This window comes from Sprattus sprattus (assembly GCF_963457725.1).
Source record: "Sprattus sprattus genome assembly, chromosome: 6".
NCBI classification, from domain to species: domain Eukaryota; kingdom Metazoa; phylum Chordata; class Actinopteri; order Clupeiformes; family Clupeidae; genus Sprattus; species Sprattus sprattus.
The window spans coordinates 28326794-28398882 of record NC_137925.1 but is presented as its reverse complement, the minus strand read 5'-3'; positions in this window follow the sequence as shown (position 1 = coordinate 28398882).

Genomic DNA, 72089 nt, shown 5'->3' with positions numbered 1-72089 from the left:
CATCTCAATCACACCCACTTAAAACAATGTATCAAAACAATACTTGGGAGCCAATCATCTGCACCTTGAATGTGCTAAACAATTAACCCATGAAGGGAGGGAAATTCAGGGAAGCATATTTAACCCTGTTACACTAACACATGTTATAACCTAAACATTTATCACTATACTACACAGCAAACAAGCACAGTTTTACTTATACAGTAAAGCCTACAACTAACCTTATGCTAAACATCACATTACTCTAAACATCCAATACAGCTATATCACCAACTTCCAGTAGTTTACATCACAGAACAATAATGCCTCTCTAGGGTACGCCTAGGAGAGTTTCACAACACACAGACCATGGAACATTCCCATATGGCCTGTCATATGAAAAATAAAAAATACACAAGTATGGAAATATAGCTTTATCTAAAAAGCTACAAGCACATTTGTCTATTTTACTAAGGCACTCTCAGTTTATCTAAACTAATACACACACAATTTTAATATAGAAGTTAAGTTAATATGGATATCTAATTTCTTTTTACCCATTACACTTTAACATTACGCTTACATTCATCTCTAGGAAGTATAGTTCCTTGAGAGGCCTTTCTGTATGCGAGGAAAAATCCTCTAAATAATAATAATACCCCCCTTTGTTCACATCATACATTATTACATTTTCCCTGAGTTATGACATTATACTTATCAGTAAATGTAACTATTGCATCATACTTTTGATACATAACACATGAATGCTGGTGTTGTGACTCTTCAACTTCCTTTGAGTCTGCCGTAGAATCAGAGGTTGCGATAGTGGTAAACCACTTATCGCTCTGCCTGGCGAGGGCAGACTAGCACTTGATTTTGGCCTGCTACTTTGTTTGTTTCTTTTTTTCCAGGACTAATGTGGTCTGGTCACCCAGTTCCCACACGTCACCGTTGAAGTCAGGACTGCCTCCCTGACCCATAATGTCTTAGCTGCTCATAACCTGTAACATTTCAAGCGCTTCATCGTTCGCATAAGACATTGTTAACCCCACTCGGCTTTCACTTTTATCAACCAACACTGTCATCTGGGTGAATTGAGACGCTATTGCTCTAACTGCAAGTGACCTGCAACAAGAAATAACACAACATACAATTAGACTGAACACCAATACGATTAGTGCAATGATACCAAGTACTGAAGCAAACCAGGTCCCCCATCCCCCGAAGATGCTCTTGAACCAGTCTGATAATACAGAACCCATCTCAGGGGGGCCTGCATTCTGCTTCAGCTCTGTCCGCAAATTAAACAGTTTATTCATTGCTATTGTGAAATTCCCACCAGGTGCTGTGTTGTTGGGAATGTAAGTACAACAGTAACTCCCTATTTTAGCACACACTCCACCTTCTTTTGCTAGCATCCAATCCAAAACCATGCGATTCTACATAGTCATTCTAGAGGTAGCATCAAGCTGCTGACCCAATGCACCTAGTGCATCTGAGGTGTAGTTGATAAATCTTTGCTGATTGTAATAGATGTAATTAATCCATTCTGTGTTTTTGTTTATACTTATCCAGGGGAGAGTTGACTAAAAGCCAGCACCAATTTCATCCCTAGCTTTAAAATCAGGTGGGATACGCCTGGGTTGCCCAATAGCATTTAAGTATCCCCCGTATGCAAATGGTCTGGTGGCCCCTTCCTCATCCTCAACATCACTCTCCTCTACTTCCCTTTTGTTTCTAAGATGATTCTCCTCAAATCTGTCCCCGTCTAGGCTATTGTCCACGTCGGTAACTTTTGTTCGTTGCATTATGGCTACTCTAGCACATTTCCCTGTCCAATCATGAGGTAGAGTGTTTCTTAATCCAAATTCTTTTCCACAAGCCCACCATATATCAGCTAATGGAACATCCTGCGGAGAATGGGGGAACTGATGTGCATACATAAATGTTCTTTGACCGTCTAGGAATCTATCCATTTTAGTACAGTTAGTCATGCCTGGTTTACATCTGATGGGAACAAGTCCTCGTAGGTCCCATGCTTGCCTGTATAACATAGATTTCTTATTTGAAGTGTTAAAAGGACCACTGGTAACCAGTGTCCAAGTTCTATTACAATTTCCCTCAAAAATACCCACATCTTCCCCACCATGCACTTTATCAGTCATGTCAAAACATTCGTAATTGAAATATTCTTCTACAGTGTACTCACGGATTTCCGCTAAATCAATTACTGGCCAATTGTGTACATCTAATTTACAATGGTCTCGTAATGTATATGCAACACCCTTTTCCACATGAAATGTCCTAGTTCTATGTGAATGACTTCCCATGTATATCATACAACAGTTCTTTCCTGTAATGGCAAGAAACATTCATTCACTGCAGCATTTCCATGACCTCCACAGCCTCTCGTCCAGGTTGAGCTGCTGCAACAGAATGCTTCCTATTCTAACCCTGATACAATAAATTGTAGTAGTCCCATCACCTTGTGGTCCTGAAATTCTACAAAAAGTTAGTACAATATTACACATTAGAACCTTCACATCACCATAGGCTGGAAGCTCTTTTTGTTCAAAATCTTCACCTATACCCAGTCTCCTGACTGGATCAGTCCATATGCGTCCACCTGTGTATATATAATCTTCAAAAATTAGAAATGACAGATACACATCATTTCTACATGCCCTCTAGACATGCTCTAAAAGTGTAATATGATTGATGATTTGTAGTGCTTGTATTCCATGCTTCCCATACATTCCTATTTGTTGTACTAAAAGCATTGCTGTAATGCTAAAACAAAAATAATATCACATATTTAGAAAGTATACTTACCCTCTCTTAATTTTGGTCCTGTCCTTAGACATTCCTCAATCAATCATATGAATCACTCCATATCTCCAATACCTTTTCATATCTATGTAGTACGTAACTACCTATATGATTACACCTTTTATTGTAAAATATCATGCAAAAGTTTTATCCGCACTCCTTTTCTCTGATTAAAGATGCTACAAACATAGCATTATACAAATTGTAATCCCAAACCTCCCATAATTAGGGTGACCATAACCCCAAATTCAAAATTGTTCTTGTATACCCCCCTTACGCACTTAAAATCAAAGTGCGTACAAAACAACAGGGCTAATAAGATGTATGAAGTTACCATGTGGCCATCATAGTACATTCATATTTTATCATGCCCGCAGTTAATCCCCTTTTGTCCAATGGTCTTATCCACTAAACTAGTTTCATCACATATTTCTCAGTATATTCTCTAGTACTAAGTTTACTGCAAAGTAATTATTGAATCCTATGTGGCAAACAACCAAAGCCCACATGGCTTATCAAATATATAATGGCTGACCCCCCTTGGTAACATAATAATAACCAAAGGGCTTACACTGATGTTCACAATCTGCATACTACATCAACCCTACTCAATACCAAGATATATCACTAGTAAACTAATACTTCACAGGGCATGGCATTCCTTCCTCATGTTCATCACCCACTGAAAGTACAATTACCCGTGGCATACCTTCCCTTGATGCCATTTCTGTTTCTCAACAAAAACCCCTTAGTGTAAATATTACAGCCAAGCCTGTAAGAGACACTTAAAACCACTTATATTCAAATATACCTTTATGTGTTAACATAAAGCCAACACCATTCCTCACTCACACCCTTAGTGTTTGGAAGATTCTCATTTTTCTGCTTCCCTCACAGACTCACAGACTCACAGACACGCCCCTTCCTATCACTCAGAAGAACAGCAACTTCAATACTGCTACATGGTTATCCAGTGTGCGATATCTGAACAAAAAACCACAAATACCTATCTTCCTCACACAAACACACAAGCACACCCACAAATCTTTGAATTACACACATCCATACAGTCCCACTCATATTACTGAAAACTCCCCATACACCCTAAACTGTGATTCCTTATTGGAATATGCGTTCTCACCTGACACCCCCTTGATCTCAAGCCAACCATTCCAAAACTCCTTCACACCTCCTTTTCATTTACATAAGCCATATAACTCCATACCCATAATGGCCTAGTTCTAAGTTTCACTGACGCCTGCACATTGTATAAATAAGAATACTGATAAGAGAAACTTTCAATACTCTACTCGTCTTTTCTCCATGTCTCTATTTTCTCTGTATTTCTCTCCTGTTTACCAGGTCTAATTTTCAAATTCTAAATGCATATCTAGTTAAATCTAATTTAAGTGTTTGTGTTGAGCATCATCTCATCTTTTAAACCCCTTATTAACCCTATCTTTATATGACATATAATGGCTATACTCACTATCAATAAGGATCATTTACTCTAAACCTGTGTATTTGGAGGTGTAACAAAAGTCTGAAGGACCATAGTGTTACCTGCAGTGAAGTTCTCTATCAGCTTGGTTTGATTACATTTGCGGCGTAAGAAGTGCTTGAAGAATCATTGTGAGGCATGGTGTCTGATTAGTCAAAGAAAGTCCATCCAGGGCACACTCAATTTAAATTCTCATATGGCAAAACACATAGTTCTCTAACAAATGAATAGGAGTATGATTTAAATTAAAATGAGCATCCTTACTTCCTTCCCACTCATTTTAATTGATACTGGAATTGTAGAATTCTCTAGGCCCTTTATTACTACACACCCCAGTACAGGGAAACTAGACCCCCTGGTTTCACCAATTCATGGCTGAGCATATCCTCGTCCCACCATATAGTACATATACTTGAGAGAAGTCCTTGCTGTGTGGGTGGTCATGTCGGAGGCCTATTCACCTGCCACCTCCCTTCACCCCCTCTCCCTCTTTCCTCTGAGGGCTGCTGCCACTGTCAAGATGGCTGTGTCCAGTTGGATTGTTCATAAGCTGGTCGTGATGTGCCATGAATCTCTTTGGGAGGGGATTGCTGTGAGACGCCGAGCAGACGTCGACACAGGCATGAGTTGCAGTCTCAGACCAGGTGCAAGGGCCTGAGCTATCTTTGTCCTTCTCACATAGTCCAGTTAGTTTTGAATTCAGATCTTAGGCATAGATCCAAGCAAGATGTTTTCTTTCCATTTCTCTTTCCAGACTAGTTATATTGGAGTACTTTCTTGCACATATGGGTAGTAGAGGTCAGCCCAGCCACAACCTGATGTCCCCAAAGTTAATAGTTTGTATGTGTCGGCCTTTTCTTTTTTCCTCTCTATCTACACTTCCCTCAGAATTTATTTCTACTCAGCTCCGTTATAAAGCATTTTCCTGCTATTTCTGATTCTTAATTACTGCCTTCTCTGTTTTTACTCTATTCTTGAATTAGCTCAACACTTTCCCTAATGGACTATGTGCTGTCTCTTTTACTCCTGTTCAAAACCTTAATGGGAGCACTAGTGTTAACAAATCTGGCTGTGGAAATTTGTCCTTTTCCACCTCCCCACTAAAGTTACCCTTTTATGGACTGTCTCCAATACTCAGACATCTCCACACCTCACCCCTCACTCTCCACAAACTTCTTAATTGCCTTCATTTCATTTTATCAAATATCTTTTGTCCTTATCCTATTTTCCTGAACTTAGAGCATTAAAAATCAATGTCTCTTCTTTCACAATTTTCGTAATCAAGTGCTCCATATCTGCATTTGAGCAATCCTGTTTTATTGTTTCCGTCACAAATCCATTAATGAGATCAATTATTGTATCAATCTTACCCTAAAATGTCTCATAGTCTTTGTTAATGACCCGGTTTTCTTTGATATTTCCAGTTGGTCAACGGCCCACTGAAACTCTACGTTGTTTTCCAGTGATCTATGTTAACGGGTGGTTGGGCGTTCAAAGTATTTAACACAGGAGATGAAAAGGAGGTTTCGTAATGGTGGCAAGATTTATTGTATTCCACACAGCATCTATGCCCTTCATCTAACACACGCATAATTTAACGCAGCATGTCAAAAACGCAACCCATGACAGGGGTCACACCTTAGATCTTGTCTTCTCCTTTGGTCTCAGCATCCTAAATACCAGCTGTGAGGATCTAGCGATAAGTGATCACAAATGTATATTTTTTAACTTGTTTTTATCTCCTGACCCTCCCCCCAACGAAAGACCTATACGCTTTCGTCCCATGTCCCAGAAGGCTGTGAACCGTTTTTCCTCACTTTTTAGCAGTGATTTGTTTTTAAACTCTAATGACGTCGACCACATGCTGGATTCTTTTAATGCCCATTGTTCCTCCATTTTAGATAAAGTTGCCCCTGTAAAAACTAAACAAACGTCCTCTCACAATCCTCATCCATGGATCTCTGATGAGGTCCGCCGCCTGACGAGGAAGTGCCGCAAGTTCGAGCGGCTGTGGAAGAACACAAGGCTCGAAGTCCACCGCCTACAACTGCGCCAACTCAGGCGCTCCCTTAACGACCTGATCAGAGACAGCCGTTCTGCCTATTTTGCCAATTTGATAACATCATCCAAAGGCAACCCCAAACGTCTTTTTGACACGATCAGCAGCATTGTCTCCCCTCCCACACCTGTGCTGCCTTGCTTTTCCCAGGATGATTGCAATCTGTTCCTAACATTTTTTATAGAGAAGATCAAAACCATCAGATCTGACATCCAGCACAGCCTTCTCTCCCACAGCCCTCCTCCCTCCCCTCCCTGCAACCAGTTAGTGTCCTTCGCCCCGATCAGCCCTGATGATCTTAATAAGATGGTAAAGAGCATGAAACTGTCCTCTAGTCCCAATGACATCCTTCCACCATCATTTTTCTCCAAAATCTTTCCCACTATCGAACCGGCCATAACTGCCATTATTAATTTGTCATTGTCCTCTGGCCAGTTCCCGTCTGCCTTCAAACATGCCGCCATCCAGCCTATCATTAAGAAGCCGAATCTTGACCCCTCTCAGCACAAAAACTACAGACCCATATCCAAACTCCCATTCCTGTCCAAAATCCTGGAAAAAGTAGTTGCTAGTCAACTGACAGACTTTCTTAACACTCACTGTCTTTTTGATAAGTTTCAATCTGGTTTCCGCAAACTTCACTCCACCAAAACTGCCCTGTTAAGGATTACTAATGACATTCAGATGGCTGCTGACAACGGTGAGACCTCTGTTCTTGTGTTACTGGACTTAAGTGCAGCCTTTGATACAATAGACCACCATATTTTAATCAAGAGGCTGCACGACTGGGTGGGCATTTCAGGGATTGCACTAGAGTGGTTTGCCTCCTATCTGTCGGACAGGATCTTCTCAGTAGCCATTGGGGACTTTGCCTCTCCCCCCTCCCCCCTCTCCTGCGGTGTCCCGCAGGGGTCAGTGTTGGGCCCTCTCCTCTTTACACTATATCTGCTGCCTTTGGGCCAACTTTTACGTAATTTTAACATCCCCTATCATATGTATGCCGATGATCTTCAACTCCACTTTAGTTTTAATCAAAAAGATTTACCCAGCCTATCAAGACTTTCAGTATGCCTGGACGCCATCAAGGTATGGATGGCGGATAACTGGCTACAGCTGAATAAGGACAAAACAGAAATTTTAGTCTTTGCACCTTTTCACTTTTACCTCTGAGATCTCAAAGCACCTGGGCACTTACTCTACCTTTGTCCGCCCAAGCCTGAGAAATCTTGGGGTGATCTTTGATGGTTCCCTGTCTTTTGAGCTCCACATAAAACAGCTTACGAAGTCCTGCATCCTCCATCTGCGAAACATCAGCAAACTGAGGTCCATTGTATCATATTCTGAAATGGAAATGCTCCTCCATGCTTTTATCTCATCCCGTATTGACTATTGCAACTCCCTTTTCCCTGCTCTCAAGAAATCAGCTCTCTCCTGTCTACAGTCCATTCAAAATGCTGCCGCCAGACTACTAACTAGAACAAATAGATATTCCCAAATAACACCCATCCTTAGCTCCCTCCACTGGCTCCCCGTTAAATACAGGATACAGTTCAAAATTCTCACCATTACCTACAGATCTTTCCACCGACAGGCTCCTCTCTACCTGGTAGAATTACTCAACCCCCATTCAGCATCACGATCCCTCAGGTCCACTGATCAAAACTTTCTTTCTGTCCCACGTACCCGCCTCAAAACCTGTGGCGACCGCGCTTTCGCAGCCATGGCCCCTAGGTTATGGAATGACCTACCAGTGGATCTTGCTCCCTCAGTGGACCGCTTCAAGAGCCTTTTAAAGACCCACCTTTTTAGACAGGCATTCTGTTAATTTATTCTTTACACCTTTCACAAGGCCTACTGTATTAACCCTTGTGCTGATTATTATCTTATTGTATGGTCTTAAAATTTGTTTTGCTTTTATTGCTTTTATATGGTTTTGTATATGCCTGTTAGGTTTGATGCTGTGTGTATGCCTTCCTGTGTTTGTACATTGGCCTACTTTGAACTGAACTGTAAAGCACTTTGTGACTGTTTTGTCTGCGAAAGGCGCTATACAAATAAAATGTACTTACTTACTTACTTACACACACTCACCACTTCATTCAACGCATCTCTGACATCAGAACTACTCAAACTGTACGGGTCACCCCGAGGTACAAACACATCAGCGCAAACAAAATACAAACACGGCTGCCAGCCTGCCTAGAGGCGTAGCACATAAACTACCTTACAGATACATGACGGGACAACCAGATTCTGTCCATTCCTCAAAATGTATCTCTAGTCTTATCTGGTGGTGCGCTGATCTTTATCTCAATTTTGTTAAATCTTCCTTTGTAATATGACTATAATCTTCTTCCGTTATCATTGTGTCATCAGCCAGAGACCAAAATGCAGCGCTAACATAGTTTCTCACTTGCTTCCGAAAAATACAATTTACTTATTTCTTCCAACGCCATCCTTGAATTCAAATTTTTACAACAGACTATGTTATATTCCTCTTGATCTCTTCTAACTTGAGTACTATTAGTTACAATGTTTCTTAACATACAATCCTCTCAGGACACAATTTAGTAATCCTACTCCCTAACTTCAAATTCTTGCAATCACCTAATCTTTTTGTCAATTAAAAATAATCACAATAACCTACAATGTACTACGTATTATCATACAGGTCTTCCAAATTAAACCCTCAATTTTATTTCCTAATGTATTCTTTTATCTTTATGTTTTATTCCAATCCCTTAAAAGCACCTCTAACAATTCTATTTCAAACTATGTAACGACAATAATATCAAATTCTCTCAAATACACTGTAACCACAATGCAGTCTCTTATGTGCTCTCTTTACTAGTCACGAAATTACCTTTAAAGGGATATTCAATGACAATTTCGGGATTAGGATTTATTGACAATTCATAACTGAACAACTGCGTGTGGTGTTTATGTCTGTTGCTTAAGGAAATGTGTCAATCTTATCTCCCAGCACCCTTGTGTTTTGTACTTTATGTGTTGAATGTATTTACCTTATTTTCAGTTTAAATGCTTAATACTACAACTCACAATATTTCACAGAATCGTCATTCTTTGAAAATACACGTAACACTTTCACAATTTAACACACTATTCAACGAAGAGATCTCACATTTGTACAAATATTTTCCTACGGAGAGATCCTCTCCTATCCGTAACATTTAACACCTTTCTTGAACATTTAACACCTTTCTTGATTATCACGCTATTCAACGAAGAGATCCTCTCCTATCCGTTTTTACTATAGGCTACCATTCACTTGTAACTCAGGCCCACACACATTCTCACGTCGCAAGGAGCTCCTCTCCAACCTGCACACTCTTTCTCGCAGAGAGCTCTTCTCCAATCTGCACACACACAACCTTTATTCTGAAGAAATATAATTATACTAACGTTTTTACTACCGTATATGCCTGTAGCGTTGTACTCCTACTGCGCATGCGTAACTCTATTGAGCATGCTGGGAAGTGGAGTCCTAAACACTATCAGCGCATACCACCATACCATTTAACGAAAGCACGGTGAACTCCTCTCATCCGTAAACTTTCACTTTAGACACGATATACACAATACGTGCACACCAAGACATTAGTATACAAACATTCTACAACACGTTCTACAAACATAAAACATATTACTACCAGGCCATTCCAATGTTCCTCAACCTTAAGTCTCTTAAATTTAGAATTCTTTAACTGAGGACTACGCCAGGATAGCCGTCCTCGCCTCTGACTTCACTCAGCTGCATATATTTTAGCAAAAAGATGCCATTCTTACCTAATTAATGCGCGCTTGCAGCTAAACGAAAGCCAGGCGGCGAAACAACGTCTCCTGGCGCTTTCTTTGTCCTTATTCAGTACCCTTCGTAGTCGTCAAATATATTGGAGAGAATTACCATTACTTTTTACTAAATCTGAGTTCGATAATCAGAAGAGTCGAGAGTCAAGGTTGAAGAAAACTGGAAGCTGGTTTATTGCCACGCACACGACAACAGGAGACAGGACTCCGGAATCCAAATCTAACTAGACACAGACTACAAACTGTTTTTATACCCATCAGAAATACCAGAATAGTATGTAATTGTACCTCCATATATGAATTGTCTCTAACACTAGCCAAATAGGGAAACAACCCCTTTTAGCCAGAGTTACAATGTCTGACTAGGTACAGCTGCCATTCTGCTGAGCCTAACTAGTTTTGGTACTGTAAGCATAACCCCACCTGTCTAAAGACAGTATACCCTGAAATAGGGACACTCTGCTTATCTTTTAAGGTAAACTGAAAGTGCACATGAGTGTTGTACTATTCATAAGTGACTAGGCTATTTCAGTTTAACACAAAACACTAATTCAGGACTACAAGACATCACTGCCCCGATGCCAAATGCTGAAGCATCACAGGCCAGCTTTACTGGTAGAGAAGGGTTGTAGTGGGTTAGGACTGTGGGTGATGTCACAAGGGTCTTTGCGTCGTTGAATGCACGTTCACAGTCCTTAGTCCACTCCCATTCATGTCCTGTCTGGAGGAGCTGGTTAAGCGAATGGAGCGCAGTTGCCAGGTTAGGCAAGAATCTGTGATAATAGTTCACAAACCCCAGAAAGGATCTCAGCTGTGAAACATCTTGGGGTCGAGGAGCCTTTAACACTGCCTGGACCTTCTCCTGACACTTGTGTAGCCCGTTAACATCAATGGTGTGTCCACAATATGTGACGCTGGATTTGAAAAACTCACATTTGTCTCTCCTCGTTCGTAGTCCATACTCTTGTAGCCTCTTCAGGACTTGTCTCAGGTTTTCTAAGTGTTCACTATCAGTGCCTCCTGTCACGATGATGTCATCGAGGTAGCATTGTGTGCCTGGTACCCCTTGTAACACCTGGTCCATGGCTCGTTGCCACATTGCTGGTGCAGAGGCCACTCCAAACACAAGCCTGTAGTAGCGATATAGAATGGTCATAAATGTCTTAGAGTCCTCTTCCATTTCCATCTGGAGGTATGCGTCTACTAAATCCACTTTTGAAAAACACTTTCCCCCAGACAGGTTTGCAAAAATGTCCTCAATCCTCGGTAGTGGGTATTGCTCCACTTGAGGTACTGGGTTGACAGTGACTTTAAAGTCACCACAAAGTCTCACTGTGCCATTTTTCTTAACGATAGGAACCACAGGGGTCGCCCAAGGGCTCCAGTCGACTCTGGAAAGTATCCCCTGGGCTTCCAGACGGTCCAGTTCCTTCTCCACAAGAGGCCGGATGGCATAGGGAACAGGGCGTGCCTTGTGGAATGTTGCTTGAAAGCCATCTTTCACTGTAATTTTTCCCTTCATGTGTTGCAGCGTGCCGATTCCATCCATGAACACCTGTGCTGCTTCATCCAGTATCCTGTCCAGCTCAGCCTCAGCGGGCTGTGGTACCTTGGACAAAACATTGAGGCTTTTTATGGTGCTCCAATCAAGTCTCAGCTTCCTCAGCCATTCACGTCCCCAGAGTGGTGCACCTCCTTTTTCTAGGACATACAGGTCTAACACATCTTCCTGGTTGTTATGTTCCACTTGAACAGACAGTACCCCAATAGGGACAACTTTTTGGAAGTCGGTTCCAATGTTAATTTTCTGAAAAATGAGTCAAAGTCCTTTTTTGATAATACTGAAACAGCTGAGCCAGTGCCCAGTTCCATTTTAATCTCTTGTCCGTTAATTTTTGGAGTGAGCCAGATCATCTGCTTATCTCTTCCATGCATACTGTGTAGTTCTAAACTGGCTAATGCATCCTCGCTCTCACTATCTGACATTTCTGTGACATTGTGCACACGTCTGGTTACTCTGCGATTATCTTTAGTGTTGTATTTTCCACTACGACACACTCTTTGGATGTGACCTGTTTTTCCACACTGTCTACAGATCTCATTTCTGAATCTACACTGTGATGATGAGTGGTAGCCACCGCACCTGTAGCATTTTTTCTGATCTAACTGCCTTTGCGTTGTTCCTCGCGTGGCCAGCTGATTCAAGCTTTCAGTTTTCAGTCCACCTTGTAGTTCTAGCGCGTCTTTGGCAGCCGTTTCCATCGACACCGCAATTTCCAATGCCCTTTTGAACGTGAGCGCAGCCTCCGTTAATAGTCTCTTCTGGATTACTTCATGTCTAGTACCACAGACTAATCGATCTCGTAATGTGATGTCCATGTAAGCGCCAAAGTTACAATGTTCAGAAAGTCTTCTGAACTCAGCAACATATGCCATTATAGTCTCATCTTTTGTCTGGTTCCATTTATGAAATCTAAAGCGTTCTGCAATTTCAAGCGGTTGGGGCGATACATGTGTCTGCATTACTTTCACAATCTCGTCATAGCTCTTACCGGAGGGTTTTTCGGGAGCCGTTAGGCTTCGAAGAAGGCTGTATGCTTTTCCTCCCATCGCGTTGAGCAGAACAGGCACATACTTATCTTCCTCCACTTCATTTGCGGCAAAGAATTGTTCTAGGCGTTCGATGTACGTGTTCCAATCCTCCGTGGAGCTATCGAAAGCATCAAGTCTGCCTATGTAGTATGCCATGCTAGCTTGAACACTCACGCCAGGCTTCGAATTCTCTCGTCTTCCAAACTCCACTTGTGTAAAAATCCAACGGTGTAGAGTCCTGTGTCGTGTTGTCTTACCTTCACAAATTCACAATTTTAGTTTTATCCTCGTCGCCACTGTTATGTATGTACATAATGAACAAGAATACGTATCTGAGACAGTTGACATGAAAGCCAGCGGCTACGTTTACTGCACGTGAAATCCCAGTAACAACAGGCATGAGCAATCACATAGCTAGGCATTACCAGAGCCATAGAAAACAGAGTTGCGACAATTCCATTGACTCCCATTGTAAAAAATGGCGGACGACACTTCCGGGTTATGGAGACGCCAAAAGTTCCCAAGTTCCAACGGAGCCCCGTTTATTTCAACGGCGCGTCAAGAACAATTACTGGTAAGTTGATGAAATAACAGCATTTTAAAACGGATTTCACACTTTTAAGCATTAGCTATCAGTAGTATACTCTTAGACATCGATATTTTTTTACATTTAGTTTGCATGAAATGTCGATGTTGATGTTAAACATGTAATGGATGTATGGACCTAACTGAAAGCTTGGTAACGGAGGCTAATGTGAGGTAATTAACGTGATCATTTCGTGAGGTAATTAACGTGATAAGTCCGTGATAAGACTTTTTGTTGTCAGGTGACATTATTATGTAAAGTTGTTTTGATTGTTAGGTTTTAAAACATTACCAAAATAATACCACTGCTGCTAATAGCCTACTATTAGTGCAGTAATATAGTGTTGCCAGGCTGGTCTGCACACACACACACACACACATACAATAATATAAGTGCTGTAATAGTGTTGCCAAGCTGGTGTGCTTTCAATGTGTGTCTGAAGAGGGTATCCCAGTGTTAGACAGACACGTGTTCAGTGTTACATGTGTGTGTGTGTGTGTGTGTAATGAGAGTGTATAGAGAGTGTGGCTATTCTGAAGCAAGCCTGTGTTTTGATCAGTGGGTTTACTAGAGAGAGCCAAAGCTAAAAACCTGTTCTTCCTCCTCTTGTCTCCCTCTCTTCCTTCTCTTCATCTTCATTCTCTTCTTTCTCCCTCTCTGTCTCCTCCTCTCCGCTCTTCTACCCCTGCTCTCTCTCCATCACCTCTTCATCCTCTGTCTCTTCTTGTTTTTTGATCCTCCTCTCCTTACTCCTCTTCCTCAGTGCACACAGGCAGTCCACCAATAGCAGGTCTCCTCCTGGCGCTGGTCGACCCAAGCCCATGCCATTATCTAGCAGTCTATCTCACCTATATCACCTATTGATATGATGCTGGCAATGTGTTATATCAAGTAAAGATTAAGCTCTAACTGCTGTGTTATTTAACCATTTTCCCTGACCCTGTTTACTTTTTTACGGCTTTGCCTGGCTCCTCCTCCTGTCTGTGTGCTGCATCTGATTCTTATAGGTGAGCTGGGCGCAGGTACTTGGAGTCGCGCTAATCTGGGGTCTGGGCCTTTAAAAGCGCTTCAGACCAGACTGGAGGGGGTCCGCCGCTGCTCTGTCTCTCCCTCACCAATTTTGGATTTTGTTTGCTTATTCACTGCACCGCATTATACTGATTGCTTACACTTTTATTTTCCAACTCCAATACTGACTTCTGTTCAGTTTGATTCATTTAATAAATCTTTTACATACATAGCTACTCTGCGTGTGTAAGGATTTCAGTAGAACTTGTGGAGCCAAACGCACGACACAGAGACAGGGGTAAGTGCAATTCAATTCTTTACTGTATTGTTCATAGGCAGTCCATAAACACGTTATATTCCACAATACAACAACAGCGGCAGAGTTCGTTGTCAGTTCGGTCCAGGGTCGGTACACAGGCAGGCAGTCGATGGTGGTGCAGGGTATCCAGGAAGGGAAAGGCAGAGTCGTAATCCGTTTAGCAGGCAGAGTAGTCGGTACACACGCAGGCAGTCCAAGACGGGCAGAGTATCCAAACGGGGAAGCGGCAAAGACGTAATCCGTAAGACAGGCAAGGGTCGGCAACAGGAGATCAATACACAAGGAAAAACGCTGGAACTCTTGAGACATGAAGAAACAAAGACGAACTGGCAACGAGGGACAGGGACACACAGACTATATACACACAAGGTGATGAGGAACAGGTGACAACAATCATGACTGGACAGGTGACAACAATCATGACGGGACAAACAATCAACGAGGCGGAGCACACACAAGGGTAGGGCGTGACGTGTCTGAAACGAGAGGAGAGATGAGTAAACAAACACAACACAGAACATAGATAACGACAACACAGGGGAAACATAAACTATCTCACAGGACGGGACTTGACAGTACCCCCCCCTCTAGGGACGGCACCTGACGTCCCAGGTAGATCAGGGTGGAGGCGATGAAAATCCTGGATGAGGGAAGGATCCATGATGTTGCTCGTGGAAACCCATGACCTCTCCTCAGGACCATAACCCTCCCTATCCACCAGATACTGCTTTCCACGGCCACGACGTCGGACTGACAGAAGGCGTTTGACGGTGAAGACAGGACCCCCATCAACAAACCTGGGAGGAGGAGGAGGCTTAGCGGGGGGAACCAAAACGCTCTCCTTAACTGGTTTGACCCGGGACACGTGGAAGGTGGGGTGAACCCTCATAGACCTGGGAAGTTTGAGACGAACAGCAACAGGGTTAATGACTCTAGATACTGGGAATGGCCCCACAAACCGGGGAGCCAACTTGCGGGACTCCACACGCAAGGGAAGGTCACGTGTGGACAACCAAACCTTATGTCCAGGCTGGTAATTAGGAGCGGGAGTCCGTCGTCGGTCCGCCATCCTCTTCGACTGGGTTGCACTCCTCATGAGCATATCTCGGGCTCCCTTCCAAACACAACGACATCGGTGGATAAACCTCTGGGCAGAGGGAACGCTAACTTCCGCCTCAAGGTCGGGGAACAGGGGTGGCTGGTAACCGTAAGCACACTGAAACGGAGACAAGCCAGTAGAAGCACTGGGTAGCGTGTTGTGCGCATACTCCACCCACATGAGATGTTTACTCCACGTGGTTGGACTCTGGGAGACTAGACAGCGTAATCCGGTCTCCAGTTCCTGGTTCAACCTCTCCGCTTGGCCGTTAGACTGGGGATGGTAACCAGAAGAGAGGCTGACTGTGGCACCGAGGAGAGAACAAAAAGCCTTCCAGAATTGAGAAATAAACTGTGGTCCCCGACCTGACACCACATCCCTAGGAAAACCATGTATGCGAAAAACATGGGAGAGAACTGCCTCTGCAGTCCCTTTGGCAGAGGGCAGTTTAGGCAGGGGAATAAAATGTACCATCTTAGAAAATCGGTCAACGACTGTTAAGACTGTAGTATTACCTTCGGATGATGGTAACCCAGTGACGAAATCTAAGGAGATGTCAGACCAGGGAACAGGAAGCGGCTGAAGGAGACCAGCAGGAGGGCGGTGGGAAACCTTGTTCCGGGCACACACCGAGCAGGCTGCCACATATTCCCCGACCTCCTTCTCCATGGACGGCCACCAGAACCGTTGCCGGGCAACAAAGAGGGTTCGTCGGACTCCGGGGTGGCAGGACACCAGAGAAGTGTGAGCCCAGTGGATGACCTGGGAACGAAGAGATACAGGAACATACAACCGTCTTGGGGGGCAGCCATCCGGTACATTCCTGTTACTATTTGCCTGTCTGACCTTTCCCTCGATTCCCCACGTGACCGCTCCTATCACACAGGCTGGAGGTAGGATGTTGGACGGGGATCTGGGAGCAGAACTAGAGTCAAACAGGCGGGACAGAGCATCAGGCTTGACATTCTTCGAACCAGGACGATAAGACAGAGTGAATTTAAATCTGGTAAAAAATAGAGTCCATCTGGCCTGTCTAGAATTTAGCCGCTTGGCAGTGCGGATGTACTCTAAGTTTTTATGGTCAGTCCATACTAGAAAAGGGATCTCTGCTCCCTCCAACCAGTGACGCCACTCCTCTAGAACCACCTTGATGGCTAACAACTCCCTATCACCGACATCATAATTTCTCTCGGCAGGAGAGAGTTTTCGGGAGAGGAAGGCGCAGGGGTGGAGCTTATTGTCCTTCGGTGAACGCTGCGAGAGGATTCCTCCCACTCCGACATCAGAGGCGTCCACCTCCACCACAAACTGTAGGTGGGGATCAGGCAGGGTGAGGACAGGAGCAGATGTGAAAATCCCTTTCAGCCTCTTGAAGGCTTGTTCTGCTGCAGGGGACCACTGAAACCTGGTTTTGGGAGAGGTCAGAGAATGCAGTGGAGCAGCAACAGAACTATAATTCCTAATGAAGCGTCTATAGAAATTTGCAAAGCCCAGAAAGCGCTGTAACTGCTTGCGAGTGGACGGAGTAGCCCATTCAGTCACAGCACTGACCTTAGAAGGGTCCATCTCAATGTTGTCCTTAGAGACTATGAAACCCAGGAAAGAGACGGAAGAGACGTGAAACTCACATTTTTCTGCCTTCACAAAAAGCTGGTTGCTGAGTAGGCGTTGGAGAACCTCCCGGACGTGTTGAACGTGCGTCTCCTCATCCGGTGAGAAGATAAGTATGTCGTCCAGGTAGACGAAAACATAGCGGTCAAGCATGTCACGGAGAACATCATTGACCAGAGCCTGGAAGACCCCTGGAGCATTGGTCAATCCAAAAGGCATCACCAGATATTCGTAATGACCACTAGGTGTGTTGAAGGCAGTCTTCCATTCGTCCCCCTCCCTTATCCTCACCAGATGATACGCGTTTCTCAGGTCTAGCTTGGTGAAGATCTTAGCATCTCCTAACAATTCAAACGCAGAGGACATCAAAGGGAGAGGGTACGTATTCTTAATGGTGATGTCATTAAGACCACGGTAGTCAATGCATGGACGAAGCGTCTTATCCTTCTTGTCCACAAAAAAAAAAATCCTGCACCGGCAGGAGAGGAGGATGGACGAATGAGCCCCGAAGACAAAGAAGAGCTTATATAATTCCTCATAGTCTCAGCCTCTGGTGCCGACAAGGAATAGAGACGCCCCTTAGGGGGTGAAGTCCCTGGGAGCAAATTAATCGCACAGTCATAAGGCCGGTGAGGTGGTAGAACTGAGGCCCGGGTCTTATTGAAAACCTCCTTGCAGGGTTTTTCCTGGGTCAAAATGGCTCTTCGGTGCACCCCCCAAAAAAATTGCGCGCTGCGCGCGCACAGTCTGTCTTATCTATCACCGTATTAGCAGACATCAAAGTCTTTTTTCCCCCCCTTTTCTTACATTTCATAAATAATGGAGGATATGCTTGAGGTTATCATTTTGCTTCCACTTTAAATCAAAATCGACAATAGGCTAATACATTGACAATAGTCCAAGCCCCATGGTGCTATCATGTATGGTTCAAAGATTATCAAGGTTTACCTCATATATATATGCAAACTACTGAAATCTATATCAATAGAATCTATCTGAAGTCAGGTTGCATACGCAGGTTGAGTAATTAAGTGATTGGCAGCTGGCCGCTCTGTCCATTCGCGCACCTCACAGTTGCGTATAGATCAGACTTATCAACTCGATTACTATTGATGAAAACAGAACGAGGGCTTGGCTGTAGCCTACTTGAAACATAGGCTACTATTCAGAACATATTCGCTGACATGCATTGCATACGTGATGATTAAAACAACTAGTGAAGGTGTTTTAGAATAATATTTATGCCATACAATAAGTGACGTTATGTTAACACCACTTATTAATGTTATAGTAAACACTATTAACACCCAAGCTATTAAAAAGGTGACAAACAGTTATAAACCTTGATAGATAGAAAAATCTTTAATCAATCAATTTTAAATATTTCAGTAGCGGTGGGTGTCTAGATTACGACAAGTAACTTGTTTGGATTTCAACTGAAACATGTTTTCGGTTTTATCCCGTTGTGTAGTAGACCAACACGCAAAATTAGCTGATACACGAGGTATTGTGTATCAAGATCCAATCGTGATTTAGGCCTACCTGTGGTACGTGTCAAGAGATTAGCCAAACATTACCGATATGACCAAGTATGATCTCTATCAAAATCCGTAATCTCTCGTGAACATCTCCTCACTCGGTCGTCAGCTGTCGTCCCTGTGATAAGCGGGTAAACCTCAATTTAAAGAGGGATAGAGGTATCGGTGTCGGTTGAAAACTGTATGACCCTCACAAGTTCTCGTTGCGAAATCGAATTCGCTCAGTTCGTTCCATGACAGTTTGTAAATGGCTGTCTAGTACACTTAATAACGTTCTACAACTGTAGTGTTTTGCACACATACAATTTAAATACCCCTTTTGGGCTGGAGCGTATATTGTTTAAAATCCGTTATCCTGATTGACACCGAAATCTATATTAAGTAACGTGTACCAGCGCGTAGGTGTTTATAGGTCGTGGGTGCTAATAGGATGTCTATGGTGCTAATAGGTCGGACAACATTTTTAACTAACATCTTCTCTAAACTGGCAACTTGGAGAAGCCTCTGTTCAATGATTAGCTGAGGGGGTGGGAGGCGGGATCTGCTGCTGCTGTCTTGAATTCAACGTGAGGGCTCAAAACACCGTTAAACTGAATTGGATGACAGTTTTTTTTTTTTTAAATCGCAGACTCTTTTTTTTTTATTTAGGCGCTCGGGATTTTTCATAGGCGCACGGGAAAACGGCTTAGGCGCGCGCCGAAATTTTCTCTATGCAGGAAAAACCCTGTCCTTGAGGTCGAGGTAGCACGGAGGAACCTTGGAGAGATCCGGGAAGTCTGAGTCCATCGATGCTGGCAGAGAAGTAGTAGAGCTGCGTGGAACCGCAGTGAGTCTGAGACTGATAGGCGTGGCCACATCAGGGGTGTGGTGAACCTCTGAGGAAAAGGCTGCAGAGACACAGGTTACCGAACACTTCCTGTCCCAACCCAATATCTTCCCTGTGGACCAGTCAATGTGAGGGTTATGTTTAGTCAGCCATGGAAAACCCAAAATGAGAGGGTGTGCTGGAGACTCAAGGAGATGGAAACTCAGAAGCTCTGTATGTACCTCAGAAATAGTAAACTGGATAGGATGGGTGCGGTGAGTCACCCTACACAGCAGGCGTCCATCAAGAGCATGAGCCTCTAAAGGCTTGGGGAGAGAAATTAATTTCAATTCTAATTTCTGAGCTAACCTCCAATCAATAAAGCTCTCATCAGCCCCAGAGTCTACTAACACAGGATGAGTCACAGTCTGAGAAGGAGTTTTTAGTTGTGCTTGAATCACAGGCCTAAATGAAGAGAATATGGCACGGCTTACCATTGGGTTTCTCACAATAGCCTGGCTCGTCAATGGACATCCGGAGATGAAGTGGCCCATCTGTCCGCAGTAGATGCACTCTCCCTCACGAAACCGCCGCTGGCGCTCCTCTGCCGTCAGTCTTGTCCGACCCAACTGCATTGACTCCTCCACACCCGCGGGAGGTGCTGGTGAGGCAGCCGCTGAACAGAACAGAGCAGGAGATCGCCAGGAGTGTTGACGAGAATCAGTCGCTGGTCCCTTTAGGAACGCTGGATTGAAGTGCGGCTTAGCTCTCTCTCTCTCTCTTTCTCGTAGCTTCATACGGTTCTCAATCCGATTCACTAGAGCGATGAGAGAATCGACATCCGTTGGCAGCTCGAGGGCTGTCAGTTGATCCCTAATCGGATCAGCCAATCCACGCATGAAAGCGTCGAAAAGTGACTCCTCATTCCAACCACTATCTGTGGCCAGAGAACGAAAATCCATAGCATATGCACTAACACTACGATTGCCCTGCCGTAGATCCATCAATGATCGTGCTGCCTCTCTACCATGAGCAGTGTGATCAAATATTTTGCCTAAACTCTCTGTGAACAGCTGTACTGAGGCACAGATCGGAGTGCCTCTAGCCCACTCAGCAGTCGCCCACTTCGCAGCTCGGCCAGTAAGAAAGGAGATGATATACGCTACCCGAGCGCGTTCCGTCGGAAAGGACTGTGCCTGCATCTCGAAATGAAGTCCACACTGAACTAAAAATTCCCGACAGTCTCCAGATTCGCCAGAAAACTTCTCGGGCTGGGCGAGCAGCATTGGCGTCACGGAAGGCACTGGATTAGGCTGGAACACTGGCGCTGCCATCTGGGCCAGTTCGTACTGTAAGGATTTCAGTAGAACTTGTGGAGCCAAACGCACGACACAGAGACAGGGGTAAGTGCAATTCAATTCTTTACTGTATTGTTCATAGGCAGTCCATAAACACGTTATATTCCACAATACAACAACAGCGGCAGAGTTCGTTGTCAGTTCGGTCCAGGGTCGGTACACAGGCAGGCAGTCGATGGTGGTGCAGGGTATCCAGGAAGGGAAAGGCAGAGTCGTAATCCGTTTAGCAGGCAGAGTAGTCGGTACACACGCAGGCAGTCCAAGACGGGCAGAGTATCCAAACGGGGAAGCGGCAAAGACGTAATCCGTAAGACAGGCAAGGGTCGGCAACAGGAGATCAATACACAAGGAAAAACGCTGGAACTCTTGAGACATGAAGAAACAAAGACGAACTGGCAACGAGGGACAGGGACACACAGACTATATACACACAAGGTGATGAGGAACAGGTGACAACAATCATGACTGGACAGGTGACAACAATCATGACGGGACAAACAATCAACGAGGCGGAGCACACACAAGGGTAGGGCGTGACGTGTCTGAAACGAGAGGAGAGATGAGTAAACAAACACAACACAGAACATATATAACGACAACACAGGGGAAACATAAACTATCTCACAGGACGGGACTTGACAGCGTGTGACCTTCCCTTCTCTGTTCCCAGCTCTGAGCAAGGCTTATATCAATACAGATGAAAAGCATGAGAAGGGTGTGAATGGAACTTTAATAAAAGATCTTGTTTGCTTGTGTATTGGTCTATTCCAGTCCATATTATTATTCCAGCTCATCAGCTCTGACATAAATTGCAACTGTGAATAGTTGCTTGTAGAGTTAGATTTGGTTCTATTGACTGTATTGATATATTCAGTCATAATGAGTGTCTGTTTGATAGATCTGATACATGGCTCCATATTAAAATCGCCATGGTTCTGATGCATGTCCTACAAAAATAACTAAAATGTAATGTAATTTAATGTCCTTTAGTCTCCTACATGTCCTTTCAAAATAACTTAACTTGGTAATAAAGATACAAAGTACTTTGGAAAAGCTGATATTTAACAAAAGTGCTGAGAGTCCAATAACAGTACAAGTTAGATGGTAACTTGTTTATCGAAGTGCAAATGCAGAACGTAAGGATAGCACCACTCACGTAAGTAACCTAGACAAGCTAACACGAACTTTTCCCTCCAAACGTGTATTATTATTATTATTCAAAAGTAATACATGCAGTACTTCCCATGTTTAACCACAGCTCAAAAGCATAACACACTAAAATACGTTACATAGAGCATACGTGTGCTTACGATATGATATTTACCATGCAATAGCTCACTGTACCATACGGGTCAATGACAGTTTGCGGTTTCTTAGGAACTATTGAGGCTCGCCTGAACCACGGGACAGTAGCGGCGACATCAAAGCGTGTCGCAACTCTGTTTTCTATGGCTCTGGGCATTACTAATCCTACATCCTAGAACTCCAATACTATAGTGCCATCATGTGGCTGCTCAAAATACTACAGTTTGAGTGGCAGGATTAGATGTAGAACCATCTGATATTCTTGTGTCTTTATAAGTTGGTCTTGTACTCACCAGCGTTTCTGTTGTCCGGTAATTGCCGAAATGTCCGAAAATATTAGAGCTCACTGGTCAAATTGTCTGATTGGAATTTCTTAAAAATCCCGTCTTGCAAACGCAATCTGAATTTGACATCAATCCTAATATTAAGGCCTATAAAGCAAACGTGCACTACCCTTATTATGTTTTAAAGGAACAGGCTTATCTGCCGTTAGAAAGTTATTAAACAACACACATATGCTGCATTTTAAATAAAGCGCAAACCGTCGGTTACAAATAAGGAGCGATCTGAGTGAGAAGGATCAAACATGGCCAAGCAGACTAGCCTTAAAAGCTTAAAACCGGCTGATGAGGGTAAACCGTCTGACGAGGATGAACCTGTAATAGCCTACCTGCAGTGTTGCGTCTGAACGCGTTTCATTTCATGATACTGTCTATGCCCGTGCGTGAGCGCGCCGAAGTTGCGTAGGAGCCGAGAGCGGTATTGCAGACAGATAGAGATTTAGAAAAATTATAGCTTGCAGCGTATTGAAAAAACTAATTGAACAAGTATTTTTTTGGGAGCTGTGAACTTAGTTTAACATTTTGAATTATGAACTATGAACTGAACTAGTTAACCTTTCAGAACCTAGGTTTTTTTTTTACCAACCTACCGCAGTGGGTGAGTTTTTTTTCTGGCTGATTCACGAATGTTCTACAGAATGTTCTACAGGAACATTCTACAGTCATTGTTAAGGCTTCAAGGAAATTATTATGCAGAGTTTTCCTGATCTGATATGCTATCTTGACGTTTTTATCAGAAGTGTAGGCTATTCATTAAAAATATTTAACAAATATCAGACTAATCAACAAGTGCTTCTTTGTCAACCGTTTGACGTCATTGTAACACCATAGGCCGACAGGTGCCTGCACGTTTGTAGCAATGATAACGTCGTGGCAGTAGTTACCAGACAGTCTCACGTGAATTTGTCATCACCTGGCCCAACAGTTGATGATTGTCAACGACTATTTGTGATGTGATGTGATATGATGTGAAAATGCAATGCAATCGCGTGAATGCAAAACAATATAAATGTGAATACAATCAATGTCGAACTGCAGGCCAATAGAGCTAGTTAGATCAGTGGCGGCGCCAGAGATTTTTTTCTGCAGGTGCTATGGGGGTGCTCGGCATTTTACCGAGGGTGCTATGAAATTAAGGTGATACTAGCATATGTGTCACATGGTTCTCTACTACAACACCTACCCACCATATCGTCACATCTGTTTACATGTTTGCTTTCTGAAGCGTCTTTGTGGCCCATGAAAAGCACCATACAAATCGATCGTATTATTATTATTATTATCAGGCTACTTCCGACGGACACGCAAATAGCCGCGTTCATCTGCGCCGGTCACTGACAAAATGCATGCAGCATGGTATAGATTCCGCAATCCCAAATACTTCGCTTACTTCAGTGGGGGTTAAAGTTTGCACTAGGTGACTGACCACCAAGCCACCACTACAATGTCTGACAAATTAAACTAAACATGAATAGTTTAATACATTCTAAACTAAAAAGGGCAAATTAGAATAGCAGAGAGGTATTAATAGATGGCCTTTAAACATGTCCGTACAAAGTGAGGCAATTCTATTCACATATCAGTGCTAAAACAGTCAAAGAGTCAGAAATGCTTTCAAAAAGTAGGTATATTATTTCAGGTCACAATCAATTGAAACGTAGAAGCTTACGTAAACCTGGCTAGCACAGACAGACTGCTCGCCCTAGGCTAGGCTAGTCTCTGATTTTTTAAGGCGGATCCAGAAAACCCCAAAAAGGAGCGCATTCCACCTTAAATCTTAAACGGTGGAAAGATACAGGCCCATTTTAAAAGTGAATGAAACTAAACAGTAGGCACTCAAAACCACAATAATCAGAGCTAGATCACTGTATCATTGTACAATAAAACTTTACTTCTCAAAGAACAGGCAAAATGCTAACAAAACTATGCTGGAAAAGCCATAAGCAAAACCAAAATCTGGGCAAGCCAGCAGACCAGGAGTAGCATGGCTAGCACCCTCAGTAGAGGTGTAGGGTTCATCTCTTTAATCACAACGTCCCTCTTCTTCCAATAAAATGCAGATACCTTTTGCATTCAGTCTTCTTCTTCAACGTTACATGATTCTTCTACTCGTGAAATTTTGGGTATCAAAAACCGTTCCATTATTGTGAATTTGTTGATACTACCGCTTGACTGACTTTGACAGTGTACTAGTTCTCCTTCTTCTCCTTTTGTCGTCAGTGAACGTCAACGTTCACGCATGCAACCTGTCTGTGTCGTGCTACGTGAACTATCCGTTCATTTCAATCTGTTATTATTTTCTTTTGTGAATGAAATATTATTATCAAACAATAAATTAAATTAAGTACGCAGAATGAAATTAAATACTAATTATAAATAAACCATTATTTTCTTGGGGGTGCTATGGCTAATCTAGGGGGAGCTGTAGCACCCCCTAGCCCCCCCCTGGCGCCGCCCCTGAGCTAGATGTGAAAATAACGTGGAAATATACTCCAGAAAGTGAACGTCTAATTCAGTCGATTCAACAACAATAGCCAATAATTTTTTTGCGCAAATCCAGAGCTAATCAGATGAGGCAAACGAGAAGTTGAGGTGAAATTACCTTATTTTAGTGCACAGATACCACATATCAGTGTATTACTTTGCGAAGTTAATGTAGTCAACAGGGCCGGAGTGGGGCCACTTTTCAGCCCGGGAATTTCAGGCTCATGACCGGCCCACTTTTTCCATGGTAGCGGAAATTGGATAAATGAAGCAACAGTTCAGCTCTTACTATTCTGATTTTTTTTTTTTATTATTAATACCATGGTTCAGCAAATAATGTAAAGGTTAAATAATAATCCACTTAAACTGAGAGGTCAACAAAAAATATTCCGCTATTCCACAAGGATAGGTTGATAATTAACAAAAGCAGAAATAAATAAATAAAGCATTTGAAACCTATCCCACTCTTCAACAACGAGGATATTGATCTAATGTTTACAGTTCAACTCACAGTACAGTAAACAGTTACATTGGGAATAGCACCAACAGCATCTACAGCATCAGTAACCGCCTAAGCATTGCAATGGTTTAAGCTACTTTATCTATAACTGTGTCACTGCTTCTAGACATGAGGATTTCCTTTTCTGTGCACATTAACATTAAATCCTCCAAGTTCTCCTGACTCAATGAGCTTCGAAGCCTATTCTTCACAAATGTTAGGGTTTGGAAAGCTTCTCTCACATGCAACCTGTGTGATGGACAAAGTCAACCCAAACTTATATGCTTACCTAATGACATGACAAGCATCTGTGAGGACTGGAGGTTGTACAGTGAGAGTATTAAATGGGCACAAATGGCACAGTTTTTGCAGGAGGAACAGCTCCATCTCTGGTTCTTCCATATATGGTAGTCCGCCACTATCCTCCTGACCTTCCTGTGCCATCTCACTAGCCTACATGCCCTGACAGTACAACCTTCAAGAGAGGACTTTTTCAGTCTCTCCCACTGGTATGCCAGGTTAGACAGCTCAGTTTGTAATGTGCTAACAGTAACTCTGTAAGCAAATGTAAGCAGACATTTGCTGATTTCCTGGAGTGCTGAGTTAGGGAGCCCATCTATCTTTATTTCAGGAATGTTTTTAGGGTCAAGACAAGCTAAATCTGAGGCAAGTTTTGCATTTGCTGAAAACCTCCTATCCATGCTACCTGCCACAGTGTCCAGAATAACATTATGGACATTCACTTCGAAAGCAACATCAGATGAGACAACTGGTTCATCATCTAAAATCTCCCCTGGCATTCTTTTCTTTCATCAAGCACTGTCATATACTGCTCTTTCTTACATTAAATAACTTTAATTCATATTGTTTATTTGGCTAACCTCTCTACCTGTCCCTGTAGTCATGGCCTCCTCATTGCACATTTCGTGCTCATCATTTTCAGCAGGAGTCATTTTACCATATATTGGGTGAAGGCTCATATTTCAATTAAATGTAATATTTTGCTTGTGAATAGGTTTACAACGCTACAACGATATTAACCAACGCTACAATGCTAGCCGAATATTTACGTTGCTAATCATTAGGCCTATGTCTCTCTTTACCAGTTGCCACTTGTGTTTTTACCTCTTGAAAATAAATCGGTAAACTTGGCACATTTGGCAGCATCCTCCTCCAATGCCTTTCTTTATTTCAAACTGGCTTTTTCAGCCCCTCCTGGTCTTTTCCTCCCATCCATCCTCCCTGCCTCGTATCGATGCGTTTGGGCCGGCCCAGCAGCAGTCTAATGAGAAAACTTTTTGGAAAAGACGGGCTGTGGACCCAACCAACTCTATTTGGGAGGGGAGAACTTCCTCGCATGGTACAACCCATGCAGAGGCTGCGGTGTCAGAATGTGAAACGTGTTTAGCCTACTTTAAGAGAAGATGAACGAACGTGACAAATGTCAAAAAATGTAATTCTCGACCGGCCCAGAAGTGAAGTGGCCCACCGGGAAAGCTCCCGATTCTCCCGATTACCCACCCCGGGCCTGGTAGTCAATATCAAATAGAAGGCAGTGTAGTGTAGATTTTGGGAACATGATAAATGTCGAACAGTGATTTTGAGTAAAAGTTAGGCTAAATGACAAAAAGTGTGTACAACTCTATAGCAAACTATTTGAATATTTCAAGAAACCAGAAACATTTATTTTTAAAAGAGGCCAATTACTTTTATGTGCTCATGGTCATGGACACACACACACAAACAAACACAAGCACACACGGACACACATTCACTCATGAACAGGTTTTCATTTGATGACTTGTGTTGAGACATCAACTTATCTATGCTTAGCGATGAACAGTGTTTGTACCGTAGGTTTATGCATGTAGGCTATGTGTCTTTACATTTTGGCCATTACACTAACAGACTGGTATTTCTGTGTGTTTTAGCTGGTGAAGATGTCCCGAATTTTATCATCAGTGAGCTGTTGCCTCCTTTCAACATTTTTTGTCATGTTTATTTAGTTTTGTGAGTTAACGTTAACGCTACTTGTTTTTCTGTAATAAATGAATGAATGCGATGCAGGTATTGGTGTGTCGTTATTTTTTTCAAACTGTTGCATGTTGTGGATGCGCTGATAGTGCGCAAATATGATTTGTCAGTGACAAGTGATTGTAATATGAAAAGATGTCTGCGCAGTTTGTGTGCATCAATGATTACAATTATGCGTATCCTGAGGAGCGTATGCCTCTAAGCTAGTCAGCTCGTGAAGCATTTCATATACGGTATATTCCCGCTGCGATGCTGGTATTCATATCGAGCTGTCGTTGGAATTGATGTTTGGCTGAACATTGAGTAATGTACCATACATGTTATTTTCAGTTATGTATATTTAATTTACCATTATTTCCCTACGGGGATTAATACAAGTTTCATGAAAAAAAAACACTTGTTGTGCTTGTCTTGTACTGGAGATCATGTCTTCCCTATACTTGCAAACGTTGTAACTTTATCATGTACAATTGGACGTGGACCACACAAATATAGTAAGTCTACATATAGTAAACAAAATGATACTGACAAGACGATTTTAAGAGGCATAATGGATGGACACACAGGCTTATTGTTATGCAGCTTTTGGAACGCTCCTGTCGCCACATTCTGTCACACCCGTGTGTCGGTACGTCTTTGCGGAAAATTGGCTGCTGTCACACCGGTGTGACGCTACGTTCTGAAAGGTTAATGTAGAAAGTGAACTTTCCAAAATACTGAATAGGCCTACCTGAAGCCCTAGATGTTCGAACAGCTTCACCAGAGAAAAAGCCGAAATGTCGGGCGTTTATGTTGTTATGGAGTGACAAGTTCCGGTGCGAGGTAATTGATAGTCACAGTAAAATGTTCTGTTAGCACTGCGAAAAGGCAGGACGATGCAACGGATTCACAAGAGGGTAGAATAATTTTAGGCTCTCTGCTCTCATTGAACACAGTCAGAGCAATGACCTTGTTGCGGCGCTCAATTTAACACCACAGCAGGTTGCGGTTAAAGGCCACTTATTGACGCGCATCAGACATTAATGTTTTTTTCCATTGTAAACTTGGGCAAATAAACATGTTGCATTCTAAACTACCTGATTATGTTATTATTTAAGCTACGCATGCCGTCAGTTTTCTTCAATAGGCTAATTTAGAAGCAGAAATAGATATTTGGCCAGCTTATCATTAAAATGTCCGGCAAAGGAAAACATTTTTCTCTAGCGGAACCTCTGGTACTCACCCTTGTTGATGTCGCTAGTGTGCTTGCTTTGACACGTTCCATTCCTTGCCTTATCTCTCATCAGTTCTGTCATTCTGTTTAAATGCAAGAAGAGAAGACACCGGATTGCATGCAATGCGTGCCTCCTCTGCTATGAAGTTTGAGAAATCCTCAAAGCCTGGATATGGCTTGCCTTCTTCAAATACCTTAGTGACATACCGGTTCCAGCGGGTCGTTGCCCAGTCAGGAAGTTTCTGAAGCAATTTGTGATTTTCCTCACAATCGTCTAAAACCCTCAGACCTTGTATGTGAGGCATGGCATTCTTGCAGGAGATAAGGAAATCACTGAACTCTCTTAATTTCAGTGCCTCTCTCGGTCCAATCTTGGGCCAGTTGCTCAGTTTACCTCTAAAGGCTCTTTGAACTATGAAGGGGTGACCATAGCGCTTGTTCAGAGCATCCCAAGCCTGTGTGTATGCTTCTGCATCACTCCTATAAAATGTTCCTTCCAACACAGACAGGGCTTCTCCACTTATATATTTTTTCAAATAAAACAGTCTATGTGCTGGGTCTGAGCAACTTGTTTCTATCAAGGCCTTGAAGCATGTGCGCCACTCAGTGAATTTGAGTGGGTCTCCTGTGAATACGAACGGCTCTGGTGCAGGAAGTCTTGTCATTACCAAAGATTCTTTTAAGGCTTGAACCAGCGAAACTTCATTCATTTTTTCAGAAGGTGAAATGGCTGTCGGGACATGGGCATACGGAGCTTTGATATGCGATATTGGAAGCTGCTGTGGAGGCAGAGTAGTTTTTTCTCTATTTTCTCCTATTTCAGCAATCAATTTTGATTCCTCTTCAGCATAAACATTGTATGCAGCCTCCATAGCTTTAAGCTCCCTTTCATTTTCCATCGTTTTAAGTTTCTCTTGCTGGGCTAGCATTTTCTCTTGCTGGGCTAGCACTTCTTTCCTTTGTTTGGCTATATCTGTTTCTCTGCTTATTTTAGCACGTTTAGATGCCAAGCATGCCGCAGCTTTTGCCTTCTTTATTGACACGTGACTACCTGGTAAGCTATCCACGCCAGCTCTTGATACAGTTGACCCATAAATTGACCTGGCATCTTCTCTCTGGAGCAATTTCAAGAGTGTTTCTTTAACTGCATCTGGATCAAACTATTTTTCAACTTCTGAGTAACGTGTTTTCAGAAGAGCAATTACCTCTGTACACTGTAAAAAAATGTTTTTTTTTTTTTTTTTGACTTCAGAATTTGAATTTGACTTTGAATTCAGTTAAATAAATTCAGTAAATTTAACCGTAATAACTCGTGTGAAAATTACTGCAATGTTGTGATCATGACGTTAACTACAGAAATTCAAGTAAAATTTGCCAACAGAATGATGGCGTGACGTCACATTCTAGACATGCCCCAACGGTTGACTTTCTGAAGTGATGACCTTGATGCGATGTGAGATTTTGTCATGGTGGTCGCGGATTAAACTCCAGGTGCATTCAATTCTGTTGCTGTTGGTCGTCGGTGCTTCCCTTTCCCAGGCTTCTGAAGGTGTGGACATTCACCACGGTTAAGGTAAGCAAGCACAAATCAATTCAATTTTCGGGCTTCGCAACTTCATTTGAACGCGCTTTGGACTAATGAAATATTGCAGCATCTAGAAAAGGCTAGGCTACATGGATAATAGGATGGTATCGGGGTTTTTATCTGGGTTTTTGTGGTATTGATGCGGCGATTTGTCATCACTGTTGCATTAAAAGTAGGATAGTGATACTAACTACGACGTGATTTTGGGTGGAATCATTATTATTTTAACAATAACGGAATCAGGTGAGCTGTTTTGCGGGTGGTTAGTTAGCTGGTGGATTTGCTAGCAAGCCAAGTGTGTGCTATCAGTTAATTACATAGAGCCTTAGCCGTTTATGAAATGGCAACCATATCGCAAGGCTAGCTAATATCTGGTGGTCGGAGTTATTTCAATTTCAAGTCAGTTCAAAGTAAACATTTACCGTTCACCTATTTAAGCTCTAGGTTTACGGGAAAGACTATGCCTAGACTTTGTTTTAACATTGGGCAAAGTGTCTGAAGTGGAGCCGTCTCAACGGAAATTTTGGTCACTGAAGTGACAGTGAGCAGAGCACGGCTCTGATTGAGGATATATTAAACAACTTGGGTTTGTATTAATAGCAGGTGTTAGTCGTTAAATTGATATGGAGTTAGGGTTGAAGAAGTAGAATTATCTGAGCCATGAATACGCTGCTTTAGAAACCGATTTTATATATTTTTTTAACCGTTGTGATCATAACAACAGGGTACCCGCGGAGTCTTAAAAGTATTAAAAGAGTCTTAAATTCAATTTTTCAAAATTAAGGCCTTAAAAGTATTGAATTTCATCTTCTAAGTCTTAATTTTTTTCACGGAGGTCTTAATTTTTAAAAAGGTGATAAACTATCACTAGACTAGTGTAATATCGTAAGGTCGCGTAAATTCTGTGTAATGTCAATATGACGCTAACATTCTGATATCTTTGCGTAAACAGCGGGAAATCAGAACGCGCCAAAACGTGAAACAACGAGCAGAGCCAGAGTGATTGAGGTAGAGGAGAGAGAGCATGGGGAAGTGTAGGTTTAACCCGAAGTGGCCGCTTGATCCCAAATAGCCTACACCTGGGTGAAGGAAGTAGTGAAAAATGACCATGAGGCGCTGTGCATTTGGTGCAAGAAAACGGTTCAGATAGGGACTATGGGGTTTAACGCTCTGGATTCCCACATGAAGAGTGCGAAACACCTGTCGTTCGCTACAGCTTTTCAGCAGCAGGCACCTATAGCGCAGTACTGTGTGCAAGCTCCAACGCCTAGCAGTACAACAACAACCCAAGCAGAGAATCCATCGTCTGCATTGGGGATACGGGCATATGTCGGTGGAACTCCAACACTTCAGGCAGAGGTGTTGTGGATTCTGAAGACCATCACAGACCACCACTCATACACTTCAAATGAGTCCATCGGTGAGCTGTTTCGGCTTATGTTCCCAGACTCGACCATAGCTTCTACATTTGCGTGCGGCAGCAACAAAACGGCATACATAACAAAATTCGGCCTAGCACCGTTCATCACAAAAGAATTAACAAAACAAGTGAACGAGTCGGATGCATTCATTGTCATGTTTGACGAAACGCTCAACAAAACAACGAAGACGAAGCAGCTAGACCTCCATTTGAGATATTGGATCGGGGACCAAGTCGCATCTAGGTACTTCGGCTCGCAGTTCATGGGTCATGCAAAGGCTGTGGACCTGCTTAAACATTTCAAAGTAAGTATTTCTCTAATGAATGGTGTTTGATTAAATCTCAAATATAACATTAAGCTTATCATAACTTAATCAATCATAAATGTAGTAATGTTGTGTTTCTCTAAGGTTTGCCTTTCAATGAATGTATCTCGTTTTTAGCTATTCTAGCTAGCCATGTTTCCATGCATTTGAATAGGGAGCTAGCCAAGTACACTAGCCTAGCTCTAGCCTGCTATGGGATGTAGGCAATTCCCGCGCAGCTGAAGTTTCTCCAGATACGTTTACCTGTTTTCCTTGATGGAATAAGGATATGGATTTTCTATCTGTGATAAAATGGTCTTAATATAACGAACAGATGGATTGGCATGAGTTTTGTGTGCTTCTTGATATGATTGCAAAAACCTAGTTAAATGGTCATACCTTTCTGATTTGTGGTAGTGGTAGTTGGCACAGAAATCAGTATAAAGCAGCACGTACTCGCAAGTGGGCTCAAAAGCGACGAGGACGTAATTTGGGGGACGTTAACGATACTTTAGATAACCAGTATTAAACGAATTATTGTATTTCTTGTAGGAGTGTGTGAGTGACCTTGCCTTAAGGAAGATGGTGTCGGTGTCCATGGACGGACCTAATGTGAATTGGCGTTTTTTTTGAGATGCTGCAGCAGGAACACGCAGAGCATTTTGGTGGTGCACAGCTGATCGCAGTTGGGAGCTGCGGCCTACATACTGTGCATAATGCAGTTAAATGTGGCTTCAACGCCTGGATTATGGAAGAGCTTCTAAGAGCTCTGCATACCATATTCCTGAATGTGCCTGCAAGGAGAGAGGATTTCTGCAATCTCACCTTTGCCTTAGCTTTTTGTGGTCATCGCTGGGTGGAAAACCTCCCCGTGGTGGAAAGGGCACTTTTCATCTGGCCTAACATTCTGAAGTATGTTGACGCTGTCACCACCAAAAAACTCCTCAATCCTGGAACCTAGTCGTTCAACACAATTGAGACGGCAGCCAAGGACCCCTTAATCGTGGCGAAGCTGCATTTTTTTATGGCAGTGTCACGTAGTGTTTCACCTTTCCTCACCAAGTTTCAGACTGATGAGCCTGTGCTGCCTTTTATTGGAGATTACCTGGCTGAGCTGCTAAACGTGAGGTTCTTTTTGCAGTCACAGTACAGTTAGAAATCTAGGCGCACCCTAGCAGCAGCACATTTTGAAGTGATTTAGGTTTATTTATCCATTGCATTTTATGTTAATTACATAACACTGAGAATCTTGACTTATTTCCATTGTAACAGTGTTTTTTTAGTTCTGCAATAACTCTGTCTTTTTTTATTTATTTATTCTTTTGTACAGAGTCTGCTAAGGCGATTCATTAAATGGAAACTTCTCCATGATGCCACCCCTCTGCATTTGGTCCGAATGGATGTTACTGATAAGCCATCCCAGGTGCTAGATACAGGCTATTGATATTGGCATTGGTGCTGAGAATGCCATCATGGTATCTTTCTTATTCTATTAATGCACAATGTTCGCAGCGGCCATATTGTTGACATTCCTGACATAGGCAACATATGCAACCGTGTCTACTTTTCGCCACTTTCCCCTACTACGTTTTTCAGCGATGGTTTGTTGTGTAATCCACCGCTGCTCTGACAGTTCAGTAATAAGAATTCAGGACTTAGTTTTTATACCTTTCAGACAGTGACATAAACAGGAAAGGAAAGAAACTGAGGAGTTGAGCCAACGAGATTTATGGCTTGCTAGCTGAACTTAAAGTTTTGTGCCACATTAACTTACTGGCGGACTTACCAGCCCGGTGTGAGATGTAGTTGGACACTGTCAGTTTGTTATAAACTGGTAAGGGAGAGGGAGAGGGAGAGTTATTTCAGTTTACTACAGTTAGTCCCTATTTATGCGTAGGAACTTCAGAAGCAGAGTAGGACCACCGGAGAGCTCTCCGTCCTTCAGTTCAGAAAGGAATGCATGGAGGGTCTTTCCAGAATTGTGAAGAAGATTCAAGACAAGAGCCCTTTGAAATACACAACCGTGCGACAGATGAGTTGTCTGAATCCAGCCCGGATGTACCCGTGTCCAGTGCTGTGTCGGACCCAAATGAAAGGGCTAGTGAGGCAGTTTCTTCAGGACAAACAATTGGTTGGAGGAGTTGCTGCTGGTAATGTTCTTGCATTTAAGGCGAGACACGGCAGGCAAAAACATCGTTTTTTCAGCAGTGGTCAATTTTGAGATTTTGAGCTAGTTCACTCCCTAAACATGTAATCTTTCATACTAGCATAAAGAAAATATCCTAATTATACATTAATGTGTATATTTATTCACATTTTGTCTGGTCGCGGCGTCAGCATTCTCATAGGTTTCCAGGAAAGTTAGCAGTCTAACGTAACGTGCAGTATGTCGGCTTTCTGATGCTAGACATGTTTGGTACCGTTGGAAAGCGAAAATCGTTTTTTTAAGGCTGTAGACAGTATATTTTGATTTTCTAGGTAATGAAAGCAGATATCCTGAAATCCCTCTGTAAATTTGTTTGCATCTTGTATGTTAACAAAATGAAAATAAAAAAAATCACCTGGCTTTATCGTATGTCCAGATATATCTACCGGAAATATATGCAAATTTGAGCATATTTAATTAGATAAGGCCTAATTTGCATAATCAAACATAGTAATTACAGAAACTTGTAATACATTTTTTGTTCATACATGTGTGAGTAATCAACTGAGGAAGTTTCATGGTGATATCTATTATTTAAAAAAAATACCCTATTCACCTGTAGTGTCTCGCCTTAATCCATGAGCCAGAGGCCCAAAAAGGGGCGTACCACTACCACTCACTACACTATGATAGCAAGTTGGATCTTGTAGCTTTGTGATTTTAACATGCGATACGTATATGTGACTTTGACAAGCTATACAAACCAAAATATTAGTTATGCACTTCTTTCATCTGAGAATTCATACAATCCAATTCACTTTGAATGGGAGGGCTCTTGAGGGGCTGTTAAAATCACAAAACTACAAGATTGAACTCAGAAAAAGTTAGTGAAACAACAATCACTAAAATATATGTTGCAACATAGTTGCACATTGTTGATGTGTATGTAAAAAATATTTGTTCAAATTTTTGTTTGTCTTTTTGATCACTCAGCAGTTCTGTCAATTACTGTCAATGGAGGTGAGGAATGAGGAGGCATTCTTGGCCTTCAAGCCTTTGCAAGAGAGGCTGGATGTTTTCCTCCGTCGCCATGTTAGTGGTCCCTACCCACAGCTTTGGACTTTCATCCAGAAGCTTCTCCTCCTTTCCCATGGACAGGAAACTGTCGAAAGGGATTTTTCCATAAATAAGGAAGTAGAGATATGCAACATACAGGAAGACACACTCGTGGGACACAGGATTGTCTGCGATTACGTGTCACTGCATGGAGGGGTGACCAAGGTGCCTCTCACACCAGAGCTGCTAGCCTCTGTATCTTCAGCGAGAAGCAAGTATCGTATCCATCTTGAAACGGAGAGGCAAAAGAAGGAATCTGAGGCAAAGGGCGTGAAAAGAAAAAATGCTGAGGAGCACCTGGAGAAACTAAAAAAGACCAGATCATCCATCCAGGAAGTTGCTGACAATCTGGTCCAGGATGCAGACAAGCTTTCAGAGAAGGCTGAGTCAAAGCAAGGCAGCAAGATGGCGGAACTTGTTGCTAAATCAAATGCCTTCAGGCGGAGCTATAAAGAAAAGTTGTCCGAACTGATTGCATCTAATGGAGCAGATCTCCGAAGGATGTAGACATGTCTGTCTGTCTGTGTGTGTGTGTCTGTGGTGAGTGAGGTGAGCGAGTGAGTGAGATGCGTGTGAGTGAGTGAGGTGTGTGTGTGTGTGTGAGCAAGTGTGTGTGAGGTGAGCGTGCGTGAGTGAGAGCGAGCGTGTGTGAGAATGTTGAATGATTAGTTTATTTTAATAAATCAAAATTTTGATGTCAAACACTTGTAAATGTTCATTATTTGAGGTTTAATCTGGTGTTCAATATATGATTTACTCTTCCATAATGGGTGCGACGAAGGTATTCAATTTCACCCCAAGTGGTATTAAAAAGGCCTTAAAAAGTCTTACATTTTGGTTTGACAATCCTGGGGGTACCCAGAACAAGATGGCGCTGGCCTCGTGGCTTGGTGGCCTAATTATTTGAGGTTATTAAAATGTTTATGTTGGGTTAATTGCATTAGAGGCAATCGATAATGAAGATTGTACGAGTTAGCAGAATGAGCGGTCCTGAATGCGCTGTTTTATAAACCATTATCATGCTTGGTACGTAGGCTATCATCCTTGAACGCAAGGGGGGGGGGGGGGGGGGGGGTGAGCTCTGGCGTCGTGGCTCCGGTCGATGTACTATGTGTCTTCACAAACATCGATATTGTGATTTTAGTAGGCTCCATGCCGAGTTTGACATTTTGTGTGCTGTACATGATTACTGCATTAAAAACATACAGCATAGAATATTAAGCTTAACGAATAAAGAAATACCAGAAGTATTCATAAAATATCTTAATATTTCATTTAACAAACACAATGCATTGATTGAACTCTGGGTGGTTATTGTGCAAATTATTAATTCATGGAACATTGTTTTAATTATTTTATAGGAAGAGCTGGAGGACATTTTTACCCCTCATGAGGCACCCTATTAAGGGTAAGTTGAGCACACAGTCATTCACAATACAGCATGCTTTGTGTGTGTGTGTGTGTGTGTGTGTGTGTGTGTGTGTGTGTGTGTGTGTGTGTGTGTGTGTGTGTGTGCATCCATGCATGTGCACCAGAAATGTAATTTTACAAATTGTTTCTATTTATTGTTTTGCCCTAGGTGTCCCACCATGAGGTGGCTGTGTAAAAGTTGTAGCTTTGCCTCAAATAGAAGGGTTGATCTTTTCAAGCACTACAGACTCAAACATGGAAACAGTGGCCGTACTCAATCCATACCTTGCCTATATGCTAATTGTCCTTGTTCATTTAAGACGTTTAATGCTCTCAAGGTCCATCTATCCCGTCATCATGTGGAATCAGTTGCACCAAAGGTGGTCGTTTCGTTCAGTTGTCAGCGCTGCAATTTAGCGGCCTTCTCTTCAGAGAAACAGTATTTTGAACATTTACACAGTCATTTGAAGAGGTTTGAAGTTGTGCAGTGTGTATTCAAAGACTGTAGCTTCAGTACAAACATCTATTCAACCTTTTGTTCTCATAAGCACAGGAAACATGGTCAGCACTCACATGAAGACTTTAAACCTGAGGTTTTGAAAACGCTTTCAGATACTCCTGTCCTCCAGCATGATCCAGTGTTCTCTGAACAGGATCCAGAGGTTTTTGTTGAACCAAGTGAGGATTTGTCTGAGGTTATAAAGGATAGACTTGGACTGCTGTTTCTAAAGTTGGAGAGTTGTTACAATGTGCCGAAAAGTGCATTGATGAAATTGTAGATGAGTTACAGTTCTTATCCTGCTCCTCATCTGTACCAGTTTTGAGACATGTTGTTGAGTCCACCTTCAAGAAACACAACTATGACTTTTAATCAGTTCTTTTAAGCGATTTGGTGAGCAACTTATGTGAGTCACATCCTATTAGTTCAGCTGTAGGGAAAGATGGTCCTTTTACTACATCATATAGGAGGAGGGAATATATGAAGTCACATTTTTCAGTTGTGGAACCAAAAGAGTACATTCTGAAGAAGAGGGAGAATAAAACATTCCAATATATTCCTATACTGCAATCCTTGTCACAGGTACTTAAGAATTCTCCTAGCACCTAGTTGCTACAAGGAACTCGGACAGGGCATCGAAATATCAGTAATTTCAAGATGGGTCTCATTTTCAGAAAAATGATTTTTTTTTCTCTTCAGATGAGGATAGATTAAGTCTTATCCTGTACATTGACGACTTTGAAATCTGCAACCCCCTTGGAACATCCCGGATAATTGATAAAAGATACACAAAGTTACTGCTGTGGATTGGGTCTTAGGCAACATCCTAGCACATGCAAGATCGGCATTGACGAGTATATACTTGGCCATTCTCTGTAAGGCCAGTGACACCAAACAGTTTGGATTTCAGACAGTGCTAGAGCCACTATTGCGGGATCTTCAAAGCTTAGAGAAAGATGGTCTTTTCATTCCAAGTTTTGGGAAAGTGATCAAAGGCACTGTGGTGAGCGTAGTGGCTGACAATTTGGGTGCTCATGCTGTGGCAGGACTTGTTGAAAGTTTCACAGGACCTCATGTCTGTCGATTCTGTCTGGCAGAGCGGTCTATGTTTCAGACAACAGAGGTAAGATCAGGAGTTTTTCAGCGAAGAAGGGAAGAGCAGCACACCTTGCATGTTCAAACAGCTTTATCAAGTCCTTCTCTTAGTCCGTGCTATGGGGTGAAAAATCAGTGTGCACTATCTGAAAAGCTGTGTTATTTTGATGTAACGTCTGGTTTCCCTCTTGATGTGCTACACGATCTTCTTGAGGGTGTTGTTCCCCTAGAGCTGTAGGGCCAATAGTTTTCCGCGTCAAAAAAAAGCAAATTCCGTGTCACGTTTTTGGTAATTCCGTGATTCCGCGTCAAAAAAAAAAAAAAACAGCCGTATAATGCCTTTCCGCACGTTAACTGTATGAAAAACTCTGTTGATAGTGATGTTGCCTAGCAACACTGTTTTCGCGTGCGTGTGCAGCACCCTCAAGTTCAGTTTGTCGCTAAGTAGTTGACCATACTGTGCCTTATACATTTCCAATGCGTAAATCATCATTGTTCGACCTGTATGTGAGGCATTATGTGCATACTTAATAAAAGTAAGGGTTTTCATGAAGTTGCTTCTGTGATATATCGTGTATTAAATACCAAATTTTGGGCTACCTGCTCGTGCTATTAGTAGTGATTAGCATGATGCTAAGCGGAGATTTAGCTATGTTCTGTTCTTATGTTGATACGCTGTAATAAAGATGGGTTCAATCCTGTTAAGATTTCGACTGGATGAGATATGAATGAGATCCATGTTGCCTAGTGTAATGTCCACTATTATATGTATCTAGTAATATTAGTTGTGTAATTGTTATTGTGTAGCAATAACTCATGGTAATGTAATTCAGTGCAGTGCTAATTAGTCCCCATAAATTAGACTGCTTGGTAACTCAGTGAATAATACGTGCCCTTCTTAGATTGTTGTTTGACAGCCATCAACACAACAGAAGACTTAACATTTTTAGTTTTTAATGCGATTGGGAAGATGAGCAAATGAACGTGAGTGCGTGACTACACTCTAAAAAATGCTGGGTTATTTTCGTAACCCAAACGCTGGGTTATGTTGGGTTATGTTGGGTCATTTCAACCCATAATATTAACCCAGCCAGTAACCCAAATGCATTGGGTTATGACAGAGATTCCAAGAATATACTTTGCCGCCTGAAAACTTTTCTGCCAGACAACGTCAGCCATTCCTTGGGAACCGTTACGGTTTGAGCTCTGTGAGGTAAGTTGATGTGGTAATATTTTTTTTGCAGCATTTCATTACACTTATGAATGGTGATGAATATCCAAACGTCATGATGTTCGGGGCCGTGTTTAAAAAAAAAGAGGGGTGTCAAAAGGTGAAGTTTTTACGTCCGTCGGTGGGTGGCGATGTAGTTCGTTGTAGGGTAGCTAGCGATAGGCTACTTAGCCTGCATTAGCTTGACAGACTCGAAACCAGACGAATTTAAGACATTATTTGTATAGCTCTCATTTTGGCAACACCAATAACAAACCTGCCATTGAATGGTTTGTGTATATGTACGTGTTTCCAGCGTACACGGTTTACTTTATACTAGTAATAGACTCATCACATTTAATCGACCGAAAGAATCCCCATAGCAACTACCGTTGCGAAGGCAGTAGTGCTTACCACAGCGGTATTCTAGTCACTTACAACCGCCAACCATAGCCCGATTAGCATATAGCTAACGGATGCCTGGCTCTTCCAGAAAGGCTAGACAATTGTGTAACAGATCCCCGTATATGAAGTGGCATTAAACTTACTGCTGGTGAAATAGTTGTTTTATTTTCTCCTTTTCTCCATCAAACATTCAGTAAACTTTCACAACTGTCACCACCGTAAGAGCTTTAGCCTCATACGGGTCCATTAAATCATTAAACTTGTTACAATCTCCGAATAGCATCCGTCCGTAACAATCTCCAGCCCACTGAGAAGTTAACATTCAACCTATAAACAAATCTCCGATACCCTTTTGACCCTGTCACAACAAAAGTCCCAATTATCTACAAGAGAGAATGGCATAAAATATCGATAAATTGTTCAAACACTACATTATCATTAAGGCACACATTAAAAACCAATAATGCAAATCTAAAACAGGCAATCAACACAAAATAATAGTCCTTCTATGGGGCTATTTACAAATTGTTTGTGTACAGATGTGCCTTGAGGACATTTACGTGTTCAATTCTACACATCAAAGACACGGTCTTCAAGATAGACAGATAGATAGAAGGATATATATAATGTGTAATGTTGGATACAATGGTAGTGTTAGCTAACTTCAGCTGAGTAGTCAAAACGCCCAATAACACCGGGTATGTTGAGTAGTCGTTTTCCAGTAGTCCATGGCCAGAGCAAGAGAGTCACGTGATTCACATATGGCCAACCTAGCTGATCATGTATTAATTGTTTACACTATGAAACTATTCACACTGTCATTTACGGTCTTACATGGTTTTTTTTATGTAAAAATGATCATTTACATTTGTTTTGAAGATGGATGACTTTGTCATACGGACACTTGAGGCCTGGGGACTGGGCGACTTGATTGCAACTTTTGAAGGTTTGAAATGTACCATTACTAAACAAATACTAAACAAATAATACACTTTAATCGTTTCAAGTGTCTTAGCATAGAACTGCCAAGCCTATTCAACATGCGGTCCAGATGTGGGCCCCAACAGTATAGCGCATCATTTTCTTTTACACTGTATATTCTATGGCTAAGTTGTAGGGTTAGAACAGGTTTGAAAATGGTTTGTAGACAGATTTAAACTGTCTTTACTGTCGGTACTTATTTAAACTGATGGCTGAAAATGTGTGGTCCGACTTAAGTTCTTGTTTTATTGTTTCGAAATGTGGCAACACCACTTTTAATAAATACTTGACATAGATTCAATTGTGTTTATAGCGGAGAAAATAGACAAAGAGGCCTTCACCCTTCTTGAAGGAAGTTGCCTCAGCACATTGATCCCTTTGGTTGGTCCCAGGCTCAAGTTTCTCCGGAACTTAAGACAACTGTTGGAGGTAAGGTCTTAAATGAAAAAAATGTACATCTGTTTCAAGTGTAATCGAGACATTAGCTGCAGTACCATACAGTACTTTAAACACCTGCGAGTTATCCACTGCATATACAGTTCATCAAACTTCTTCCAGTGCGCCCAACTTGGGTGTCACCGCACTTTTAATTATTACCGTTGCTTTAAGACGCATTTGTTGAGCCATGCACCTGAATTTGAAGGCGGTCATTCGACTGAACATGATGCAGGGCAGAGTGGCATTCAGTCCATGGAGTGTCATGAGTCGTGTGACTCTACTGAGCAGTCTGGGGAAGAATGGGATGGGCTGGAGGATGGTGATGTGAAGAATAGGGTAGCTTTGTTCCTGGCCAGGTTAAAATCAAAACCTTCGCAAACTATTAGTGCAGTGCAGGACGTAGTTGAACAAACCTCCAGTTTGATAAGTGACGTAGTTGGCACACTTAAACAGAAAACTGTGTCTTTTTTAAGAGAGGTTGGGCTATCTGGCACACCAGACGCAGAGGCCCTAATAGAGCAGTTTTCAGTAGCTGAAGAGCCATTTCGAGGTTTTGAAACTGAATACCAACAAATGAAGTACTTCACGCAGTCCGGTTACTTCATCCAGCCAGAGGCAGTACCCCTCCCTGGCTTTTCGTACACTCAGGAGAGGGACCGTCAAACTGGAACGGTAAGGCAGGTAGCCGTTAGAGACACCTTCCAGTATGTGCCCCTAATCGCTATGCTAAAGGTGATTTTGGAAAGTCCAGGGACAATGGAGAAAATCTTGCAGTGGCGTAGTACTAGTGCAGAAACATCCGGGCTACAGGACTTTAAAGATGGTACAGTCTTTGCCAACAATCGCCTCTTTTCAGAAGAATTTTCTGTTCCTGTAGTTCTGTATGCAGATGACTGTGAAATGGTGAATGCTTTGGGTTCGAAGACATGTGTCCATAAGCTAGGTTTTGTATATTTCACAATGAAATGTCTGCCATCTGAATACCTGTCCAGTCTCAGGTCTCACTTTCTACTGGCGGTATATAAAACAGACGATGCGAAAACGTACGGAATTAATGAAATTCTTCGTCGAATTGCCAGTGACCTTGCAATATTGGAAACATCTGGAATAGAGGTGAGCACCTCAGTGTTTAAAGGCACTGTTAAGGCAGGTCTAGCTCAATTTTGCGGTGACAATCTAGGGTTAAACGGCGTCCTTGGCTACACTGAAAGCTTTTCTGCTAACAGTGTCTGTCGGTCGTGCAAGATCAAAAAAGCAGGTTTATGGCAGCAACTAACTGAGAATTTGAATTTGATGCGCAACAAAGCAAATTGCAGTGCAGACCTTCAGATCAGTTACCCAGCAGAAACGGGCATAAAAAGAGATTGCTCCCTTAACACGCTGCAAAACTATCACGTCACAGATAACTCTGTTTTCGATGTCATGCATGACATTCTGGAGGGAATTGGTGGCCTTGAAGTCAAATTGGTACTCGGGTCATTAATTGATGACAAACTTGTGACCCTGGATCAGGTCAATTACCGTATCACAAGTTTTGATTATGGGTTTTCCGATTCGCGTAATAAACCGTCGTCCATCAAACCCCAGGATCTAAAGAATCCAGACGGGTCGTTTAGGCAAACCGCAACACAGACCTGGTGTTTCCTGAGGCTACTGCCTCTAATGATCGGAGATTTGGTACCAGAAGGTAATAAGCACTGGGAATTGCTTTTATGTTTATTGGCCTGCATGGAGATCATTTTTTCTCCTGAATTAACACATGGAGTGGTGGTATTTCTGCGTCACCTAATTGCCGAGCATCATAGCCTTTTCTTGGCTCTATACCCTGATCGACACCTGAAGCCAAAACACCACTTCATGACGCATTATCCAGGTGCAGCCATGAAATTAGGGCCTCTTGTCCATTTTTGGTCAATGCGTTTTGAGGCAAAGCATGCGTTTTTCAAACGGGTTAGCCACGTGACGTGCAATTTTAGAAATATCTGCAAAACTCAGGCCTTCAAACACCAGATGATGATGTGCTACACACTTCTCTCTGGTCAACTGTTTACACATGAGCGTCAAATTGGACCAGGATGTACTTCGCTTCTTGGAACAATAGAGGGTTTTACTGAGGTGAAGTCGAGTTTTGATGGCATTGCCATGTACACAGAGGTGTATCTGCCCGCATGGATTCAGTACAAAGGGACCAGATATAGGCCAGGAATGACGCTCCTTGTTTCACATTCGGCCAATGGCGACCCTCAGTTTGGCACCATTAAGACAATTGTTGTCATTGAAGCCACTGTCAGAGTTATAGTGCAAAATTGGGAAACAACAGGGTTTTCAAGGCACTATTTTGCATATTCTGTGTGTCCGGTGCCCTCAATTCAGGCTATTGATTTGGAGACCATTGCTGACCATCATCCTCTCCATGTTATGAAATCTTATAACATGAATGATGATGATCATTATGTTTCCATGCGATACAGGCTATTTTAAGTGCCTCTCAGATTACAAGACCCATCCTAGTTTTGTTCATCTTAGTTCGAGTTCTAGTGCAGTTTTGTTTGTGTGGTTTTATGTCTTAAACTTATACCATAACTTGTTTTGGTAACATAATCTAATGAAATGCGTTCAAAGGTATCTCAGGTAAGTTTTAATTTCAGTAGGGGCAGCAGTAGGTAGGTGGGAAATTGGGCCAGTTGGTGTGCGTTGTGTGAACATGTTTAGAATTTGTTTTAACAATTAATTTTAACAGTTTTAGAGAAGTTATATGACACTTGAGTCAGGGGAGTTTTAGGGCACCCTGCTTTGCCTCGTGATACAGCCCCCTTAGACATTCTAGATCCAGTACAACATAGCCTCTTGTTGCTTAGGTAGTCTGCTTCCCACAACGTTTCAGCTGAAGAGGTATTCCAGGTGAGTATCATGGTAAGTGTGCCCGTAATTGGCAACTATCTACTAATGCTTTATAATACTGACTCCATTCAGGTTCAATAGGTTCCACCATCACATGACCTCATAGCATCACCACCATCATTGTCAATTATTACAGCAAACAACAGTATTTGTATGGGTACGTAATTTCATGAGAATGTGACACCTGACAACATTAAAATGAAAGTTAAAATTAAATTTTCCGTGTATTCAGGGACCACAACCTGATACTGCACCTGCTGTGCATTCTGCTCTACCCAGAACGCAGCACATGATTCGAGTTGATTCTGTTGACTCATTTGTAAGTAGTGGTATGTCTCTCTTTGTATTGGTATGTTGGTGTCATTTCAGGGTAACATGTGCATATAAGAATGGCCACTACTGTCTGTATGTAACTCAGTATTTCTTTTCATTAAACTATTTCCACCAGGATGTACGCAGCATTCTGGAAAAAGTTCAAGATGGTAAAATGATTGTGGCCAATCTAGACAAAAACGGCTTTGTGGACCTCAACGACCGGCGCCTAATGGTCCGCATTCTAGTGTCGTATTTGATGGAGCGCTTTGGGGAAAAGTGAGTACTTGTGTTTGTTGTATTATTTGCATATTGTACTGATCAAATTTGTCCAAATTTGTTTAAGCATATGCCAACATTTTTGCAGCCCTTCTTCACAAGTAAAGGCCTCCCTGGCAGCAGCAGTGGTGAACCAGTTTGCATCTCTGAGAGACTGCCAGGGTACTGGTTATGTAAGTAACACGTATTATGACCCTCTGGAAGTTTATGCTTCTGAAATCTGTAAAGTTATTTTCAAATGTCTTCTCTCTTCTTTACACTAGGACGCATGGTTCACGCCAGGGAGATTCCATAGGCCTGCCACAGGGTTTCTGGAGGAGCGCCTCAGAAATGTGAGGAAAAGGCTACGAAGGGGCTCCCGTTCCGCAGCACCAGCTCCCTTTTCTCGGCACCAAGCACCGCAAGGTCCAGAGAGCGTAGTTTTGTCCATTTTGCCAGGTAAATGTAACCCCCACGCCCAAGTGTGGACATGAATCTGTGGCATTTACGTCTGTGATGGGAATTAGGAACACCACATCAGACATACAGTACGTGGCCATGGTGTTTCTGTATTGCTTATCCTGCTATAGGAAGTAACATGAATTAAATGACAACTCAAATAAAACCCCAATAACACACAACCCTTTCTAATATTAATATTTTCCAAACCCTTAATATGTGACATTGTACTGAAATGCGAATTAATACCTCTCACCCCCATAGAAGACACTGTGACGGCAGAGCGAGCCATAGAAATGGCTCAGTGGCTACAGGGTAACATTTGGCCACAGAGCCAAGTGACAGAATTTATGAAACATACCGTGTCATACCGGGCAAGGTGGATCCGTGCTAACGGATCCAAGGCGATTGGTGACATCATTGCCGAGTTTCCACGCCTGGTTGACACTCCTGGCATGGTAAGATCATGATTCTTTTTTTAAATTAATCTAAACACTTTGAGACAACACTTTAATTGCATAGAAAGCTAATTTTATATCACTCAGAGTGTCTGCAGAAATGTAAGTGTAATGCGGGATTCCAATATTTGAATATAGATCAGATTGTGTCTTCAGACATCCTGCCAATGAGCTATGATTAACTTCATGGGACCTTGTCCTGTTACCCTTGTATTATTCTACTTGTAGATTTCACAGGACTTTGCATTCCTGCATCCTAATTCAACCAAACTAGAGCAAAGTTGGAGGCTCTTTGCTGACAAAATCATTCAGATGGGTCAAGGGCAGAGGGCGGGCAACATCGAACACCTCTCTGCAGGTATGTGCGCTGTCACACTCCTTGTAATACAATATTAACCCATTGAAGCCAGGAAACCAGAAAAGACCACAGTGTTTCATGAAGGAAGGTGCACATGTTAGTGACTAAGCAAAAGCATTGATTTCCATGATTATTTTGTGTCTTTGTATTCACTGTAAACTAAATAAATTATTTTAATTATTTTAATTGGGTTTTCTTGACATATATTGCAGACAAACTTGACGAAGTCGCCCTTTTGCTGCTACCACGGGTAATACCAGCGATCCCTTACAAAGTGGGCAGGAAAATGGTGCGACCCACCATCTTAGAAAGCACCAATGCGTTTGTGGATACCCAGCCTGTGAGTTGAGATATTTACTATTTACTATTTTGCATGCAAAACATTTGTTAGGCATGTATTCGCAAATGTCTTGTTCATGCACAATTAAATAATTAACTGAGCAATGCCTCAATTTAGAGTAGGGACCCTTATTCCACATCTGTTTTCACACTGTTCAGGGTTTGTTCACACAGTGTACCAGGAGCTCATACACATTGTATTCTGGCACTTACTGCTTACTCATAAATAGAAATCTAGGTCTACTAGGTCCTTACTAAGGTTATATTGGTAATAAATCCCTTATTGTGCATGAACAAGACATTTGCGAATAAATGTCTAACAACTGTCTGATTTTGCTTAGTACATGCCTTACAAGTTACTTACACAGACATTAATATTGTATGTATTAGTGCTAATAGAATGTTCTTTTGAATAGAATGTTCCCTCAAACCTACATATTCCTCTTACAGATTGGAACAAATATGGCTGAGTACCTGACAGCTCACCAGAGGGTTGAGCACCCCTACATTTTGAAGTTGGGCAATGACTGCAGCACTCAGGCATTCATTATAATAAACGGCAGAGCTCTGCAACACCCGTCTTTACTATCAGCAGTGGACGAGTGCTTCAAAGCTTTTTTTGTTTTCGACATAGGATACCCAAGTCCCTGTGCCCAGGTTTGGGAATTTCTCCAAACTGTGTTTGAAATACCTGGACCAGTGCGTCCCACCATCCAGGTCCTAAGGGCACAATTTTCTGTTTCTGTTGAATGAATGTCTTTGTTGTCTTGTTTGATCTTTTTGTTTTGATCAAATAAATTGACTTTCGATTTTGAAATAAGTTGTATCTGTGTAGTATGTGTCTGCATGAGGTCGTTATTAATTGATATTGCATAATGAGATTGAATAAGTGACAATAACTTGGGTAAACCAAAATTCTTACTGCCACTTTTTGTTGACATTTTCCCTGCATGCTGCATGCTGGAGCAAGGCTGACTAATTACTTACTACAGTTAATTTATCATTCGAGCATTACTTTAGCATAGATGGTGGCAACCATCCATGGCAGTAAGAGTTTTGGTTTACCCATGATTTAACTTAATTTTTTGCAACCCAAACATTGGGTAAGTTCAACCCTGCAATAAAGTTGTTTCAACCCATCTGCTGGGTTGATTTCATAACCCAACTTAACCCAACGAACAGGGTTAAAATGTGTAACCCAGCGTGCTGGGTTATTCCAACCCATAATGGGTTTATGTCATTTTTGACCCAGCGCTGGGTTGTTTTTGGGTTATTTTTAACCCAGCATTTTTAAGAGTGTACCGTTGAAAAGGGGGGCGTGGCCGGAGCAGAGTTCAGCGCAGACGTGACATTTTCTGACTGCTTTTGTTCTTTAATTAATGTTTGTTCATTGTTGCGATCTTTGTTGTGTTTATTTGAAAGAAATTCAGTCTTACAGGGTGAAATACAGGGGGTTTTGGGCGATTTTGATGCACAAAATGATATTTCCGTTTGAAAAGTTGCAATTCCGTTTTCAGTGGTCCATTCCGTTTCAGATGGTCCATTCCGCGTATTCCGTCCGTTTTCCGTTTTCGCAGAAAACTATTGGCCCTAGAGCTGGCATTGTCACTGAATGCGTTCATCAAGAACAAGTATTTTTCCTTGGTGGAATTCAATAACTTAATTGCTCAGTTCCCTTACAAGTGGACTGACCGAACAAATCGCCCACATTTGGTCCCTGCTACTTTCGCTGCAAAAAAATCAGTAGGAGGGAATGCCCATGAAAATTGGCGCCTGCTGCGTCTTTTGCCTTTTTTGATTGGGTTGAGAGTACCTGTAACTGCCAGAGAGTTTTTGTGTTTATTATTTTAATTAACACATTTTCTTGATTATTTTATTTTCTGCATACTGTTGAGGTAATGTAAGTTTTCCCATGATTTACTGTTATTACGGTATTACTTTTGTTCAAGTGTACAAATTGGTATGTGTTGCACTGGGGAATTCTTTTTGATGACACACCTGACCAAGCAGGTGACAGCCACGGTACTCGTGTTAAGCATGTTCAGGCAGCATCAGCATCATTCGTGCTTTGATAGTTAGGAATTAAAGTTTAAGGTTAAAAGAAAGCTAAGTAATTGACACAAAGTTTCACCTACTCCCTTTGGTTGTGCGGCCAATGAGGTATGTGTATATTTGTCATTTAAATGTGTATTAAGTTTAGTTATTTGTTTCATTGTATTGTATGTTAATTCATTTATTATGTCTTTTTAGTTCTCATGGCAAAGCAAGATCTTATGAGTGTCATACATTCAATAAATTGCCAGTAAAAGAATTCGAAAGTCGTTATTGAACCGGGGGGATCTATAGTGAGAACTCATCGCAAGGATTGAGTGAAGATGCTAGGCAACTTCGCGTGAGAGAGTCTTCGGAGCCTGAGAAGAAGCGTGAGTGAAGGGAAATCGTGCTGCTAACGTGCTAGATGGTGAGGATTCGCCTGTTAGCAGTGCCAGAAGAGAACGACACCTTCTCCTCGCCTGTGAAGTTCATCATGTGCAACCTGTTCGTCGCTACTGTTGAGAGAGAGCCTCGTCTCTGAAGTAGATGACCAAACGTCAACATCGTCTCCAGGGACAGTTCGACCGTCTCGTTGCGAGTGAAAGATTGATGACTCACCTAGCTACTGAGCATGAAGCTGGACTAGCCCAACTAGCAGCGATTTTCATCTCGTTTTGGAGAAGACGCCTCTCCACCGTTTGAAGCTGAATCATCATTTCATCAATCAGATAAGACTGTGCATATACCTTTTAACAGAAGAAGTTAATGATTAACGAAGTGTATTAGTATTGTTGGGTTAAAGCCAAATAAGTGGACTTAGCCACAACTGCTATACAATACATTTAAAAGTTCGTTTGCATTGCTAGGTTTAAGTCAACAAGTGAATTAGCCTACTATTGCTATAAGTGATACTTTAAAGTGTAAAGTGTTTCATTTGCATAAGTGTTGAGGTTTGCATAGGTCTTATTCTATTCTGTGAATTGATGTTCAACTCTGATTTAAGTTAAAGTAAATGGTTTAGTCATTGCCACTGTAATCATTTAAGTTTATTAAGAAAGCAAATCTGCAGTGATATGGGTTATTAATGTAGCTTGTACTGCCAAGTGTAATTCATTGAAAGTGAAGTCTGATTTACAAACGGGTAAGTTTCATTTAAACTTATGGTGAATTCTGAGTTAGATAGTGATGAATTTATAGATAAGAATATTGTATTCAAGAGTGTGAAGGAAGACACTTGTATTTACATCAAACAGTTTATTTAATTTAGTTTTTTCATTTAAACAAAGTCAGATAAATACAGAATACTAAAATGGAAGTAAAAGAGCATGCAGCTTGTAATTTAGAAGGTGCAGATCAGTTGAGTCAGCAGATAGAATCCCAGGTAGGCTAGGTGTTGAGACACAAGTAGCGCCTGCTGGTGACAAAGCAAACACTGATGATGCACAGCAAGAACCAAGAAAGGGTGAAAGAACCCGGAAACTTACCGATAAGGGTAAAGAGCTGCAAGAAGAGAAAGTTAGGAAACTTAAAAAACAATTCATGTCTTTCTATGAGAAGTGGAAGTCTCAAGCTAAAGCTGCAAAGGAGTCTTTGAAAGCAGATCTACCTAATGAGATATTACAAGAGCTAATAGATGGAACTAGAAAATGCATTTCCTGAAGGAAATACCAGTGCATGAAATGCAAAGGTTAAGAAAGGAAGAAGAAAAGAAAGAAGAGTGAAAGAAGGAAAGAAGAGTGGAAGAAGGAAAGACAAAAGGAAAGAAGAGTGAAAAAAGAAGAGAAGAGTGGAAGAAGGAAAGAAGAAAGGAAAGAAGAGTGAAAGAAGGAAAGAAGAAAAGAAAGAAGAGTGAAGAAAGGAAAGAAGAGTGGAAGAAGGAAAGAAGAAAAGAAAGAAGAGTGAAATAATGAAAGAAGAAAGGAAAGAAGAGTGAAGGAAGGAAAGAAGAGTGGAAGAAGGAAATAAGAAAAGAAAGAAGAGTGAAAGAAGGAAAGAAGAGTGAAGAAAGGAAAGAAAAGTGGAAGAAGGAAAGAAGAGTGGATGAAGGAAAAAAGAAAGGCAAGAAGAGTGGAAGAAGGAAAGAAAAATGGAAGAAGAAAATAAGAAAGGAAAGAAGAGTGGAAGAAGGAAAGAAGAGTGAACAAGAGTGGCTCTGGATGAAGAGATAAAAGAGAGAGTGAAAATATTGAAAAAAGGAGATACAAATGGAGTGAAGAAGAGAGATTGAGTGTGAGAGAAAGTTGACTGAGAGAGAAAGATGGAGAGATGGAGAGAAAAAAAATAGAGAATGGATGGTGTCTTAATGTTCCTAGTTACAGTTAAATTGAGAGGGACAGAGAGAGAAGAGGTTCCTTGGATGCACAGGTGTCAGTAAAGCACAGGTGCAAGCCAGTTTAAAGACCCTATTATGATGTCATAATGGCCCAATGTAAGTCAATGGGAGAAATATTCGTTTTTCTTTAATATCTTAAAAAATATAAAGTTTAGAAAAGTGAAAAATACATAGCATAAGTGTCGTTTACAAGACCTACGCGACAAAGTTTGAATGAAGTTTCTACGTTAAGCGGTTCGGGCTGAATTAATCGCAGAAAAAGGTAACAAGAAGAAGAAGAAGAAGAAGAAGCCTAGGAATAACAATACAGGGCATTTCAAGCACTGTAATTACAAATTCATCCTCTGACCTTAGCTGTATCTATGAAGAATTACGTCAACACATTACCCCTGATAATGACACGCGCCGAAGAACAGACACGTGCAAATCAGTAACAACTAAAATTGTGGAGTCATTACTTAATCGCATAGTTATGGATGAGGTTCAACACAGTCGGCCTGAGGAATGGCGCCTATCTAATCTTAATGCCTTGCGGTCACACACTGAATCACGCAAATCAAGCCCTCGCCAATCCCATACTGTCTCAAGCAAATCGAGATCAAGCTCTCGCCAATCACATTCTGACTTCCTGTCTGCAGGGTCGAAGGGAGCAAGCCTGTGTTCTTTCAGAAAACAAGAAGCTGCTGCCGAAGTAGCGGCCACAAAAGCAGCCTTAGAAGTTCACGAAGAGGAAGAGCGCCACCTACAGGAGCTTGAAAGGCTTGAGGCTGAGGATAGGGAGCGAATGGCACAGCAAGAGGCAGAAAACGCTGCCAGAAAGACAGCCTTGCAAATGAAACGAAGAGAGCTGGAACGGTTGGAGACAGTTAAGCGACTGAATGCAGCTAAGGCACGCATGGAGATTTACGGCCAGGAATCAGACTCAGACATTAACCTGTTACTGCAGTGGGATATTTCGCCTTAATTTGGAACGATTTGTACTAACACACAATAACACTCAATATCTGAAGTTGTACACATGATACAAAGATCATTCATATCTCAAATTGAAGAAGACAAATGGGCCAAGACATACATTCACCTCCTGACTTTTGTTTTCATCATTAAGTATCAATTTCAAAGCATCATATACAGAACAAAATGTACAAAATGTAAAAAACGCCTTTCATTTTTATGTTTGACAGTGTGTGGATGGTTTCAAGGGAAGAGAATCCTGTCATGTCCTATATTTCCTGATTCACCATGTTCCTGAGAAACCAAGTAAAAATTTTGGAGCAGATATCTAAAAATTTCAAGGTGTTGCACAGCAATATCTAAATGGTGCATTCAGGCGTCTCCAAGTGTCCAAAACCTCTCCAAGCTCTCCAAATGCATACAAAATGTTGTCATTGTACACCGCGTTCCACATTATTATGCAAATTGGATTTAGGGGTCATAAACATTATTTTTTTTGTTTTTCAATTAAAGTCATGGGTGGTTTTGTGTCTCAGGGCTAATTGAATGATTGAAATCAATCTCAGACACCTGAGATAATTTGTTTGCCAGGTGAGCCCAATCAAAGGAAAACTACTTAAGAAGGATGTTCCACATTATTAAGCAAGCTACATGTTTCAGGCAAAATGGGGAAGAAAAAGGATCTCTCTGCTGCTGAAAAGCGGCAAATAGTGCAATACCTTGGTCAAGGTATCACAACATTGGATATTTCCAAAAGAATTGTGCATGATCATCGGACGGGGAAGAAATTTGTCACTGATTCACAGCACAAGTGGGTTCGTTCAGACAAAGGCAAGATAAGGAATATTTCTGCCAAACAAATGCGTAGGGTCAAGAGAGCAGCCACTAACATGCCATTGAATAGCAGCAAACAGGTGTTTGAAGCCGCTGGTGCCTCTGGAGTCTCGCGAACTTCAGGATGTAGGATGCTCAAGAGGTTTGCAAGTGTCCTTAAACCGTATTCGGCCACCCCTAAACCCAGCTCACAAGCAAAAAAGGTGGCAGTGGGCTCAGGACTACATAAAGACTAACTTTCAATCTGTTTTGTTTACGGATGAGTGCCGTGCAACCCTTGATAGTCCTGATGGATGGAGTAGTGGATGGTTGGTGAATGGCCACCATGTCCCAACAAGGCTAAGACGTCAACAAGGAGGTGGAGGAGTCATGTTTTGGGCCGGAATCATGGGGAGAGAGCTGGTAGGCCCCTTCAGGGTCTCGACGGTGTGAAAATGACCTTGGCAAAGTATGTAGAGTTTCTGACTGACCACTTTCTTCCGTGGTACAGAAAGAAGAGCCGCGCCTTCCATAGCAAAGTCATATTTATGCATGACAATGCACCATCTCATGCTGCAAAGAATACCTCTGGGGCATTGGCTATAGCAGCCAATGCCCCAGAGGTATTCTTTGCATAAAAGAAGAGAAACTCATGGTGTGGCCCCCATCTTACCCTGACCTTAACCCTATTGAGAACCTTTGGAGCATCATCAAGCAAAAGATCTATGTGGGTGGAAGGCAGTTCTCATCCAATCAGGTGCTCTGGGAGGCTATAATGGCATCCTGATAAGACATTAAAGCAGAAACAATCAAAGAACTCATGAGTTCAATGGATGCCAGAATTGTGAAGTTGATATCAAAGAAGGGGTCCTATGTTAACATGTAACTTGACCTGTTAAGATGTTTTTGATTACATTTTTTTTTGATTTCAGTAAATATGTAGCCTGGATACCAGCCTGAACTCCGCCCACAAAAATTTTGGTCTGGGAGATTCAGTCTGGAATCGAGTTAGTTGGGAGAGATTTAACGTTTCAAAAAGGTTGAAACGCAATCTAAACCAATCAAATTGTAAGGGCGGGCTTTATACGTTGATGGACAGAATAGATAGAATATACCGGAATATACATCGAACAAAGATGGCGCCGTCTCGGGAGCTTAGTGGGACATATTTTATATGATTTAAGCTATCTACACGACTTTTTTATGTCTACATTGACTCGGTTAGTTGTGTATACGCAAAACGAGTGTTGCCGAGGATTTTAGGTCCTAACTAAAGCACTCTAGACCATTATTGATCGGTTATGCTAACGTGTTGGCCAAAATAATCGTTAAAACTAATGGTAGCTTCTAGCCTTGAGTGCTAATTAAGTAACGTGAGCAGGCATATCTCAGCAGATATTGACAGCGCATTCATTTTGAAAGAGGAACAGAGAAACGCGATCAAGGCATTTGTCGATTGAAAAGATGTTTTTGTCGTCCTTCCTACGGGAGCAGGTAAAAGTTTAATCTGTCAGATGGTAATACTACGTTGCGCTGATTGGTTCTAGGTATCCAATTCAGAGAAGAGGAATTTTCTTTCCTGGTTCGTTGAAACACGCCCCATAATCACAGCCCAATTGTCCGATCTCAGACTCATATTCTGACTAGAATTATGAGTATGACATCGTCAGGCTAGTAAATATGGCCTCCTAATGCTGCAAATTCAACAAATGACAATTTTTAGTTCTTTACAACCTATAAAATATCTTAACTCTGAGACTTTGAAACTCTGCATAATAATTTGGAACACTGCATTTTGAGTTTTTTATTTTTGAAAAAAATACTGTTATCATTGGGAGGTTTGTTCAATACAATTTGAATTATACTCTAACAGTTGATGACTTGAAAATTATACTGACTAAATGTGCATTACTATTTAGGAAAATCTGAGCAAAGTGTCATTTGCATAATAATGTGGAACGCGGTGTATATCATTGTATATCATTGTTTTTTTTCGTTGTACAGACATATATAACTCCATTTTAGACTAATATTATAATTTCTTTTGAGATACTAACATGATGGCTCATTTCAAGGTGTTGCACAGCAATATCTAAATGGTGCATTCAGGCGTCTTCAAGTGTCCAAAACCTCTCCAAGCTCTCCAAATGCATAAAAAATGTTGTCATTGTATATCATTGTCTTTTTTCGTTGTACAGACATATATAACTCCATTTTAGACTAATATTATGATTTCTTTTGAGATACTAACATGATGGCTCATTGCCTGTCCAAAACCTCAAAAATGCTGTCACTGTGCATCAGTGTGTGTGTGTGTGTGTGTGTGTGTGTGTGTTTTGTCATTGTACAGACAATAATAACTCCATCTAAGACATTTCTTTCAAGGAAACCAATATGATGGCTACAAAACAGTCCATACCAGAGCCCCGTTCGCCAGAACATCTGCAAATATGTTTATGCAATGTGCTGTTACCACCTCCTACGACATGGACGAGGGGTTGGATTTTAGGAGGCAAAAACGGAACTGAACAAAAACGGAACTGAACAAGGAACACAGGAAACTATTTACAAATATGTACAAAAGGTGTGCCTCAATGTGTGCTGTTTAGGTCATGCCACTCTGTGAAGCACAGTCTGTCAACAATGATGCAGAGTGGCACTCTGCAAGACCTGCACATGTATATTGTCTTCTGCTTGCAGTGCACACATTTCCTCCTCCCTTGCGAGGCCTTCTGAGACCCGTCAGTGGACACCTCACACACTGGGACAGGGAAGCAGCCCAGTGGTCTGTCCTCCAGGGCAGGACGAGATGAGGAAGATGCCCCACCGGTGAACTCAGATGAGCGAGCAGATGTGGATGCCTCACTCTCTGCAGATGCCTCGCTCACTGGTCGGCCAGCGTCGGCCAGCTCCAGACACAGGAGCTCTCTGAAGCGCTTCTGGGTAAGCGGCTTCTCCCCCCTTGCGATCGCCATCTCTTTGTGGATTATGTAGCTGTTGACCACTGCAATATCCACGAAGTGGAGAAACAGCTTTACATACCACCGCCTGGTCTTCTGTGTTACGGAGTAGTATTTGATGAGGGCGTCCGACAAGTCCACTCCCCCCATGAACTTGTTGTAAGCCCTCACAGGCTCCGGCACACGGATCTGCACAGTGGACCACACCCTCGTTTGCTTGTCTCTGACACGGCGCTGCACAGAATTCCCACTGAAGGCTTTGTGAATTGTGGAGCAGAGAGTGACGTCTCTGGTGTCTCTCCACTTCACAAACAACAATGGGTCATCCCGGATCCACCTTATTTCGCCCCGCGGTGAATTCTTGGGCATCGCGTTCACCTCTGCCTTCGGAAAGCCCAGCCTACTCTCACGGATGGTTCCACACGCCCCATAGCCAATGCTGTGGAGATGGCTGAATAGCTTTGAGCTGGTGTAAAAGTTGTCAACGTACACCTTGTACCCTTTGCCCAGATAGGGCACATTGAGCAGATTGACAACAGCATCAAAGCTGAGGCCTTGACCTGAAGGAGTCCTTGCCTTGCCCTCATAGATGCTGAAATCGCAGGTGTAGCCATTGGAGCTGTCGGCTAGGACGAAGAGCTTGTACCCCCACTTCGTGGGTTTGTCTTTCATGTATTGCTTCATCCCGATTCTCGCTTTGGTGGCCACCATGCGCTCATCTATGGCAAGGTTCTCGTGTGGATGGTACAAGGCCCGGCAGGCGTTCAGAATCTGGTCCTGGAGTGGCTTCAGGCGGCAGAGACCATCAAACCCAGGCTGACCCCGAAGTTGATCGTTTACTGCATCTGCTGCTGGGTCACTCACATGAAGATAGGCCATGATGGCCTCAAATCGATGCCCAGGCATCACAGTTGCAGGGAATGGATGGCAATGAAGGCGGTCCTTCCTCCACATATCCCGAATAGCTGAGGACTTCACCAGACCCAGGTAGATGACTAGGCTGAGATACCGGTACATCTCGTCAGCATTGATGTCAGCCCACTGCCTCTTCATGCCTTCTGCCGTCCTCCGTGCAGCATATCGGTTGGTGTTACTGCATAAAGTGCGGATCACCTGCTTGCTGAAGAACATCTGGAACACATCGAGTGGTTTGTAGACCACTTGAAGGTCCAGCTGAGCTCCTGGGGTTCTCCTGGGGTGAAACGGCAGTGAAGGAGGCTGTTCATCCTCTTCCTCTAAGTCATACCATCTATCCTCCGGTCCTGCAAGTGGTAGTGGTGGCGACGGGGGTGGGGTTGAGGCTGAAGCTGGAGCTGGACCTTTTTGCCTACGGCCTCTGGCCCTGGATCGCGTCACCGTTGGAGGCTGTGCAGATGGTAGTGGTGGCGACGGGGGTGGGGGTGGGGGTGGGGTTGAGGCTGAAGCTAGAGCTGGACCTTTTTGCCCACGGCCTCTGGCCCTGGATCGCGTCACCGTTGGAGGCTGTGCAGATGGTAGTGGTGGCGACGGGGGTGGGGGTGGGGTTGAGGCTGAAGCTGGAGCTGGACCTTTTTGCCCACGGCCTCTGGCCCTGGATCGCGTCGCCGTTGGAGGCTGTGCAGATGGTAGTGGTGGCGACGGGGGTGGGGGTGGGGTTGAGGCTGAAGCTGGAATCTTTTTGCCCACGGCCTCTGGCCCTGGATCGCGTCGCCGTTGGAGGCTGTGCAGATGGTAGTGGTGGCGACGGGGGTGGGGATGGGGTTGGGGTTGAGGCTGAAGCTGGACCTGGACCTTTTTGCCTACAGCCTCTGGCCCTGGATCGCGTCACCGTTGGAGGCTGTGAAGATGGTAGTGGTGGTGGCGACGGGGGTGGGGGTGAGGGTGAGTGTGATTCTGGAGCTGGAGCTGGAGCTGGAGCTGGGGCTGGGTCACTGCAAGATAAAAACGTTGGACAATATAAATATTTTGACTGGGTCATGCCTTACAATTAATTTTGCTTCATGTTATTTACTAAGCTAATGCACAAATATGTAAAATGTAAACATATGTAAAAAACACCATAGTCAAGTTGAAGTGTGATAATAACATAACATCTGCTAAATGCATAATGCAGACCTGCCAACATTGGAAAATGTGTTTGAGTACCACCCCGGTGCGGCGCGGTGCGGTGCGGGGCGCGGCAAGATTGTGTGGCCTTCATTTTATTAGTTATAATGCTGTTGTTGCATTATTGAACCAATCGACGACATTCTGAGCTAATACATAATGCAGTTCTGAACAACTTTAGAAGGCCTAATGAAATAAAATAAAAAGACTGTGATAACAGTTATAAGTGATAACTGTGACAACAAATTTGTAGCCTGGGATGTTATTTCACTCTAGGCTCCTTAGGAACTTCTCACACAATGGTCATGTTGTATTTTTTCCCTACCTCATACCTATCAAGTGTCATGATTCATCATTCTTTTTTCTCCCCACGTCTGATGTTTGAATGCAAGCCCAATTACATGTGATACCAGGACTAGACAACTGCTAAGACCAAATGATGGCGCTGTGTTTGCTTCTTTATTATTTAATTAAATTCTAGTCAGTGGAAGAGTTTTTTAGGCTATTACAGACATCCCAACCTGCAAAAAGTCATTTCAGGGAGGTATTCCCCCCCTAGGCCTACGTATTACTGTTGTGGTCCCTAAAAGTTATAAAAGCATAATATCATTCTACTTACCGAAACAGGCCAATCAGGATGCTCCTGAGGCACACACGCACACTGCCTCACACACGCACAGTCTCCAGGTCCCTCTCCCTCTCTGTCGTGCGCGCGCTACACAGATGCTAACACAGTTTGGAGCACGTCGCTCGCTCTAGATTCCGGGAGATTTTAAGTCATTTGAGGGCATCAGGGAGTGGTTATCAATATGCGGGAGACTCCCGGAACTTCCGGGAGACTTTGGATGTCTGCTATTATCATTAGCCTATTATTTGTATTATTATTAGAAACATATAGCCTTTTACACTGTGACATGACAACAGCTGTGCGTAAGCATGTGTGGACACTGTACGTGGAAGGCTGCCGTCATGAACTTGACAGATAGGCCTATGATTTTCTGATAATATGCATCTCACTGTGTTCGTTACCTGTTGCTCCTTGGTGACTGATGTCAATAATGACATTGCACACTGTGCAGAAAGCATGGTGGGGATGTCTAAAAGAACGGAGGCATGGCCATCTCTCCCGGTAACTATCAATGATTTTTTGCGATCTTTTTATTTTATCCGGTGGTTCTGCCATGGTAACATACTACAAGAGTTTGTCTAAAATAAGTAGTTTGAAAAAACCCCAAAAGCGTAAAGTCAAACCATTTATAACACAGCCAAGACACTTAGATGTATTTGCCATTTTAAATCGATGGCGAACACGAAAACCACATGGTTAACATCGTTGGGCTAAAATTAAATACATTTTTAACGTCTTATCTCTACATTACTCGTTAGTTTACCTTTAAGTGATTTTTTTGAATGTCCTCACTTGAAGAATTGGCCAGATGTGGTCGGGAAGGGAGAGTTAGGTAAGTATTCATGAATGAAAAATCGCTAACTGACACTTAAACAGCGGTTGATTCCTCTGACCGCAGAGTAACCTAGTATTCTCTGATTTCGATGGTCATACAGGGGATAGTAACGGCAGGGGGTCTGTGATTGGTCAAACTCCTCTTCTGCTTCTTGCTCTGCTGCAGCTGCCTATGTACGCATTGGTGACTCGAGACAGACTGTGAAGTTTGAAGCCATTGAAAACCGGCAATGCATTATTGAGCGTTATGCGTTCTTAAAAAAAAAGATATATATTTTTTAGGTTTTGCGTACTTTTAGACCATCAACTCGTACCAGCGTACTTTGATGTCAAAATGCGTGCCAGGTACGCAAAATGCGTACATGTTGGCAGGTCTGCATAATGCCTTTCATTTATATGGGCTTAGCAGTGCAACATTCAAGTAATGAAATAGAAATGGGGATGTAGGCAGACTACAACAGAGAAAAGCTACAGAAGCAGAGCTCCTTGCACACCCACAAAGCCCTGCTCTGCATGTTTGAGCAACAGGTGAAATAGAAGAAACCAAAACGGAAAATGTATGCGAGCAATTCTGAAAACAGAATTGAGGACAAATGTTTGTTGAGAGTAGACAAACGATTGGTAACTGATGGCTGATATTGTATGCACAACTTTGATTGTTAGTCACGTTTTGGAGAGCTAGTCAACAGACTGGCTGAAGCAAGCCTGGCTGACTACCATCATATTAGACTGTGAACGCACATTATTACCAATCAGCCCCTGACTGTATGGAACATCTAGAATCACGATAACCTATATTACAACCATTACTGATAGGCTAGACTAATGTTCTGTATTAAATAAAACATTTCTATGCGTTTTGAGGAAAGAAGCAGGTTGTGCTATGTTAATGCTATGCTAATATGTGTTATGCTACTACAGCAGCAGCATACTAACCACTATCCATTACTAACTACATCCCACAATGATAAAAAAAAATAAAGCACTAAAGAGAATAAGGCATATGCATAGCTTACTGGTATGCACTAAAAAGTAGTTGATTTAAATTACTTACGCATCGAGGATGGCATCAATTCCATTCACCAATGCATCCTCTTCCGCTGAGTCCATGCTAGCAGCCATGGATCCAGATTCACTGGCTTCCCCGAAGTCATCGTCATCTTCATCGAAAATCATTCTATGTATCTCACTCATCTGCAATCCTCGTCTTGCCATGATGAATGAGTACAATGATATGCACAAAAATATGCCCTCAGGATCGTGTGTACCAAACCACTTGCTGTGCGCATTTGAATGTAAACAAAATGGCCAATTTACGCACTGGGAGCGCAGAAGAGACACTTGGGTTGCGCATTCAAAAATCTAAACTCCAGGACTGAGCAATCAGGGCAAATGACCTACCTACTTTTTTGTTAGACTCTCTATTATTCGGTAAAACAGGTGTCAATCACTATTGAGAAGCCTTACAAGAAGTGTGAAGTGATATGATAGGACATGCCTGAGCAGCTTCAAGATTGAGAGCTGATGCCATTGGTGGTAATGCCTGTCACTCATGACAAACATGTGTTCAACAGCCAATAAAATCCAAAAATTCTGAAAGAGGGGGTCTTAATCTTTGTAACCATATGTGATACACGTGATAACTTCGTGTAGTGTTTTCAGGAAGAGAGCGAGGAGATCGTCATCAGAAACATACAAGAAAGTGAACGTTTTTTCTCAATGTCGTGAGCAAGTGAATAAACAACTTTATGGACATAACCATGCAGTTCAAGTCTGTTTTTTTAGATGTTTTGAAGGTAAATGAATGTTCTATAACGTTATTTAAGGTACGGATAATGCAGAAACACATTTAAATGGCTTAGTTATGGGAGGAGGCTGCTCCATATGTAAAAAATGAGGATGTGTCATGGTGTGTTTAAAATTGTATTTATTTGTAACGGATGCATGTAGACAACTGAAAATCGGTTTACACATAGTTGGATTACCACAGAAAAATATTAAATGGGAGTTTGAATCATATTTTCAGAAATAGAATTTTCAGGATTTGTTTTGGCGATTTATCCAGTACGGGCCCGCCCGCGGGTCCATTAGGGGGCGTTAAAGCAGTAACAGGTTAAGGAGCTGCTTGAAGCCTTTGATTCCAAGATAAAGAAAACCCCACCCCTTGCAAGGATTTCTTTCTCTCAGCATTCTTCTCAAGCACAGCCTGCAAAGCCAGCCCAACCCGCAACAGATAAGCATCATGAGGACACAATGCTTCTCATAAAAACTCTTGCAGAGTCCATCAGTGCAAGTCGTCTCCCCATACCAGAGCCAGTGGTATTCAGCGGAGACCCACTTAGATTCAAGGACTGGAAAATGTCGTTTCAAACATTGATAGACAGAAAGGCCATACAAGTCAATGAGAAAATCTATTACTTGCGTAAATATGTTGGAGGTCCAGCAAAGACAGCCATTGAGAGCTACTTCCTGTTAGGAACAGAGTCAGCTTACCATGCAGCTTGGGTCATTCTTGAAGAAAGATATGGAAGCCCATTTGTGATAGCTAAAGCCTTCAGGGACAAGCTTAACTCGTGGCCAAAGATAGGATCAAAGGATAGCTGTGAACTTCGTGAATTTGCAGATTTTCTAAGAAGTTGTGAAGCTGGAACATCACAAATTAAGAGTCTAGAAATCCTTGGAGACTGTAATGAAAATCAGAAGATTCTTTCAAAGCTTCCTAATTGGCTGACGTCAAGATGGAATCGAAGAGTTGTGGAAATACAAGAGAAAACTGAAGCGTTCCCTACTTTCAGTAAGTTTGTGGAGTTTGTCACAAAGGAAGCCAAGATAGCCTGCAATCCAGTGACATCTCTGCATGCACTAAAATCAAGTGAGGGTCACACTACAAGACCTTTAAAACCCAGGAGTATTGGTGCAAAGGTGCTAGCAAGTAGCACTGGTGAGAAGACAGATGTTTCAAAATGCGTCTTTTGTGAGAAGCTAGGGCATGACCCCCATGTATGCCGGAAATTTATGGAAAAAACTGTTGCTGAACGAGTCAAGTTTATACAGACTAAAAGGCTATGCTTCGGATGTTTGAAGACAGGCCACCACTCAAAGGCTTGTGAAAGCAGAAGTGTCTGTGAAACTTGTAAGAGGAAACATCCAACTTGTCTGCACGAGGACCGTGTTAAAGGAAGAAAAGATGAACAATCAAAGGATTCAAACGAACGTGGGAAATGGAAACAACTAGGGATGCACCGATATGGAAATTCTTGGCCGATACCGATACCGATGTTCAAAACAACAATCTAGCCGATACCGATACCGATATTTGTTTATTTTGTTTTTGTTATTATTCATTCACCCTTTTGTGCCAGGAAAATAATGAAATCATTATCTAAAAAGCAATGTGTTAAATTATGTCAGCCCTTTATTACTCTTAACTTTGAATGAGCACAAATTCAATCAGATTTATGAAACAATCTTTAGTTTAATAGCAGGCCCTTAACTACTGAACATCTGAATGATCCATCTGGACCACAGCCCCTAACACCAAATTATTTTGACAATGAAGTCGTCAATAATCTTACCACCACCTGGGAAGTTCGTTAAGGAAGACCTTTACCTGCGGAAAAGATGGCGCAGAGTTCAGTACTTGGCCAACGAATTCTGGTTGCGATGGAAAAGGGAATACCTGCTAAATCTACAACAAAGGCAGAAATGGCATAAGAAATGCAGAAATGCAAAGATTGATGATGTAGTGATAGTAAGAGACGACACTGCACCACGTAACCAGTGGAAATTGGCAAGAATGATTGACGTTTATCCTGGAGCAGATGGACATGTGAGAAAAGTAAAGTTGTTGATTGGAGATTCAACACTGGATTCAAAGGGCAAACGGACAATCAAAAAGCCACTCCACCTTGAAAGACCCATCCACAAGACGGTGACACTGCTTGAAGCAGACGGATAGTCATGCTACGTGTCTCCACCTTACCTTGGGTTAGTTCTTAGTTGCATAATAAACTAAATAGTTAAGGTTTGAAGTTAGTTTATATAAAAGCATTTTTCAAAGGAGAGTTGGTTTGAAGTAGTTGTAGGAAATCAGAGGTGATTTGGTGGGAGTGTAACTGCCAGAGAGTTTCTGTGTTTATTATTTTAATTAACACATTTTCTTGATTATTTTATTTTCTGCATACTGTTGAGGTAATGTAAGTTTTCCCATTATTTACTGTAATTACGGTATTACTTTTGTTCAAGTGTACAAATTGGTATGTGTTGCACTGGGGAATTCTTTTTGATGACACACCTGACCAAGCAGGTGACAGCCACGGTACTCGTGTTAAGCATGTTCAGGCAGCATCAGCATCATTCGTGCTTTGATAGTTAGGAATTAAAGTTTAAGGTTAAAAGAAAGCTAAGTAATTGACACAAAGTTTCACCTACTCCCTTTGGTTGTGCGGCCAATGAGGTATGTGTATATTTGTCATTTAAATGTGTATTAAGTTTAGTTATTTGTTTCATTGTATGTTAATTCATTTATTATGTCTTTTTAGTTCTCACGGCAAAGCAAGATCTTATGAGTGTTCATACATTCAATAAATTGCCAGTAAAAGAATTTGAAAGTCGTTATTGAACCGGGGGGATCTATAGTACCTGAGAGTGATCCAGTATGGCAGGTAGGGATGCGTACCGGTACGCCGGACCGGTTCTGGACTTGTAAAAACGTTTAGGTTCAGGTCCAGAAAAACCGAAACCCCAGTGATTCGGTACTGGACTTGTAAAAAATCTAGCTCTCACATACTTCGTTCTAGACCATCTTAAACCTTCCATAGATCGCGAAATTCGCGGTGGAAAAAGACATTCCTATACCGTTACGCACCCGGACCGAAATGTCACGCAGATTTCGGTGCCTGAGCCAATTTAAATAAATAACAGCAACAAATCATGCAGCTAAATCTTGAAAACTTATGTAAAATGTTGTCTTATGAACAGGAATTATTTCAGGCTGCAACATGAAACACAGGGGCTGCTTCCAAAACAGTAGAAAACTAGCGATAGCTAACTAGCAGTAACGTTAGTGGCGTAAGTATGATCTGTATGAATTATTATGCATTTTTTTGCCAGGCAGATTTCGAGGGGCACATTTACACCTGCCCTAGCTCCCAATATAAACTTTGTCCTGTGTCGCTCATTGGTGTTTTCATAGCAGCAGTCTTATGACAATGAAGAGCAGGCAGTATTTCACAGAACAAGAACAAACAGAGCTAGCCATAAATCTTTTAACACAGAAAATACCGAAAGGTAAACAGTCAAAATGTGGCTGTATTTTGCACAAAGATTCAAACATCGTGATGTGCAGCAAATGGAGAGAAGGTCAACAGCAAATCAGCAACCTCAGACTGACAAATAAACGGAGATCACAGCAAAACGTATCCTAGTCTCTTAAAGGAGCAGTGCACATTTTCTCGTACTCAGTGTGTTCAAGTAAAAAGATTTACTATAAACAGATAGAAAAGATAGGTATAAACTAATCAGAAATGGTGAAATTTCATGAAATAAATAATACAATACAAACAAAATATTACATTTTTGACTCCAAAGGCAAATATGCTCATATTTTTGCAAAATAAGTTTGAAGCTGTAGTGTGTGCGTGTGTTTTTTGTACTTATTTATATTTATTTAAGTAGACTATAAACTGTTGTTTACAGTTAATATAATGTTCATAGTTTGAAGTAAAAAAAAAAAAAAAAAAGCTGAAATTTGAAGCCAAATGTTTTGTATGTATTTATATTAATAGTATACTTTAAACAGTTCATATATTAAAATATGCCATGGGTTCGGGTCCGGACTTATTAGGTCCGGACCTGAACCTAAACCTCTGGATTCTAATTCGGACCTGAACCTGAACGTGGGTTTAGGTATGCATCCCTAATGGCAGGTGCTAATGGTTCTGAAGGACAGAGTCGAGCTAGTCATGTCTCCAGCTCACACAGAGGAAAGTATCTGTTACTTGGACACCAAGATCGCCGAACACCGGCAAAGATTTCTGGATGTATTCCCCCAAAACAAACTATTTCCCAAACACCACTTCATTGAGCATTATCCTGAGCTCATAAGGGAATTTGGACAATTGTCTGCCTTGTGGACAATGCGCTTCGAAGCGAAGCACAGCTTTTTAAAAAAAATTGTCCGACAGACTGGCTGTTTTAGGAACATACTGTTGTCAGGTTTTTTTCTAAACAAGGGAACAGGGGCGCTGCGCCCCGATACTCCCGGCATGCGCCCTCCTACCGAAATGCCGACTGCACCTGTCAGACTGAGACTTGGACCTGTACTTACATGCTGCCGTACAACATACACTATTTCTCAAAACGATCTTTTCTCCGCGAAAATATCCCAACACCACCACCTGACAATGTGTCTGATCCTCAAATAAGTTATCATTACTCGAAAAATTCCCAGACCGAGTCGACATGTTGACATGCTAACGTTAAACTTATTAAGTATTCAAGACCATTCCAGTTCTCTCTGCACAAAGCGGTTTCAATGAACGACAATGATAAACAAATGCTGAGTGCTGATCAAGAGTTTAAGGTCGCGATTCTTGTCCCAAATATGGCCAGCTTCATTCAGTGATTGAAACAAATATTGAAGTTTTGCAGTATAGAACAGGGGTGGCGAACCTGCGGCTCTTTGCCGGCTGACGTGCGGCTCGGCTCCAGCTCGAGTGCTCACTGACTTTTCTCTTGGTGTACAGAATTTTCAAATTGTAAAATAAACATCTAAAATGCATATTTTGCACGCAATATATTTGGAAATACTGGCAAAAAGCTGTCCGATTTGAATGGGGTATTTATTCATGTATATTTTGTCATCACGCGATCTTGAGAGACAAGTAACGTTAATGTTCAAAACATGAAACATTCTAATGTGTGCACCCAGTATCAGAGAGTAACTAGTCAGACTAGCAGTACTGAAAGAATGCCATGGCTTAAAGCTAAACGAAAATATGAAGATGAACACCGGACGTCCTTGCCTGAATGAGAGGAATTATTTGGAAAACCCCTTAATATGCCAGACGTCACGGTCGCATTTGAAAGCCTCAAACTTGGAGCGCCGTCTCTCCACACACAATGCTTACAAAGCCAAGGAGTTCCTAACGGCACAGATCTGGGCAAGCACAAGGTACATACTATGAAACGTCAGTCAGAGAAACAGACTCGGCTTTTTTTGGAAATGTACGAAGTACTCTGAAACGGTCACGTTGGCATCGTATCAGATGTCATGGAATATTGCTCGAGCAAAAAAGTAATATAGTGAGGGAGAGTTTGAAAATTGAACAGAGGATATCTGACATTAAATATAATTAGCACCTTACTCAGAAGATGTCTTCAATATGCTTATTTTTGTGCCATATTTAAAATCTAAATTTGTTAATTTCTCTTCCTAAAACCCACTAGAGGACCTTATTAAATGGTTATTTTCAAAAAAAAATCTTATGGGGGAGCATGCCCCCAGACCCCCCTAGTTTTGCTGGGTCACTGAAAAAAATAATAGGTTTTATGTAGGGGCTTATCCCCCCCAAAAGTGGGAACCTAGATTCGTGTGGCTCTTCGAAATGGTGTTGCGTCGCTCCCTCGGCTTTCGCGCAGGGGGGTGCTCCCTGCTACTATTTTTTTCTAGAAAAACCCCTGGTTGTCCCTCGCCAAAAAACACCAACTCATGGTTGCACTGTGTCTCCATGAGAACAGTGCATTCAAAGAATCTGTGTCTGTTACCAAAACATCACAAGTGTCATTTGATGTACTAAATGCGGCCATTAAAGACTTGGTGCTGCGCAAGTATCCAAACATCACAATGGTCCATGTCTCAAACAAGGTGGCCATCTCAGGTACAAGCTATGCGCCAGGAATGTTGCTGTGTTATGGTTCAACTGGAGGTTTGCCTGACTTTGCTGAAGTTTCTCAGATCATCTTGGTTTTGGATAGCATAGTCTTTGTTGTCAAACTACTAAATGGATGGTACAATGAGCACCTCAGGAGCTATGAGCTAGAGTACACAGGCAACATCCAAATAATTGAGCCGAAAGAACTACTTGATTTCTATCCCCTGGCTATGTACACTATCGCAGGACAACGAGTTGTTACCTTAAAACACCACATCAACACCCCCTTTTATATATGCAATGGATTTTTTTTTTTTTTGTGGAAGAAGATGACAACTTACCAGAATCAGACGTCATGTCATCCACATCTTTAGCATCCCAGGACACCGTTTTGCTTTCTTCATCATCTGATGAAAGTCCTGCATCATACCGTTCCCGACCATGGCCAAGACAGTTCGAAGTTCCACCATTTTCCTTTGAAATTCAGCTCTTGCTGGAGGCAGGAAACCGAGCTTACAATGCCAATGGAACTCTCTTAAACAGCCCAAAAGTGACAAGAAGCGTTCTCGAGAAATTAGCTGAGATAATATTTCAATACACAGCTTACCCAACAGGAATCCAAGTGATGAACGTAGTTGAGGCCTTGGCTGAGAAGTATCCATGGCCAATTATCGGGCAAAAGTAAGAGGGCTCCAAATTGCCTGTCCAGAGCTAGAGGTGTACTCTTCAAGAAAGATGACTTCCCGTCCCAAAGGCCTCAAAAGACCCAAAAAGGCTGAAGTAAATCATTTGCCGCCATTGCCACTTGGAGAAACAAAAGAAACAATGGAATAAGAGAGGGTGGTTCTACTCACAGAAGTGAAAAAGACCAACAAACGATTATCAGTGAGAAAATTAGGGCCAATAGTTTTCCGCGTCAAAAAAAAGCAAATTCCGTGTCACGTTTTTGATGATTCCGTGTTTCCGCGTCAAAAAATAAAAAAAACAGCCGTAAAATGCCTTTCTGGGCGTTAACTGTATGAAAAACTCTGTTGATAGTGATGTTGCCTAGCAACTATGTCTGCGTGCCTGCAGCTCCCTCGGTTAAGATAGTGAGAGTTCAGTTTGTCACCAAGTAGTTGACCATACTGTGCCTTATACATTTCCAATGCTTAAATCATCATTGTTCGACCTGTATGTGAGGCATTATGTGCATACCTTATGAAAGTAAGGGTTTTCATGAAGTTGCTACTGTGATAGATCGTGTATTAAATACCAAATTTTGGGCTACCTGCTAGTGTTAGCATGCATGCTAAGCGGAGATTTAGCTATGTTCTGTTCTTATGTTGATACGCTGTCATAAAGATGGGTTCAATCCTGTTAAGATTTCGACTGGATGAGATATGAATGAGATCCATGTTGCCTAGTGTAATGTCCACTATTATACAGCCGCGGAAAAAATTAAGAGACCACTTCAAAATTATCAGTTTCTCTGGTTTTACTATTTATTGGTATGTGTTAAAGTAAAATGTACATTTTTGTTTTATTCTATAACCTACTGGCAACATTCCTACCAAATTTCAAATAAAAATATTGTCATTTAGATAATTTATTTGCAGAAAAATGACAATTGGTCAAAATAGCAAAAAAGATGCAGTGTCTTCAGATCTCGAATAATGCAAAGAAAACAAGCTCATATTAATTTTTAAACTACACAATACTAATGCTTTAACTTAGGAAGAGTTCAGAAATCAATATTTGGTGGAATAACCTTGATTTAAAATCACAACTTTCATGTGTCTTGGCATGCTCTCCACCAGTCTTTCACATTGCCGTTGGGTGACTTTATGCTACTCCTGGCGCAAGAATTCAAGCAGCTCGGCTTCTTTTCATGGCTTGTGACCATCCATCTTCCTCTTGATCACATTTCAGAGTTTTTTTTATGGGATTCAGGTCTCGAAATTGGGCTGGCCATGACAGGGTCCTGATCTGGTGATACTCCATCCACACCTTTACTGGCCTGGCTGTGTGGCATGGAGCATTGCCCTGCTGGAAAAAACACTTCTCAGAGTTGGGGAACATTGTCAGAGCAAAAGGAAGCAAGTTTTTCTTCCGGGACAACGTTGTACTTTGCCTGGCTGAGGTTTGTAAAAGACCATAAGGATTGAACCAAAGCCGACTGAAGGGTCTCCTAGTTCGTCTTCTCTGATGAGTCCCCGACCAGTAGGAAAAATGTGGGCGGGGGAAGTGGTAGAGCACTGCTTTCCCATGCCCACATCCACGGCTGAGGTGCCCTTGAGCAAGGCACCTAACCCCGATCACTGCTCCCCGGGCGCCGCCAATGGCAGCCCACTGCTCCGGGTTAGTGTGAAACATCACTTCACTGTGTGTGTGTCACTTCACTGGATGGGTTAAATGCAGAGGTGGATTTCAGAGTGTGTGTGTCTACACCACCTCTGCCATAGAGAGGACTTTCACTGAATGCATTTCCAAATCTTGCTTTAATGAACAAAATGACCTAATGAGAAGTACATGCAGTGCATTTGTTTGTTCTGAAATTAATTTGTAATATGTAGGTAATTGGTTCAGGTTTTATGGAACTGTACTGAGCCTACATCATCTGGATTGCAGTGCAATGAAATAATGTATTCATGAATCATATGCTGCATACATTTGGGCATCCCAATTTATTGCACCTTTTTACTACCTTCAAGTATTACATGTATTCTCAAAAAAGCCAGTGTGATTGATTACATTAATGGGTAAAATTGTCTAAACATCCCTTTAAAAAACAGCATTTGAATGCAATCTTTACCAAAATGGACAATTCGACGTCTCATCTGAACCCCTTATGCTGATTAATCATCACCCTGTTCTACATCTGTAGCTTCAGGCTGCTGTTTTTCCAGCACAACAATTAATCAATTCAATAGACACTAACCATGCTTAGTTGACTGCTGACATTGTTCGAGACATTACAGGGAACGGAGATAGTTTTATTACTATCCTAGGGATCATATAGGCCTACCAGTTTATAGGGTGACCAGATTTGAGTTTGTGAAAAAGAGGACACTTCGACTCCTCTCCCGCAACGGAATTTTTGGATGTCATGTACTATTGTAAACGATGCAACTGGATGCTGCAAGGTGCTTAGTTTTGCCAGATTGGAAATGGCGTGTCTTATCAGAGACTCAAAATGATCGTATTTGGAGGATGATAATCCTATCTGACAACACTGGGAAAGCGGTCCACCAATGACAGTTCTCTACAGTCAGAGCTCGCCGAAGAAGGGAGATATTAAGGCAAAATCCCGGACGTGTTTAGAATCCCGGCCGGATGCATTTTTTAGGTCTCGAAAAGAGATGCCCAGGTAAAAAGACATCTGGTCACCCTTATTATGAGTTGCTAGGCTGCTGGTAGTAGACTGAACTAGCATGGTCTAATTAGGTGGGTAGGTCAGCTTATCCTTCTGGCTTCAACAAGACGAGATGTAATGCAAGCAAAAGTAACATGCTAAGAACTTTCAAAACATGTTTCCATTGTACAATGGGTGGCGATTTAGGGTTAGCAGCTTCGCAGTGTGGGTAGTTTTCCGACTAACTAACAGCGACCTGGGCTTTTTGATAGCTCCTTACTCTATGGGTGGAAAACACTTCTGGCATCTCTTTTCTTTTCAGGTGTCTTTTCCCTATCTACAGCCCACAAAAGGGTCAAAATATCAATGCTGAGACCAAACGAAATACTGATATGAGGCGTTATTATTTCCTGGCGTATTTAGTAGCTTACCGTATCAGACTACTAGCAGCACTCTTTCAGGATTCACGTAGTGTTTCCTGACTCTGCCACTTCAGCCAATTAAATGACAGCATCTTCTCACAGGCTCGAAGGCGCATTGGAAAACTTAGAAATGTATTTATAACTCTTCTGGGCGACGAACATTGTATTGATAATACGAATGAGTTTGCAAATATATTGTGCAAAATCATTTTTTCTCAAATTAACAAAATATTGGTAGGGACTTTTTTTTCTTTCCCAAACTTTGGTCGTGACTAGTCCCTACCAACCCTTTGCAAACCTACGCCCTTGGCTTATCTTCACTCACTGAATTGTCCATAGTGTTGCGTTGTTGCTCCCTTGTGTCTTGTTCTTAGCAGCTGAGGTAGTCTTCTCAAGCTGGTTTCATTTCACGCAGGGCCGTTGAAGCCTTGTTGCTGAGTCACGTTGATGGGAGCAGGCAGATCCTCCGTAGAACGTAGCGATGTGATCTTCAGGCGGGCTGGATGATGTTCCCTGGGATGCTGGCGAACGTCGGTAGACTTGTTCACTCCCGATGGCTGCGTTGTTCACCACAATGGATGGCGACGGTCTCCACCACGTCGTTCATGGCCTTGTATTGCGATGTTCTCCACCGAGTGCGCACCAAGCATGTTCACCTTCCTCGTCTATGCGTTTTCTGCAGGCTGCGGTATCTAGCAGTCCACTAAAAATGAACCACGCGCCTCCAACTGATGGTTAATGAGTTTTTATTTTCTCTCATACTCTAAACCACCGTGAAAAACTGAAATAAAATGTATCACATTCTAACATCCGCATGTCACGTAATGATATTATGAATTAACTCTGAAATTATCCTTAAACACTTTTAACACATTACTAATCAAATAAAACATACAAACATACCGTGTGCGCCCTTCAACCAGAGAGTTAAGCGTAGCTAAATATCTTCTTTCTCGCATACATCCTTCTCCATGCACGTTGTAGATACAAAAGAACGAAACTTAAATTTTACCTGCTATTAGAGGTATGTTTGTCTCCATTTTCCGATAGCTCGGCCACGCTTAGGGACCACGCTGCTATTGGTCAATCTGCGATTTCGACTTCCGGGTAAAAAAAATATGCGCATTTTCAGCGCT